This window comes from Castanea sativa, chromosome 10 (genome assembly GCF_040712315.1).
Source record: "Castanea sativa cultivar Marrone di Chiusa Pesio chromosome 10, ASM4071231v1".
Classification (NCBI taxonomy): Eukaryota; Viridiplantae; Streptophyta; class Magnoliopsida; order Fagales; family Fagaceae; genus Castanea; species Castanea sativa.
In genome coordinates, this window is record NC_134022.1 from 28,213,327 (window position 1) to 28,285,415 (window position 72,089).

Consider the following 72,089-nt stretch of genomic DNA (forward strand, 5'->3'; position numbering starts at 1 on the left):
GGTTTTGAGAGGAATTACAGCCTCGGCCCCATAGGTCATTGAAAATGGTGTCTCCCCTGTGGATCTACGAGGGGTAGTCTAATATATCCAAAGAATGTGTGGCAGTTCTTCCACACATTTTCCCTTCGCATCATTTAACCTCTTCTTGAGTCTATTCGCTCTTACTTTATTGATAGCCTCGACCTGTCCATTTCCCTATGGATAAGCCGGGGTGAAATATCTGTTCGTAATGCCCAAATCGCAGCAATATCTTCTGAAGGCCTTACTATCAAACTAAAGGCCATTGTCTGAGATGAGGGTATGAGGAATTCCAAACTTGGTGACAATGTTTTTCCAAACGAATCTTTTTGCATCCAAGTCCCTGATATTTGACAGTGGCTCAGCTTCAACCCACTTGCTGAAATAATCTGTGTTGACCGACAGTCATCTCCTATTCCCTACTGTCTTAGGGAAGGGCCCTACAATATCCAAGCCCCATTGAGCAAAAGGCTAAGGGCTGGATAGAGGATTGAGAACGTCCTCTGGTTGATAAATGTTTGGAGTAAACCTTTGACATTGGTCGCATTTCTTCACATACTCTTGTGCTTCCCTCTGCATATTTGGCCACCAGTACCCTTGGGTGAGTGTCCTGTGAGATAAGGATCTACCTCCCATGTGGCTTCCACAAATCCCTTCATGTAATTCTTCTAGAAGTAGCTCTGTTACTTCAGGGTGTATACATAGCAGGTATAGTCTAGAAAAAGAGTGTTTGTACAGCTTTTAGTCTTCGGATAGCCAGAACTGAGGAGCCTTTCTACGTACCTTGTTTGCTTCGGACTTCTCCTCAGGCAAGATATCTTCCTTAAGAAATAGCACTATAGAGTCCATTCAACTAGATCCCGCCTTAATCTGATGAACTCGGACCATGTCACCTTTGATCTCAGTAGGCTTGCACAAGTCTTCAACAACGATAAACCGAGGTAAGCTCTGCGCAAGGATGTTGCAAGGGTGGCCAGGGAATCAGAATGGGTATTCCTGCTTCTGGGGACTTTCACTAAGGTGAAAGACTTAAACTTTTACTGTAAATGTTTCACCTGATTCAAGTATTCTTACATTCTCGGATCTTTGGCCTCTAATTCTCCTTCCACTTGTCCAACAATCAATCTTGAGTTTGAGAATATCTCCACTGTTTTTCCTCCCACCTTCTGGACCATAGCCATCCCAGCCAATAGGGCCTCATACTCAGTTTCATTATTTGTGGCCGAGAAACTTAACCTTAAGGATTTTTTAAGAACGATCATCTCGGGAGAAACTATAACTAGCCCCACTTTTGATCCTCTTTGATTTGTTGCACCATCAACATATACCTTTTAGGATGAGGCTCTTGCAGGGAGACCATGTCAACTGATTTTCCATCCATGTTTTGCTTGTCTTCTTGTTCTTGTTCTTCTTCTTCTTCTACAGAAGGTTCAGTAAACTCGGTTACCAGGTCCGCAAGAACTTGACCCTTAACAGAGGTACGAGGCATGTACTTAATATCAAAGGCCCCTAAGATTGTACCCCATTTGGCAATCATTCTAGCATAATTAGCACTCTGAAGTAATGATTTGAGCGGAAGTTGGGTTAAGACAACAACTGTATGAGATTCGAAGTAGTGGGGGAGTTTACGTGTAGCATGCACCACTGCTAAAATGGTATTTTCCAATGGTATTTTCCAATGGTAGGTAACGGATCTCTGCCTCATGCAACGACTTGCTCACGTAATAAACTGGCCTTTGCACACCATTGTCAACCCGTACCAGCACCAAACTAATGGCATGGGAAGCCAAAGCAATATAAGCAAACAAAACCTCATCCTCCTCGGATTTGGACATAACAGGTGGCCGAGAAAGATATTCCTTAAGTTCCTGAAAGGCCAAAGCACATTTCTCAGTCCATTCAAATCCCTTCCACTTATTCAACAACTAGAAGAAAGGCTTGCATCTATCCTTGGATCGAGAGATGAATCGGTTCAAGGCAGCAGTCATTCCCGTTAATTTCTGTACTTCTTTACGATTTCGAGGTGGTTGTAAACTGTTAATTGCCTTAACCTAATCAAGATTGACCTCAATTCCATGATGAGTGACCATATAACCTAGAAATTTACCTGATCCCACGCCAAAGGAACATTTGGAAGCATTGAGGTGAAATTTGTGTTTTCTTAGTATCTCAAACCCTAGGTCTCCCACATGCTCAGACACCATCTTACTCTTCACTACCATGTCATTTTGACCTAGTTGTGGCTCGAACATCCTGGTCATTATCCTTTGATAGGTAGCCCCTGCATTCTTTAAATCAAAAGGCATCACTTTGTAGTGATAATTTCCTGTAGGAGTGACAAAGGCTGTCTTCTCCTGATCGTCCAAGGCTAGTGGTATTTGATAATATCCTTGGAAGGCATCTAGAAAACTCATCTAAGGATGCCCAACAGTGGCATCCACCAATTGGTCTATACGAGGCATTGGAAAGGGGTATTTGGGACAAGCTTTGTTCAAATCTGTAAAGTCTACACATACTCGCCATTTCCTATTCTTCTTTTTCACTACCATTGTATTAGCCAACCATTCAGGATAAAATAGCTCCTTGATGGCCCCTGCTTGCTTGAGCTTGATCACCTCCTCCTTGACATCCTCGGAATGCTCTTTAGAGGATCGTCGAGGTGGTTGCTTCCTTGGTATAACAGTTGGGCTGACATTCAAATAATGTCAAATGAAGCTCGGATTCACCCCTGGGGCCTCGTAAGTATTCCAAGCAAACACATCGATGTTCTCCCTAAGAAATATCATCAACTCGTCTTTCTCCTGAGGAGGCAATTGAACTCCGACCTGAAAGTATTTCTCCTTATCATTACTTATAATAGCCTTTACTAACCCTTCACACTCTACCTCATCCATTGAATCCTCAGATAACATCGGCTCCTTTGATTGCTACAAACTTTGCTCGTTTGATGTCGAGGACTCTCCCTCAGCTTGATGTCTAATTGCGGCCACTAAGCACTGCCTAGTCATAGGCTGGCTCCCTATCATCTCTTCAACCTGGTCACCAGATGGATATTTCATCTTCAAATGTAAGGTGGAGGAAACAGCCCCCATGGCATGAAGCCAAAGTCTTGCCACTATGGCTGTATAGGGAGAATACGCATCCACCACTATGAAATTGACCTCCACCACCTCTAACCTAGTTTGCACTAGTAGTTAGATATGCCTCATTGGTATAACTACCTTTCCATCAAAACCTACCAAAGGTGAATCATAACTAGTCAAATTCCCAAGTTTTAGCCCCAACCCCCTATACAAGTCAGGGTACATAATCTCTACCCCACTACCTTGATCAACCAATACTTGCCTCACATCATATCCCCTTATCTTGAGGGTAACCACTAATGCATCATCATGTGGCTGTAAGGTACCAATTTTATCCTCATTAGAGAAACTCAGCGCTGGTCGGACCTTCATCCTACTCTTTTTGGGCTCAGGGTAGGATGCCCCCACAGGTGGCTGGGCTACGGATAGTACTCTGGAGTGGTGAAAACCAACTCTTCCTGAGGCAACAAGAATAACATTGATTGTGCCTAGAGGTGATTTTAAAGAGGCATCCCTCTGAGATTCTGATCCTGCCTGGCCTCCCTACCCATTGGGATGATAAAGGAATTGCTTTAACTTGCCACTTTGGACTAGCTGCTCCAGGTGGCTCCATAGCGTTTGACAATCCTCAGTAGTATGTCCTCGCTCTTGGTGGTACTGACAGTGAAGGCTTTGGTTGCGCCTTGTGGGGTCTCCTCCCATTTTATTTGACCATTGAAAAAATGGTTCATTCTTGATTTTTTCTAAGATTTGATGCACTAGTTCTTGGAACAACACATTAACTGTTTGTGGTACAGCAGTAGCGCCAGACTGCCCAGAAAAATCCCATTGAGGACATTTATTGTTGTACTTATCCGACCTGAAGCCCTTTTATCTTGAGAGACCACCTTCACCTAACTGTTGGTCCTCCTCGACCCGCTTATACTTATCAATGTGGTCCATGAGCTAGTGTACATTACTAACAGGTTTCCCTGTTAACGATTTCCTCAGACCATGCTCGACAGGTAGGCCGACCTTGAAAGTCCTTATGGCCACATCGTCAAAGTCCCCATCAATCTCATTAAACATCTTCCAATACCTATCCGAATATGTTTTTAAGGTCTCCCCTTCTCGCATAGTCATAGACAACAAAGAATCCAAGGGCCCAGGAACCCTATTGCACGTAATAAAGCGAGATCCAAATGCCCGGGTGAGTTCCTTAAAGGAATCAAAAGAACCTGCCCCTAGACCGTCAAATCACCTCATTGCCACAGGTCCCAAACTGGATGGGAAAACTTTGTACATCAAAGCCTCATTCTTAGAGTGCACAACCATCATTTGGTTGAAATGGCTCACATGCTCCACAGGGTCTGTTCGACCATTGTACATGGTAAATGTTGGCTAAGTGAATCGCTAAGGAAGTCTTCCTCCTTCAATTCTACGCGTGAAGGGTGATTTATAAATCTGGTTCAACGCTCTACTTATAGCGTCATTCCCCATGCCTCTGCAAGATGAATTCCTATTCTTGCGGCCATGAGGGTTGTCCTCTTCATACGAGAATAATTCACTAGGGAGAGTCCTTGACCTGGGCCTATAACTTCTATCCCCACCATCATCAGAAGAAGGGTAAAAAATGGAAGGAGTTCGCTTCAGTCATTCGTGACATAACTTCCTCTTCAAACGATCAATCTCCAACTGAATGGCCCTAGCACTATTCTTATAAGAGACGTGGCTTCCCCCCCGAGACTGGCTCGTACCAGTATGGGTGGTGTGCACACTCCCCTCCCGGTCCCTTCCTCGTTCAAGACTAAGGGAATGATCTTGATGTTGGGACCCCATAGACTCTGCCTGGTGTGGACTTGAACCTACCATAACTGGACGTTAAACTCACTAAAACACAAGGACTTTCCCACAGACGGTGCCAATTGTAGGGATACAATTTATACCTAAGCCCAAAAGTGGAAGGTAATAGGCCCAAAGAGCCCAATAAAATGAATTTATAGAGAGTGGGTTTGAAATCTAAGTTCTAATGAGTTTGTATATCAATTGTAAGGGCTAAGATAACAATAGAATAAAGATGAAGCAATTTTATATAAGGTAAATCGTCCTTGGACCCAATCTGAGGAGGCTAGTTCTTCTCTATATATCTCACTTAATGATAGATTACAAACATTGTTCCTTAACCTACAATGTTTTTCTCTCATTCTTCTTCGATCCCCTTATCCTGAGGGTCTCCTTTCCCTTTTATACTATCATTCCTCCCCTCTCTACTCTCCACGTATAGATCAGATTGTTAGTTTGAATACTTGTCCCATTAGCACCTCTCTAAAGCCCTTGGAAGTAGTTGTAAGGCTGCATACTGCTGCTTAAGTATCACTTCCTCATTAATGCAACGAAAGAGTTAGCTGCAGAGCATTCAATACGGTGGTAGCAGCTTTCTATTAGATATTTTACGACTTCCCTCTCTCTTGTGTTTCTATAATGCTTATCTGTATCAATAGAATCTCTTGGGACATTGCCCTAGATGGCAGACCACCCCTTCGGACCTCGGCTTTGCTCAGTTGAGGAGACAGTCATCCTCGGACCACTCGCAGGGATCCTTATGATCAAAACTAGCCTCTTCTCTTACTAACGTGGACTTCCGTGATAATGTGCACCTCTCCTCGGACTACTTCATGTCCTCAAATTAGGCCCCTGGCCCATTATACACATGGATATATATATATATATATATATATATATATATATATATATATATATATATATATATATATATATATTGCTGGGCTTAACACCTCTACAATATAGATGACTTATAAATTTGAATTTTTATATTATATGATTATGTTTTTTTATGGTTTATTATATTGGACTTTTCATTTTCTACACTAAATTAATTAATTTGGCATAGAAATTTAAAAATTTAGATTAGATGAGACACGTGACGCAAAATTAAATTATAATTGATCATGAAATTCAATTTTTACACTAAATTAACTCACTTGGCACAAAATTCTAAATTTAGATTATATGAGACACATAGCACAAAATTATACTCTAATTGAATTTTAATTTGAAAATTAATTGGATTTTCTCTCTGCTTTATCTACTATTATATATATAGATATATAAATTACTGCTTTCATATTTTTTGATTCAATGGTTCTTTTTTGTTCTGGGACCTTTCTCAATTTCTGTTTGGCTTCGACAAATACTATGTTTAACAAACTTTTTCTTATTATATGCAGCACATAATTTTTTGATCTTACAATCCAATAGACAAAAAAAAAAAAAAAAAAAAAAAAAAAAAAAAAATCTACCTCAAAAATTTGGTCACGAGGAAATAGAAAATCTCAAAATATGATTGGGGTTTAATTTTTAACTGATTTTGATTATGCTAAATGTGGAGTTTGGTTTTTGCAGGGTTTAGGATTATTTACTTAGATACATGAGAGTTTGACAATGAAGGTTTCTTAGGTGGTCAGAGACATTTCTAAGGAACTTTAAGAGAAGGAAAAAAAGTTTTTTTTTTTTTTCAAAACTTCTATTATTATATATAGTATAGATATGTCTAGACATTGTTTTTGGTTTTTGAATCTTCATTGATTTCAAGATTTAGATATTAAAAAAAACTCAAAATAATAGAATGGAAATGGATGATACTTTCAAAATAGTTCAATTTTTAAGGGAAACAAATTATTTTCAATAATTTTTAGAGAATAAATTATACACTATACTGTATTACAAAAATAATTATATATTTCACGCATTACATGGGTATGCGACTAGTAACTTATATATTACAAATCACCAAGAGCTCAACCTACTATCAATTTTTAATGTTTTCAAGAAATCCAAGATTCAAATCCTTCATTTTTTTAATATTTTCAAGACATCTAAGATTCAAATCCTTTAGTTACAATATTTTTATTGTAACTATCAAAATTTTCAAATTTACCTTACAAACCAGGTATGTATATTTTTTGGGCATGTGCAAATTGAAGACGAAAAACATATTACCAGTCAAACAACATAACAACACCTTTTTCTTTTTAAGAAAAGAAAACCATGTTATGTGGCATAGTTTCCTTGCAAGAAACTTTGAACAAGCTCTTCACATTTCTAGCTCCTAAGTTTTTGGTTTCGGAGAAAATTCCACTCTTGACCAGCAAATTTAGCCGCATTATTGTGAAAAGAGTTGCACCGGCAAAAGCTTTGCCATCAAAAACAGGAAACGACTAGCAAAAAAGAAAAAGAAGCCGCATTGTGGCTATTTTTGCTGTATAAATCTTGATCCCTTAATCTTTCTCAGACCCAGCAAGAGCTCTAAAATCTAAACCAAACAAACAGAGAGAACTCCATCCCATATATGTTCACTGGAGTGTGATGAAGGAAAAGATTCACATTCTTCTATCCTTCACTTTTCTCACACTCTTTTGCGTCAGCACTAGCACTACTCAACAATTCCATATTCCCAACAATGCAGTCCTCACACAAGCTTCACACATCAAGCAAAGACAGCTCTTGTATTACAGAGACAAGTTTGGCTCAAGAAATGAGCTTGCCTCAGTCCCACACTCCATTGTTTTTGACAGCCCAAGACTCAAGAATGCCTACATTGCCCTCCATGCATGGAAACTAGCCATCATTTCAGATCCTCTGAATTTCACATCCAACTGGGTGGGATCCAACGTTTGCAACTACACCGGCGTGTTCTGCTCCAATGCTCTTGATGACCCTTCGATCCAAACTGTTGCTGGCATTGACCTAAATCATGCTGACATTGCTGGGTACCTCCCTGAAGAGCTTGGCCTCCATTCAGATATTGCATTTTTCATATCAACTCCAATAGGTTTTGTGGTAGTCCCAAAGAGTTTCAAAAAGCTAAAGCTTCTGTTCGAGCTTGATCTAAGTAACAACCGCTTCGCAGGTAAATTCCCTTATGTTGTTCTTGGTTTGCCAAGCCTTAAATATCTCGACCTCCGATTCAATGAGTTCGAAGATAAAATCTCTAAGCTCTCTTTGAAAAAGCCCTTGATGCCATATTCATGAACCATAACAGGTTTGCCTTTGAACTCCCTGATACTTTTGGGAACTCACCGGTCTCCGTTGTGGTTCTTGCGCACAATAGTTTCCAGGGGTGTGTACCTGCGAGTCTAGGTAACATGTCAAAGACTTTGAACGAAGTGATTCTTATAAATAGTGGTTTAAGGTCATGTTTGCCTAAGGAAATTGGGTTGCTCAAGAATGTGACAGTGTTTGATGTTAGCTACAATAGTCTAGTGGGTGAATTGCCTGAGACAATTGGAGAAATGGTGAGCTTGGAAGAGCTGAATGTGGCTCGTAATATGCTCTCAGGGACTTTACCTGACAGTGTGTGTTCGCTTCCGAGTTTGCGTAATTTTAGTTATGAGTGTAATTATTTCACTGGTAAACCGCTTTTGTGCTTGGATTTGGAGGGTTTAGATGATACAAGGAATTGTTTGCGGTGTAGGCCAAAGCAAAGATCAACATTAGAGTGCAAAATATTTTTGTCTGGGCATGTCTTCAATTGTAGTGCTTTAAAAGTCATCCATTTTTTCCTTCTTTGCCTCCAACATCACTATCACTGCCACCAATTTACTCACCTCCACCTCCTCCTTCAATGCCACCACTGTCACCACTGCTGCCTTCACCACCACCTCCTCCTATATACTGTGTTTGCTCTCCACCACCACCACCACCACCACCACCTTCACCTCCCATGTATTCTTCACCACCCCCTCCATCAAAATCACCGCCACCTCCGCCACCAATTTAGTGATTTACTCACCTCCACTGCCACTGCCATCACCACCTCTGCTTTCACCACCACCACCACCTTCACCACCTCCTCCAATATACTGTGTTCGCTCTCCTCCACCACCACCACCACCACCACCTCCCTTGTATTCTTCCCCACCCCCTCCACCAAGTCCTTATAAGTCACCACCATCACCACATTCACCTACTCCGCCTCCACCTCCACCTCCACCCACTTATTCTAACGCTTCTCCACCACCCCACCAAATTCTCCGCCTTCATCTTCATGCATAGAAACTCCACCACCTCTGTCTCCCCCACCATGTGTAGAATATTGACGACCCCCACAACCTTCGGTACCACCACCTAGTCCAACATATAATGGTCCACTGTCACCAATTATATGGGTACCCTAAGTGTCTCCACCACCACCACCACCACCACCATTCAAATTTTGATTTTTTTAAACGGATCTTTCTCCTTTCACCATCCCTTTTGAGTGAGAAATTTTTGATACATTTCAAATAGTTTCCATGGATTCTTCATCTAAACTCTCTTTGCATTTTCTCCTTTTAAACATGCTAAAGGAGATACAACAAGGTGTAAGAATGCGATTGCTAGTGCTAGAATTGTCAAAGAAGTGGTTATGTGGTGAAGTTCATGAGTAAGGAAAAGTATAGTGCTGATACAGAGGGTGTTAAGGGAGAGTTCTTCCATATTATTTGAATTGTTGTGGATGTTTTTGAGTAGATAATAAGATGAAAGATGTAGTTAGGAGGATTACTCGCAGGGAATGTAATTACAGAGATGAGATTCATGTTGGCCATGACGGTTGTTGAATTGGAATTTTAGCAGGACTGCAGGTCTATTTTCCATTCAAATGCTGTTTCTTTTGTACCACAGTTTTGTTTCTTTGCTTTTACATCTAGAATAACAGTCAGATTCAGATTCATCCTTTTCTTGATGTGTGAGGGGGTAAAAATCCTGTTTGTTTTGTTTTAGTTTTTGTTTTTTGAAATAGATATAGTGGGGGAGGGGAGGTTGATAAATAAAGTTTCCCGATCAAAGTCAAAGCCAATTGCAATCGGCAACAATCAGCATAATTTGTTGTCCCCTCCGTCTCTGAGGCAACTTAAAGGTTCATATCAATGAACTTTTGATGCTGATCGAATCATTGCAGTTGTTGTAAGGGTCCATATGGGCAAGTTGGCTGCGGGGAACACATACATAATTGCAACCCAGTTAGTGTTGGTAACAGAAGTGCAAGCAGTTTGAGAGGACATTTGCTTGCTAACTAGCATCATGTTTGAGATGCATGGGGCTTTCACACAATAAAGTAATGATATATATGATGGTGCCACATTGTTCTAGAATAAAACGCAATGTAGTAAATTGTAGCCTATAGTTCAGAAGAAAGGAATATACCAAGAAAAAGAAATAGTATGAAATTTATTAGAAATGAAATTGTGTGATACATATGTGGTATCATTCCAATGTTAAAAATGTTTCCCCAAAGAAAACTACAATAAATTAATACTTACAACGTGAAAATGATATAATCAAGGGCCATCTAAATACATTCTTCTAGGAAAAAAATTGCTTGCTTCTGCAGGGTAGTTAGACCTCCAAATCACACCTTTGTGGCTCAACAGCCTGCAACCTGCACAGAATTTTATGTACTTATATTCAAAATCCAAATTCAAGGTCAAACCATCCACATATGAATGGAAAAATGTGTTGAGAAATAATTTCTGCAAGAAAAAAGACTTCCAATGGCCATGAGCCAGGGGTTTTAAGTATCCTGGCAAAGTTTGTTTAATTACTGAGCAGGTTGAAGTGTGTTGTCACGTCTAACTTCCACAAGGTCCTTCCTTTAAAATGCTTCTAAAATGTCATGTAAATAAGTCTTGCTCAGTACTATCTAATAGTAGAACGAGGTACAAACTAGAACTAGCTTGGGATTCTAGAGTTGGATTCACATTTTCCTTTTTCAGTAATTCGAAGATGATCCTTTTGAGTTGTGCCTTCTCCAAGTTCTTACCTGACGCTATGTTTCCAGATCCTTTTTTTCGGTGCTTTGACCCAAAGCAATAGCTTCTACCTAGTATAGTGATAAGATGTCTGCGCTCCAGCTGTTCCTTTTTGCTATTTTTGGGGCTTCTCATTCTTCTTTGGCGCCTGCAGTAGAGTTTTTAACTTTTTCTCTCTTGGGTGGATGTCGACTCCAAGAGTAGATCCTTGTTGCCACAAGTTTCATGATCCAGTCCTCTAGGGCGACCCTTGACCCTAACCTGCAAGCATAGATGGATAGGAAACAAGCACCTGGAGAAAGGAAGGGCCACAGTCAACGAGGATGAATAAATACAAGCCTGCCACTACTCTTACCGTTTCACCTAGAAATGCATACAGTGAAAGCTGCAACAAGGAATAGTAGCCTTTCCGAGTAGAGAGTAGAGAGTGGGTCTTTCCTTGCCTCTGAAATGACAGGTATGCAGTCTGATGTCTCTATTAATTTGTCCCCTTCCTTGATAGGTTCTCCAAAAGTATGAATAGCTGGAGGAGTTTGTACCATCCATTTAATTGTAATTGGATTTTGTTCATTCCTCACAATTTCTCCATGTGATGCAGCAGATCCACCAGTGCACAAAGCTCCCAATTTTGCAGGGTGTAGGAGAGGTGATTGGTAGCCGACCTTAGCCCAAATTTTTTTCAGGAGATGCTGATTCCCTGACTTGGTCAGTTACCAAAATTAAAGATGACCAACCATGGAATCTGCCTTGATGTTTACTGCAGTCAGAAAGTCAAGAAGCTACAGTTCACCAAGAAAATTGAGCAAAAGAGAAAAAGATAGGAGAATGCATAAGCTGAGAAGATATGAAACGCATTTAGGTATATGGAAGAGAATTTCATTTTTTAAGTGATAAGTAAAACACACCCTGTGGGTTTTGAACTCAAGATCACACCCTCCACGCTGTACTTACCTGGGGAGGAGGTTCAATTTGAGCTTTCGTTAAGGCAGCAAGAGGTACCTTCACAAGCAGAGAGTCAGACCTTCATGAAGCCAAATTCTCATATAATCAAACCGTGCTGATTTTATCTGACTTGTTTCGAAGTGAATTGTGGGCTGATCAAAGAACGGAAATGTCACAGCCCTATCTAAAACGTTTGGCATATAAGCAGAAAAGCTTCAGCCCAAACATGGATGCTCAATCACCTGTTCAATGGTCTGCTCAATGAAGTCGCGGAAAAAGCAGAACATTATCTGCCAGTTGAGAATTAATTTCAGGAGGTAATGGCTGGAGTAACCCATTATTAGACAAGTCTTCCAAACCTTTGATGTCCTGTTGCAAGCGGGTTGCATGTAAAATGGCATGCTCTAGAACTAGAGGATCATCTGGGGGGTTCTGCAGAAGGGAAACCAAGGTCTGCCGATAAACTTGAGCAGCCAATAATGGTCTTGCAACCTGCCGATTTTTACATAAAACTGCCACCTTGATAACATGCTTACAGAGATTTCCCACTCTTGACCAGTGGCAATCACAGAGGGAGAATTCTGAACCAGGATTCCAAACTGTATATGCCAGGCTTCTATCTGTTTGAGAGATGACTTTTGCAAGCTCAAGATTTTGCTCGTCCAGTATCACATCAACATCAGCGATGTGTACAGCGTGAAACCAAGCATTGGTTATGAAAGATTTGTCCCTCAAATTTTCAAAATACCCAGTCTCCACACTGTATTGGTCTAACCAAAATGAGGAGTGAAATTCAGTTGTCAAAAAGTGGATCAACCAGTCAACTCTTGCCCAGGAATTGGCATGTTGCTCATTATAAAGCTTAGATTTTAACCTAAGGTGATACGACTCAATTGCAGCATGGGGCTCTGGACTGGCCACAGGAAGAGACCTTACACCATTAACCCACAGCTCTACAAAACAAGAAAGCACATCAAGATCAGATTTTGTGTGTGTCAGCTCAGTAGCTCACAATTTTTGGGGGTCCATGATCCTGCTTTATTATTATAGAAGTAACATCAAACATTATAACATTAACCTCATTGATTGAATTTTGTATATTTGATGTTTGAATACTAATAGTAGTTAAATTGGGCATCCATGTTAGTAAGGGGAATCTTAAAAAGGATTATGAATGCCATTTACCATGACACTGTCTGAGTTGGAAAGACAAAAATTTAATCAGTAATGTGATGATTCTCTACACCTAGGTCTTCCCATTCTTCATCTGACTTTTTTTCTTAGCTTTTAAACCAAATGACTCTATGAAAATACGTCAATAGTTCCACATGTTACAGGTAAAAGTACAGAGAAGAACAAGAAGAAGAAGATTCTAGCCCTATGACAGTGAAGAAGTCCTTCCAAATAATAAAAATTCAAGCTTATATGGGAAAATACCTATGGTTGGCAACCACCGGATCTTGAAATAATTCATAAAGGCACATTGATCAACAAATACTTGCATAAACTCTTCAATCGCATCCATAGCATTTGGCCCATTTCTTGTGCAATATAAAATCCAGCCTAAATGCTTAAACATTTCTCGCTGTACATCAAAGTTACAGCATTTTTTTAAAATACTTCTCATCCAAGCACGGCGAATATGCCAGACACATAATAGGACTCGGCATTGGAAAACCTCTCTGCAAATAAGCATAATCACAGCACTCACATTACTTTTTTTATAATCAAAACTATTAATAAAGCTGGAAGGGCACACTTATAATATACCTTATCATGGAAACCTCAAAAGAAGGATCATCCACTAAGAAGGCATTGAGTCTCCATCTGGGGTCCTTGGTATGGACTCTTTCAGCAAGTAACCCAATCCATTTATGGACATCTTGACCAACAAAAGAAGAGGTAATGACCCAAGCAACTGGAATTGCATTGTGGGTTGAGTCAAAAACAAGTAAAGTACAGAGGGGATACTGTTAAGAGAGACAAAAAGAAAAAGAAAATTTAAGTATATTGTAATACACAATCAAACTCAATAACCTTAGGCATGAAGAAGTTAATAGCTGTTTATACATCGAAACATGGTAAACTCCTTCCTTCCTAAACTGCTTCTTGAGAAAACTCCCTGTGCAAGATGTTAGGTGCAAGCACATAACTATCCAGTGGCATTAATTTTCTAATTACTGGTTACATCACCATAACCAGGTTTAGCATAATAGTTCAAATAGATACCAAATCCTTGACATGTATTCATTTCTCTCAGATTCCTTAATATATCATTAATATTATTCAAAAATGGTGTTACCTTTTCTTGGGGCCCTAAGGCCAGCCTAACAACCACTGTATTTAAGTTCCCCGATATCTTAAGTAATAATGTAGCCGAAAATTATCTCAATGTCCTACCCTGAAGATCGTGCTCTTTTTTTTTACAGGACAACAAACAGAAAAACTTATTATCCCATGCCCAAAGATTAAAAGAGAGTACACTACCTTAAGCTTCTTCAAGCCAAACGTTGAATGAGAAGCTATCGAACCATTATGTCCATAAAGGAGCATCTGTTGCAGCTGCCATTCTGTCTGGATCCCCAAGATAAATGGTTCTGAACCAGAATTTTCCTGAAAGTAGAAAACATGCTTTTGATGGCGTTGGACCCACACCCTTACACTGCATTCATCACTTGCATGTAACTCATGTGAAGAATTACGAATAAGCCTTTCCATGTTACGAACATCATTTCAAGTGAGAAAATCATCACGATTGTGGGGTCCACCGTGCCCCTGCACCACCTCCATATGATGCTGAATTACAGTGTCCAAAGATATTCCGACATAAAGCATAGACATCACTTTCTGCCGTAACTCTTCTGAGATTCGTGGAGCATACATAGCTCGTGTCCCTACAGCATCCTGATCAAGTATCCCGTGACATGGGGCCCCTGTTTTATCTACATGCTTTCTTTGATTATAGATGATGAGGGCTAGGAGGGGGCGGGTATATAATCGTTTTACAGTAAAATGGCAAAGGCAGCCTCTCATCATGTGACGCCTCCCTGGCCTGCTCCCTTTCCCTGATGCAGGCTTGATGTTTGAGCCATCTCCCATCCCGGACTCGCTGTCTCGGTAGTCTTCGGGACCATAAGAACACCAGTATCTGAAGAATCACCATAACAGATAATGTTAGTTCAATGTAACTTAGAAGAGATTGTTGAAATGCATTCCCTTTTTAATATTTAAAAAATAATAATAATAATTATGTTATGTGAAAACTGTTATCTACTGGAATACGGTTTTGTTGAAGACAATAAAGTTAACAGCTGAGGTTTACTGGAAAATAAATACCTATAATAAAACATTTAAGGGGAAAAAAAAACTGCATTTTAAGAAAATTTTTGCTGAAAAATGTTACACAAAACATAACAATAATGAGCATAGTCTTAAAGCTTTTTTTTGGGGGGGGGGGTTGTTGAAGGAAGAAGAAAAGTTAGAAAAACCATCCAATCAGCACCTAGAGGATTGAAATTTACATGGACAACATACAATGTGTATTCGAGATAGCCATCGACTCTTGGTTTGCTGATGCTCCCCTCAGGTCTCTTCCTTCTTGACTCAATGCGGAAACTAGCGGGACATTCGGCATTAGAAGATTCTCCTTTTACAAAATCGTCCACTCTAGCAAAAGGAATGAGAGCAATATCATCACCACCTTGGCGACCACCTTCTACTTTTACCCACTTCATCTGAGCAGCAGAAAACTCAGCACAAGGAGGATCCTGCACTGGAAGGCTTAGAATATCCTCCATTCTTGGCATCTACAAAAAAAAATGAAAATATGAGTGACAATCCGAAATATGACAGGTCATGGAAAGACACTCAGAGCATCAAAGAGTATCAAGCACACGAGTGGACATAATCAGAGATTTAAAATAGGAAAATGCATCAAATAAATAAAGAGAAGGGAGGAGTAGATGTTTCAATAACTACATAATATACTTCTCAATGCCATTCTTAAACATTTTACTTTTTGGGTCAACCAAAAAATGAAAACCATGAAGAAAGAAATCAATGAGGTTCTCAGTGCATAAAGACAAATATCAGACTACTAACGCCAAAAGTTGCTTCCAACTATTTACTCAAACACAATGCAAAAGCAAATTGTATCTAAAATTTTCACCTTGAAGGCTTGAACAGTTTGAACCTATCATTTAGTCTCGAATTATGTTGAACCAAAGAGCGTAAATGCGTAATGCAAACAAACAAAAAGTCAAACCGTGAAATAAGATACTTGTCATTAAACAACATAATGCTCTCTATGGCAAATTGACATGGTTAGGAGCCAATAGAAACAATGACAGTATTATGAAGGTTGTCATCTTAACTTCAAGAATGAAACTAAGGAAATTCTACTGTTCAATAAAACTCTTGGAAAATCTCAGTCTAAACGGTATAATTATCAAATTCAATCAAAATCTAATTTACAAATGCTTTGGCTTGGCTATTTATAAGTGCCAAGTTGAGAAGCCTTATGCTAAAATTACTTTGCAACAGACTCTAAATGCGCCAAGAGCCTTGTAGCTCAACTGACACCTCCTAGTGTTTCCAATGGAGACGTCCAAGATTCAAATCCACCCTCTCCCAAGTATTGAATTGTCAAAAAACAAACTCTGATTGATCCCCATTACAATACGTTACAAAAGACAAATTTGATGAATTGTTAAATGGTACAAGTTAACGAATGTCCGAAGGACATTGGTTTAGGAACCATTTTTAGAAATTGTTTATGGAAAAAGAAAAAAAAAGTAACTTTTTTCTGCTACTTTTTATATTTTCCATAAAAGTGGTATTAAAACTTTCCTAAAAAGTCTTAAAATGGTCCATTAAAAATGCCATAAAACTTTGTGATGCAATGTTACATCTTGTATTTCCTTTTTTTAACAAATTCCCTAGATAACAAAAATTTTCATTTATTTTGTTTGCTATCAGTAACCTCTCAAAATTGGGACTGAAGAATTGAAGGAGCTAGTAACAAGACCACTACTTCCTAAGCTGTCACATATATAATCAGATAATAAGACCCCCCCACCCCCAGAAAAAAATTAAAAGACTAAACAAGAAGATAGAATTTACCTTTGCTTCATGGCCCTTCATGTTCCTTCAACTGCTATAAATTTTAAACCTTGGAATCCTGCACACAATCAAGAAAATGAAATCCCACCTTTTTTCCAATTACCACAGAAGGACCAGAAAATCAGAAAGTGAGAGAAATTGAAACGGGAATTACCTTTTCTTTTTTGGAATTTATGATTTCAACGAGAGTGGCATGAACGAGTGTGTAATTTCTAATTCAGAAAGGAAGAGGGTTTCGAGTTTCGATAATTTTGTGGAGTTCAGCTCTCTCTGTGATCAGGACACAACTAGTGATAATGAAACCACCTCGAATTGACCAAAGTCCGCACCAGGTTGTCGCCTGGTCGGTACTGTCAATGGGCTTGAAATTTCGGCTAGTTTAAGCTGGGAGATTGGACGTTCAAAGCTACTTGCACTAGACTCGGGCTTATAGTTAGCCCAGCCCATTTAGGCCGGTGAGATTAGTTTTTTTTTTTTTGAGAAATGGGTAAGTCAATATTATTAAGCACAATCATTCTGAAATACATCATCCAAATCAGGTGGTAGTTCTTCTAACCACACGTCAAGGTCAGCAGCTAGAACTGCTCTTTTTGCCAGGGAATGGGCAAGACAGTTGCCCCCCCCCTCCTAACATGATTAAAGAAACAAACTTGCATACTTTGACTATAACATTTAATATCTTGAATAATATGGCCTATGTGGGACCTGTTACTGTGAGGATTGTTCAAAGCCGAAATAACCTTCAGAGAGTCTCCTTCCACCTCAGCTTGGAAAATACTTATTTCTTGTGCAAAAGTAATAGCTCTTCTCGCGGCCAAGGCTTCCACCATGTCAACTGATCTTGGAAGAGGAATTTTCTGGCTAAGTGCAGCGATGATCCTCCCCTCTGCATCTCGTATAGCTACACCCAAACCTGCCCATCCCAGATTCTCAAAAACGGAGCCGTCGAAGTTTATTTTGAATAAGCCAGGAGGCGGGGGTTTCCACTTCGCCTCTGCTCTTGGGATAACAGACTTTGAACGTGTAATATTTGCATCCCGGAACTCCAGCAGTAGGTCCCGAGCCCTCTTGACCGTCTCGCCTACGTCCCAAACTACTTGTCTCTCCCTTAACTTATTTCTTCTAACCCAAATACACCATGCGACCATAAAAAACAGAGCAGCGGTACTTGGAGTAGATTCTAAAAGAACAAAGGAGGCCAAATCGCTGAACTTGGTGAAATTCCTTGTTCTTGGGTAGTGGAAGCTCGGGTCCGAAAACCAAATGCTTTTGGCATGATCGCACATCTACAGGCAATGAATAACATCCTCGGGGAGCTCTTCACATAAGCTGCAAACATCCTCTGAGATCACGTGCCGGAGTCGAAGATTGCACCGAGTTGGTAGAGACTCGATTGAGGCCCGCCAGATGAAGTGTCTGACTCTATTTGGAACCTGCAATTTCCAAATACCATTCCATAGCTGCTTCGAACCATCAGAGTTTGAGGTACCAGGCTGTGAATTAAGGGACTCCGAAGCTAGTAACCTGTATGCACTCCGAACAGTGTAATTACCATCTGGGGTTAGAGGCCACACAAGCAGATCCTCTGAGGTGTGAACGCTGACAGGTATGCTCTTTATACACTCCGCCTCTGATCGAAAGAAGTTCCTGTCTATGAGCTCTTCATTCCAACACTTTGTCTCCGGCAAAAAAAGGTCCTTCACTACAGTTAGGGATGGATCTTGATGAGGCGATAAGATTTTACCACCCCCTGCATCATCAAGCCACCTGTGCTCCCAAATATTAATTGACGAACCATCTCCTATTCTCCACCTAGCACCCATACGTATCACATTCCGAGCCTGCAAAATACTCTTCCAAGCGAAAGAACTACGAGGGGTGATCTCAACATCAAGAATACTACCACTCGGAAAGAATTTTGATTTAAAGACTTTGTAGAGTAGGGTGTCTTTCTCATGGTACAATCTCCATACCTGTTTCCCTAGAAGCGCATCATTAAATTGTCGGAGATCGCGAAAACCCATACCCCCAAGAGATTTGGGTGAGCATAAGGTGGACCATTTTACCCAATGCATCTTCCTTGTATTATCCTGGTTTCCCCACCAAAATTTACGTATCATTACCTCGATATATTTGATTAACCCGATTGGTAGACGGAACACACTCATCGAATAGGTAGGAATTGATTGTATCACGGCCTTAATCATAATTTCCTTTCCCGCTTGAGAGAGTAATCTTTCCTTCCACCCTTGCATTTTAGACCAAATTCTCTCCTTGATCTGATTGAAACATGCTTTTTTCCGTCTCCCGACAAAAGATGGCAAACCCAAGTACTTCTCATAGTGTTTGATAGCCGGAACACCCAACAGATCCTTAATCTCCTCTTGGATGACCTCAGGTGTATTTTTACTAAAAAAGAGGGTGGTTTTATTTTTGTTTACTTGCTGACCTGAAGCCACCTCGTACAAAGTGAGGATTTGTTGGATTTTGGTACACTCCGCTACCCTTGACCTGCAAAAAAGGAGGCAATCATCTGCAAAAAATAGGTGAGTAATCTTTGGGCCTCCACGACACAGAGCTAGCCCCCTAATCTCCCCCTCCTCTGCCGCCTTGTTTAGGAGTGCATTTAGCCCTTCCGCACAGAAAAGGAAAAGAAAAGGAGATAGGGAGTCACCTTGCCTTAAACCTCTTGTTGGTCTAATGAAGCCTTGCGGTTCACCGTTGATCAAGATCGAGTAGGTCACTGTGGTCACACATTGCATGATCATTTCCACCCAAGATTCCTGAAAGCCCATGCGTAAAAGAATTTTTTCCAAGAAAAGCCACTCCACCCTGTCATAGGCTTTGCTCATATCCAATTTCAAGGCCATAAAACCTTCCTTTCCTGAGCTTTGGGTTTTCATATAATGCAAGGACTCATAGGCAATCAATATGTTATCTGTTATAAGTCTGTTTGAAGTAAAGGCACTCTGAGCTTCTGATACTATAGAATTTAGAATGGGCTTCAGTCTATTAGCAATAACCTTACTAAGAATTTTATAAAGTACGTTACATAAACTTATTGGCCTAAACTCAGAAACATTCTCAGGATTGCATACTTTAGGGATCAAGGTAATGAAAGTATGGTTTATAGATTTGAGGAGTGTACCAGAGTTTAAACAAGAGAGAACAGCTTCCGAAACTTCTGTCCCAATGTCCTGCCAAAAGGTTTGGTAAAAGAGCGGGGGCATCCCATCCGGACCCGGAGCCTTAGATGGTGCCATTTGTCTAATAGCAGTTTCAACCTCGTCCCTACTGTAAGGTTTTTGTAATTCAGCATTCATATCGTTTGTCACCACCCTTTTAACTCCAGCCAAGACTTGGTCCAGGTCCATAACATCTGATGAAGTGAATAATTTGGTATAAAAGTCCACAAAGATATCCGATATCATCCCCTCAGCTGTCTGCCATCTGCCTTCCGAGTCACGGACCCCCTTAATGAAGTTCTTCCTCTTTCTTTGTGTAGCCACCCCATGAAAATATTTTGTATTCTTGTCTCCCTTTGCCACCCATTGAATTCTGGATCGTTGCCTCCACATTTGACTTTCCTTTTCCAGCAAAATATTTAACTCACGACGACGCTGAACTACCACATCATAGCTTCCCCCCTTAGCAGCTGATTCCTCCGCCTTCCACAGAGATTCTTTCTTTTTTGCAATCTGTTTTTTAACGTTACCAAAGTGATCTTTACTCCAAGCCTTCAACATCTTCTTACATTTCTTCAGTTTTTTTACTACTCTGAACATTGGTGTGCCTTCTTGTTCAATCTGCCATGCTCTCAAAATTGTGTCGCTACACCCTCTATCGGACAACCACATTTCTTCGAATCGGAATGGCCTTCTAAACCACCTTTGGGACTCATTATTCGGGTTTAAAACCATACTTATAGGTCTGTGATCCGATGAATGACAATGAAGGTGACGGATGATGGCTGCGGGAAATTTCGCTACCCATTCGTAATTGGCCACTCCTCTGTCTAGACGTTCCCAGATAACATACCCATGCCTCCGCCCTTGCCAAGTGAACTCTGGGCCCGAGTAACCAAGGTCCATGAAACCACAAAAATCCAATACATCCCTAAAAGCTTGCATTTGGCTATCCGGTCTAATCCGACCTCCACTCTTTTCTTCGGTTTTGAGGATTTCGTTGAAATCACCCATGCAACACCATGGCAAGTGTGGTTTGGCACATAACAGACGAAGCATCCCCCAAGCTTCATCCCTGAAGTTTGTGTTCGGCTCTCCGTAAAAACCGGTGAAACGCCATGCGTCAGGAGAGCCACCATTAATTACTGCATCAATGTGGTTCTTGGAGAAGCTGTCTACCCAGACAGTATTATCTTGTTTCCACAAAAGCGCTAATCCACCACTCCTACCCTGACTAGGGACGATAAAAGGCCAGCATATATGATCTTACACCGTAACCTTTCTAATATGTCCTTCTTTTCAGTCCAGGTCTCTGATAGAAAGACAATTAGGGGATCTTGTGCTCGAATAATCGCTTCAAGCTCCTCCACTGTCCGTAGGTTCCCAAGCCCACAGCAGTTCCAGGCAATGCAACTCATTGTTCCCGGCGAGGCTGCGCTGCAGCCTCCGCCGATGGCATTAGGGTCTTGGAAAATACACAGTGTTTCTTCCCTGGGGACATAATATCATTCACTTCCTCGACGTCTCTGTGTGTTCTTTTTTTCTGCATATGCACTGACTGGGCTTCACTTAAGTGTCTCTCCTGTACTAATCTCTTCCAGCCACGGCCTCTTAACTCTACTTCCTGTGACATGCAAATTTGGCCCACGTCCTCGTCTATTTCTAGGCTTAGCCCATCCTTACTAACATCGCTGGGACAAATGAGATACTTGGGCTGTTCCACTTCCAATATGGGCCCAATCTTGCTTGGGCCAATAGCTGGAATATCAAACTTTGAAATATTGGAATCTGACTCATTTAAGGCCTCCTGAAACTCCGCCTCTTTACCCGAGATACTAGCATTAACTTTTGTAACTCCTGGAATTTCGGTAACGTGATCATCCTTTGAGTGAAATTTCGAAAATACCCCTCCTTCAACTTCCGGATCCTTCCTGGACTCGCTGTCATGACTCGTCTCCTTCTTTTTCTCCTCCGCCTGACACGCAGAACCCCTCACCGCCACTTCGTCAACCACCTCCTCTCTTCGTCTGTCCTCTTCCATACCTTCTACCCGAACTACTGAACATCTTCTAGTATTCGTCACTGGAGCACGAAGCCAAGCACCAAATTGTCTATCGTCCTCAGTCAGGGAACCATTGCTTCTAATCCAGAGGTCGCAATCCTTATCGCTGTGAGACAACCTTCCACACCAGTAGCAAATATTCGGGAGGCGTTCGTATTTGAATCTAATCCATCCCACCTCCCCATCTAGACTCCGAAACTTTCTCCCCCGACAGAGTGGTTTTGTTGTATCCACCTTAACTCGTAACCTCATGAAGCTGCTCCCATCATGGTTGCCCCACTCACGAGCACCCTTCTGTACCTCTCCCATCACCTTCCCGATCTCAGCCGCGGCTTCCTGGTTCATCTCTCCCACAGGCAAGTCGTGTAGTTGTACCCAAAAGGATGTTTCATTAAAAACTAGATCCCTCACTGCGACATTCTTCTCTAATTTACATAGAGACACTAGGAATTTATCATAACTCCATGGTTCACCCATTAAAACCCTATCCGCATCAGCTTCATCTGAAAAAACAAATAATACCACATGATTCCCCAAATCCCTGACTTCAAAACCCTTTTTTGTTTGCCACAGTGGTTTGAATGTCCGAGCAATGGCTTCCATATTCAGAGCTCGCCGAGTGAGGAATTTTGCTGCAATGGTCCTACCCCCTGAAGAATCTATCGCTCCACCACTATATTCTCTCTCCTCCTCTTCTGAAAGCGAGAGTTTTTTCCACTTTACAGACAGCTCCTCCATATTGATGCTGACTGATTATACAGCAGGAGTGGACTTACGCTCTTAGTTCGAGATGCACGTGAAGAAACTAGAAAAGCCTAATCCCTAGGATAGGCACGACCTTCCACTGAACGGCTAGGGTTTGGAGTGGCCTCCCCCTATGTCAGAGAAACTCTTGACAGGCTCTCCTGATACTTGAGTTTGGTAAGAGAGATCTCAGATTAGTTATTTTAGAATTTTTTTTCCCGAAATTTGAATGCCGAATAATAATATGATGATGAATGTCTGTTAATCTATACTTATTAGCTATATCAGGATTTCCGTATGTTTCTCAAAAAAAAAAAAAAAAAAAAAAAAAAAAAAAAAATATTTATATTGGACTTTTATGTGGTTCAGAAGTACCTTTAAACTTTAAGGAAAAAAAACTTGAGGACAACTTGGTAATATATATCTTAAACTCCACCTAAAATGTCTACAAAATAGAACACTCTTTTACTAATCTAAATCTTTAAAACAAACTTATTCAATTTTTTTTTTAAAAAAGAAAATAATGTCACAACACCAAAAAAAAAGAAAAAGTCTCATCGCATGCGCAAAACGCGTGTAATGAGGCTAGTATTATAATAATTTGTTGAAGTTAAGAGTCTTTTAACCCAATTAGAACCTTTTGTTGTTGTCAAAGCAATATATATATATATATATATATATATATATATATATATATATATATATATATATATTTTTATATATATATTTTTTTTTTTTTTTTTTTTCATTTTGTTGAATTTTTATTTTTATTTTTATTTTTATTTTTTTATAAATGTTGGTCGATGCTATGGACTAGTCAATGAATTAGCATGGCATTTAGGGCTCCTTTTTTTTGTGTACAAAGATTGTGTGTGTGTGTGTTCTGTTCACTACAATGTGTAGTATTATCAAATTTTTACTTATTTGTATAGTGCTTATTAAACTTGGCACTAAAAGTTAGTTTATTTTTAAAAAGTTAACAGTTAAAGATGTTGACATAAATTTTATTTAAACTACCTATAAATTGAGACTAGCACACCATGCATGCATTTTGAAAATATAAACATGAACTGCAGGTTTAGATGACTTCATTACATTAGATGACTTCAACTATCTTCAAAGAGTTTAGATGACTGCAGAGGCGGCAATTAACTATCTTCAAGAGTACTTACAAGCTTCAACAATTCCAACAGTAGTAATGATAAAAGCATAATATATAATATATAAGCACTGATGGGACACTATTTCAAAGCATAAATCTTCTAAGAGAGAATTTGCAGGCTAGCGCAGTAGGGACAAAATATATAATAAGTTAACGCAGAAGGATTATGGAAACTAGCATCTCGAGTTTCAGAAACTCGAGATGTGGGTAAAAAGCGAGTCTCAAAGACTCGCTTTAAGCCCGTTTTGTAAATGATGAGGTGGATAGAAAACGCCACATAGATCTTGAGTTTTAAAGCCTCGAGTTCTTTGAAACAAAAAGTCGAGTCTTAGACACTCGATTTTCTTGGAGGAAACCATTTTTGACACATAGATCTCGAGTCTATAAGACTCAAAATTTAATTAAAAATTACTAAGATCTCGAGTCTTAGAGACTCGAGTTTTGCTGGGCATATTATAAATACGCACTCACACACACCCACTCAGCCTAGCTCTCTCTTCCTCACCCACTCAGCCTCACTTAGAACTCTCTCACCCACACTTATATCAGTCCACACTCACTTTGCTCTCATTGCCTCACCCACACTCAGCCTCACTACCTTACTCACCACATTGCCTCTCTCACTGCTCCTCCCTCTCAACAAATTCATATATCAGGTATGGGTTTCATTGTAGTTGGGTATTATTTATTTGTTTGTTGGGTATTATTTGTTGTTGGGTGTGTATTAAATTATCACAATCTTCATAGAGGTACCTTGCTTTGTTTGACCCATTTTTTGATTGTTAAATTTCATTTTTTTTTTCCATTATTGTTTGTTTGACCCATTTTTTGATTGTTCTCTCTCTTTTCATGAATTACTCTAACTCTGAACAATATACATGAAATGGGTTAAGTTTTTGTTTCATGAAATTGAGTGATAATTTAACCTATTTTTGTTTCAACAAAGCATTTCCAAAATCACCTGGTTCAGCCATACAAACCCTATATCTGTTTTTTTCTTCATTTTATTCTCCTGTACGTGATGAAGGTCATGTCTAGTGTAATGTGATAGATCATGGTGTGTCTTTCCCCAAGCTTTGCTTGTGAGCCACATTATATGCCTTCCTAGTAATTGGTCTCTAAATCGAACGTATATACATTGATGGAGGACAACTTTGGATTGACTGGAATTTGCATGGCAAAGTCAATTTCCAACCAAAGGAAAGGAATCTTAGTTTATTATTCTCAGTGACTATTCATCTTAAAGAAAAAGAAAGAGAAATACTATCCCATTAATTTTACAGGTGGGTTGTCTAGCCCATTGCCACAATGACCATTCAATCTAATGCAGGATAGGCTCTTTTTTTTTTCCTTTTTTTTTTTTTTTTTTTTGGTTGCGTTTGTCATTTACATTTGGTTTATGAGCTCTACAATAAACGTCCATTTCTCACTGGATTTCCGGGATTTGCCTGTTTTTGGTATATATTAAGTTAAAGAAAATAGAAGTTTTGCTGTTTGTTTTAAGCCTTGAATCTATTTGCTGGTGTTGCAAATAATGCTGGCTAATACTGTTCAAGGCTGTTATGCCTCAAATGATACATATAATACATGTATAGCAAGCCCGCTTCACAACTATTGACATGATTTGTTGTAAATTGGAATAACATCACGTTCACTTAAACCGACTATTGCTACATTGTATTATCGTACATTATCACAATAGGTCTCTTGTCAACATTAGTTGCAAAAAAATTTGTGTCCTTCCTACTGTGTGCCACTCCAATTGGTTTCTGGGTTAAGTTTTCCAAGTTGGGAGGAGACAGAATATGGTCTAGTCTTTGAAATTGAATGATAAATTTGTGAACTTTTGATTAATCATTTGACACCCATTCAAATTTTTTCTATTTCTTGTTCTTTCACTGTTGTTTTTTCTGCCCATTTGATTGTTCTACTATTTGTTTTCTTTAATTATTCTTAACTTTGAACAATATATTCTGTAGTACTCTAATCAGTTTCTTGGTTAAGTTTTTCAAGTTGAGAGGGGAAGAAAGTATCACCTAGTCTTTGAACTTGGGTGTTAGCTATAATTTATAAACTTTTTTATTAATCATATGTACAATTTTGAAATGTGAGGTTGATGACTTGCTTTGTTTTTTAACTAACATAGTAACTTGACTCAAACAGGTTCACAATGAGTGGAATTGATATAGTCCTATACTACGGTCGTCTGCTTAAGAACGCCGATGCGGACCAGGGATTGCCATTTGTAAGGCCGGGTATAAATATGGAGTTCACCCAAATTGATCGTAGGTTGAAGACCCTTGATGAATTGAAGAAGATAGTTATGGAAGAATTGTGTGTGAATCCTACTATGCACAACGTAGAAATTACTTATCGTATGCCAATTGAAATCTTGAAGGATAAGATTAATTACAAGTATATGGCGATAAAAGCAGACAAACAAGTAAAGATGATGTTTGACAAGTTGGAGAGAATAGCCGAAGTGACTATGATTGAGTTGTACATACAGTTGGAGCCGCGTGCAAAAGTTGGTATCAAGATATTCCAACAAACAACCACAAGTTTATAAGTTATAGTTTCGGATGCTCAATATGAGTATTCTACACATGTAGAGGATAATGTTCATGATGATGATGATGAAGATGATGATGACGACGATGATGATGAAGACTATGTTGATGAGACTACTGCCATTAACAGTGAAGATTTTGTTAATAGAGATGAGTTTGAAGAGATGATTGAACAAAGGGACTTTGGGGACCTTGAGAGGGACATTGATGACGATAAGACATTGGATGGAAGTGAACCTGATGCAGACAATGCTAATAGTGTCCAAAACATTACGAACACAATCCCTGCCTACGCACCTCCTACCTTGTCATTTTCGGCAAATATTTGGAAAAATATGGTTGATCCTTCATATATTGAGATACCATTTGTGTCTACTTGGAGACAAGGGATGAATTTGTGCAAAGGATTGACTTTTGCCAATAAAATGGAGATGCAGTGCGCATTAAGAACTTGTGCCCTTAAGGAAAACAAAAATTTTATAATCACTAGGTTGACGAAGACAAAACTTACTGTGAAATGCGTGGATGAGTCATGCAAGTGGTATGTCTGCGCAGTCATGAAGCCCAATCTCCACAGACTATGGATGGTCACCGTGTATACAGGTCCTCACACGTGTATACCGATTGGGGTACGAAATGATGGTAGAATGATGACTTGTAATTTTATTGCATCAGACATCCTTAAGAAGATAAGTAAGGATCATACTACCCCAATTAAGTATCTCATAGATATGATAGAGACGAAATATGAGGGTCATAAGCCTTCTTACTACAAGGTATGGGATGCAAAACAAAAAGCGATTGCTACAATATTTGGGAATTGGGGAGAGTCTTACCAAAAGTTGCAAAAGTTGTTAATGACATATATTGATCAGGATCCGACTACTCAGGTGTTCTTTCATACCACATACACCGATGAAGATGACATCGTAATGTTGCATTATGTGTTTTGGTCTTTCGGTCAGTGCATTGATGGATTCAAATATTGCAAGCCGGTGATCAGTATTGATGGGACCCATCTGTATGGTAAATACCAGGGAAAGTTGTTGGTCGCAATGGCAACCGACGCTAACAACAAGGTATTCCCTCTCGCCTTTGCTGTTGTGGATTGTGAGTCAGGGTCCAGTTGGGGGTGGTTTTTATAATGCCTCAGAGATACGATTAGCCACGTGATACCTAACGAAGGCATTTGCATAATTTCTGACCGACATCTCGGTATAAAAAACGCCATTGCAAAGTGGCCTAGAGGGGATGATGGAAGACCATAGGTATTTCATAGATATTGCCTTCGACATGTTGCTAGCAACTTCAACACACAATTTCAGAACTCGACTCTAAAGTCAGCGGCGTTGAAAGCGGGATATGCTACTCAAGTAGTTAAATTTGATACCATAATGGAGTCCATTAAGCAAGTGGAAATTGAGGCCATTAGGAATAAGAAGAAGGTGGTGGGGAAGGATGGCAAGGAAAAGAATCAAGATTATCTTCCATACACATACCTAATGAGAGAGTCTGTGGATATGTGGACCCAGTCACATGATGGTGGGAGACGTTTTGGGGCAATGACAACCAATATATCAAAGTGCTTCAATGGTGTACTGAAAGGTGCACGGGGCCTTCCTATTGCCGCAATGGTTGAGTTCACTTGGTCTAAACTTGTTCAATATTTTCAAGACCGGCACAAGGTTTATACTCATGAAATAGTGGAGGGTAAGAAATAGAGTACATATGCCTTCTCCACGTGGTCGAAAAATAGGCGTAAATCTGAGAAGCACTATCTCAAGGAATTTAGCAATGAACATATGGTATATCAGATAGTTACTTCATTCAACATGTGTACTACAGGAGGGGGAAACCACAGTTATGAAGTTCGGTTACTGGAAAGAACATACAGTTGTGGGAAATGACAAAACATAGGGATCCCATGTTCACATGCAATTAGAGTATTTGACTATCTAAATATTGATTCGACCACATATATTCACCCATGTTATAGTTTGGCCTATGCCCTTAAAACTTACTCACATGCATTTGTGGTTCCTAAGTCACCATCATTGTGGAGGGATCCTATGGGGCCAAAGTGGTTGCCTAATCCAGAATTGTTGCGGGCCAAAGGTCGGCCAGTGAAGTCAAGAATAAGGAATAAGATGGATGGAATAAGGAATAAGGATCGAGAACCGGGATGGCAGAGGGAGGACACAGATTTGATAGAGAGTCAACCGAAGCAGACATGTGGACTGTGTCATGCTTCCAGGCATAACCGCAGAAAATGTCCGCAGTCCCGTGGCGCTTCCACAAGCGGTCATATTCCAAACTAGGTAGGTGAGAGATGACAAAAAGTTCTGGATCGGGTTCATTCTATGTTTACCTAATGTTTACTATCTTGTCTTTTAACGTGAATAGTTTACGTTTTTCAGACATGCTTCCATGGACGACGTTTTTGTAGTGCGGACCGCCAATCGTAGGAAAAGTGACTATGTTGTATCGGCACAATTAATGTTTTGGTTTTTGTTGAATGTACTTGTAATTCTCTATCCAATGTACCTTTATGAAGATTGTGATTTGAGTAGTATGGTTAGAACTGCAAATTAAGCGTGGTTGGACATGTTTAGAATGTTGATATATTGAGAATGACTTTTGTTGTGATTTGAGTGCATTTACATTGTAAAACTATGGTTATGCAAAAAGCGTAACAATTTCTATAGTTTGGTGCCTATTGAGAACGCCTTTTGATGTAATTTAAGTGCATTTACATTCCCAACTTCTCTACCTCTCAATGAGTATTTGTGGATAACATTCTCAGCTTCTCTATCTCTGTTTCTCAGCAGGTGTGTGCACACATTTCAGTTTTTGGTTTGTTGTATGTTTGGGAGGAAAAAAAACAGAAGCTGTTCTGTGAATCCTGCTGTGCAATTTGAAGTTCTATGGAGCCAATAAAACGAAAATAGAAGCTACACAGTAAACAATCGATTTGCAATGTGAAAAGGAAAATAGGAGATGTGTTAACTTTCAGGGGGAAAAAAGTTAAACAAAAATTAGTAAATCAGAATAATATATAAAAAACCTTGTTTGACCAATGTTGTATTACCACGGCATGTGCAAGCTTATCTATTATTTGCACCAAGTAGCACATTAGAGATACCATGCCAATCACCTGCAAACAGAACGCAGGTCTTCAACAATAATGAAATATGAATAGAATGAACTTATTGCTAAAAAAATGTGTATAATCCCCTTGCTCACAACATACATTGTTATCACCTATTTGGTATAAAATGATAATAAATGGTAGACTAACCAATTTTGCGTTTTATAACCCACGTGTAATGTTTGGGCGGGGGCAGAAGCTGCGGGGCATCATCCTTAGGCTCATCATCGTGCTGCAAAGACATTAGATGCATACAATCAATATTCGGTGTAATGATAAGAATAAAGTGAACTACAAAATATATCATTACATTGTAATTAATGTTATCATACCATAGAGCTGCCTTGTGTCCTATTTTGTGTCCACCTGTCTCACAAGTGGGTGCTCTTCTAGTGCATTGCGGTCTACCTTGTGGGGGTAAGGGTTGATGAGGGGGATGCTCGTCTGCTACATCAGTAGCTGGCTGTAGAGTGTCAATCCCAACCGGAGGTCCTAGAGGGTCAAATAAGGATGAGGTAGGTGGGTCTATGGGCATAGTGGGTGCACTGGAGTTGGTGGGTGGGTATGAGGGTGTCTCGGGGTGTATAGGAGGGGTCAAATAAAAATCAATGCCGAGATCAAAATTGGGTTGCGAAGGTGGGGTGGGTGAAGGGACCTCGGGCTGAGGAGATGCATCTACCATGGGTGGAGGGACCTCGGACTGAGGAGATGCATCTGGGATGGGTGGATGGACCTCGGGCTGAGGAGATGCGTGTGGGATGGGTGTAGGTATTCCAGGACTAGTTACAATCGGAAGGGTTGTTGCACGCCGACCACGGTCCCTAGCTGCACTTATGCTTGGGCTTGCTGTAGCAGGCCGACCACGGCCCCTAGCTGCACTTGTGCTTGGGCTTGCAGTAGCACGTCGATCACGGGTCGATGCACTTCGGGGTGCTGCGCTTGTGCTTGGGGTTGCAATAGTTGTTGATTCAGTCTCATGCCCATTGTTTGCCTGCCCATTTGCTGCAAGACCACCACCAAGCCTAGCCACATTATTTAGGACACGTTAGACATGGTTGTGTGCTCGGTTGCCTACAGGAAGCATCTCCAACAGCGCTAAATGGCTTTCAATCTGAAACAGAGAAAGAACCAGTACAATCAGATTTGAGACATTTATGTATCAATTATAGAATGGATAATATAGTACTTATTAATCTACTCAAATACTCAACTAAGAACTAAAAGTTTTATTAGAATACTATATGTAACAGAAAGTCTTTTTAATTGGAGGTCAGTCAGATCAAACCAGATTTGCTGAAAAAAGAAATCAATTGATTCTATGTTCCTACATGTACTAAAGAAAAAACAAAGCAGACAATAAAATCTAATTAGAACACATTACCATTATATCTAATTTAGCGCTGTTGCGGTCGACATACTTTCGAGTGACCGGACGGTACCAGTGGTAATAGGCATGATCGCAAGGCATCTCACCAATCTGAGGAGGTGCATGGCAAAGTCGTTGTTGTCTCATGTCCTATGTAAGGATATACGGTCCATGCTCCTCCCTCCAATTCTTTTCCACCTTCCTACACAAGTCTATTCTATGCAGTCTAGCATCGTACACAACATGGTCGGGCTGCTCTTGCGCCAACCCAAACTGTCGAAGGACACGGTCTGGGTGGTGTGTCTCTACTATGCAAAAACACACAAGTGGCACCCTTGCCATCCACGTATCCCTCCCTACAACGCAGAAGTTAGGAAGGTGGCCGAAGTCTGCCTCATATGGCTGCTACATAATCTACAATAGAAACAAAAAACAATTATCATAACATCTTAAAATGTGAAACAAAGGAGAATACATAGATAAAGGGAAAAACAAAAATTAAAACAGAAGATATGTTAAAGCAATGATTTTAACATTCTTAAGGAAAATTAACATAACTTCCACAGAATATTATTACCTAGTCCGGTTGCATTCTAACTAATTGCTCGCGATAATGGATCAACGCCGTGCTAGATGGCCTACTCTTCAGGCTTGGCACCCGCACCCACCTACAGTTACGAGCGAATAACATAAGATAAGATATTACCACTTAGTTACTAAGAAGAGTACATTGCATAACACACTAAATATCAGGAAAATACTTACTTAAATGCAAGTGGAGCTTTTGGCCATATGCCATAATTGCATCCAGGTGGGGGCTTTATCCTCGGGCACAAGAATGGCAACCTCGTCCATGCCCAATACTGGACCAATTGCAACGCCCCACCAATCTGCGATGCCTCTTTCTCGCTTGCCCGACACAACTCTCTATACAACCATGCCAGGCAACCACTACCCCAACTATACTTTGGCGGATCATGAAGGTTTTGTAGGAACTCCAAGAACATCAGATGCACCCTATCTCCTGACTTGTCTATAAAAATCTTATCCCCTAGTAGCACTAAAATATAGCATCGGGCATACTGATGTACTTGCTCCTCCGTTGCATAATGAGGCAATGGCTCTGCAATGTGCTCAACATGGCGGCTGATGAGAATTCTTTGCCCCACAGAAGTTTTGTTGTCATTCTTTGGAACTCCAAAACCAAGCAACTCCACGCACAGTTGCTTCCAATCCCCATCCACCACAGCAGTCGGCCCAACCAAGACCTCACCGTCTATAGGAAGCCCAAAAATGACCTCCACATCTTCTAAGGTGATTGACATCTCACCATGTGGAAGATGGAACGTATGAGTCTCTGGCCGCCATCGCTCAACTAGGGCCGATATTAGGCAATGATCTATCTCTCTGGAAAGGGCCATAAACAATCCTTCTAGCCCCACCAACTTGATAATGTCAATTACCCGATTATCTTGCATCGTTATGTTTGCCATCTCCTTAGCGCGACCACGGCACGTAAGTGGGCCCAAATCTTGCAAAATGGATAAAAATTATTGCGATCGTTAGAACTAGACATACAACTTTGAAAGAACTTACTAAAAGTCAAAGACAACATATAAATTAAAAGCAGTTGTTAGAACTAGATATTTCACCTCGCCATTCCAAATGTCCTCTGATCGATGATTAGGTTGTCGCGTCAACAATGAAGGATCTTCTGGACCAGGGCACACAATCTCTGGCTCCTCATTGATCCCAGGCTCCATACTGCAAAGAGTGCTACTGTGCTACTGTTCTATCATACAAAGTGGCAGACATACATTTTTTGGTGTGAGAGTCATCACAAATCAGGCATTACCACAACACACAATGATTTCGCATGAAGATATAAATTATCATTATCATCAAAATCAGTGATTGAGGCCCATATGGAATTATCAAATATCATTATAGGGCGTGTTTGGATTTTGGAAAAAGCCTATAACAAGTTTTGGTTGTCTTTTTTCCCATTTTTGTGTGTTTTACACAAGTCAAGAATCTTGAACCTATTAATCTTCACCCTTCACCTAATACTTGGGAAAACTCTTGGTCCGCTTTGGTTTAATTCGGTCCATTTACTTAAGAAAAAAAAAAGTTTGAGTTAAGAGTACCTATTATAAGTTCTGATTTGTTAAAAAAAAAATATAGATCTCAATTTTGTGTTACAAATTTTACTACAAAATCCTTGCATGATATGTCAACTTATAAATACAAAACAAAAATATTAATTACAAATTTTTTTTTGAGAAACAATTACAAATTTTATTTATTATGATGTTGATGCAATATCAAACACATTCATTACCATATGTAATTTAAATCCATCTCTTTCACTTCTAAGAACAATACAATACATAATATAATGCCTAAATTTTTATTGTAATCAAAATTAAAATGTTGATATTGGTATTAATAACATGTGAACTTTAGTTTTTGTTATTATAATTGTAAGAACACAAAATACAATGCTTCTTTAGTCCTTTTATTTTTCTTATTGGAAAAAAAATCCTTTTATATATGATTTGCTTCTTTTTTAGCAAATTATAAAATAAAAAATAAAAAAATAAAATAAAATAAAAAACTTCTTTCCTTTTTGTCTTTTGGAGTGGAATGAATCTTACTATCTATAACATATTATTATTAGTCTTAAACATAAATGGGCCTTGATTAAAATCAAAACAATCCGTCACCTAGAATACTCAATTTATAATTTTTTTTTTTTTTTTCATGAGGAAGTTTTAAACTTGGGCTGGCTGGTCCTATCTTAATTTGACCACAAAAAAAAAAAAAAAAAAAAAAAAGCCCAGATCTATTACCCAACAAAAAAAGAAACCCATACATATCAGTAGCCCCAAAAAAAAAATTTCAAATTTGAATAGTAGAAGACAAAACGACACTGTTCACTTACTAATAACCTCAACAATTCCTGACATTTTTAGAGTGATTTTCATTTTTCAAGGTTTGTTTGTTTGTTTGTTTGTGTGATTATTTTGGAATGCTTAAAACAAGATGCCTCCCAGAAAGAATGGATGTATTAACCTACATCACCAAATCACAAATGCTAAAAGACAAATGAGGCACACCTATGGATAAAATAGGTACTAAAACTTCACATGAAAAAAATAGGGAAAAAATAAAACCATAGCTCATTTTCAATAAATAATATTACCATGCAGATTACAGACCACTACTACTCAACCAGGTTAACAATAAAACATATAAACAAGGAATTACAAACCAAGAAATTAATCCAAATGCTGATTGATACCATGATTTTCAAAAACAAAATGTTGTACGACATAACCAAATTAATTGTTATAGCATGTCATTCTACTGTTCAAGCAGCCATAAAAGGTCAGATTTTGGAATTTAAGTCAGACTAATCCAATCCACAAAAAATAGGTAAATTTATCATGCACCGTAGATAACCAATTAAAAAAAAAAGTAATTTAACAAAATCAACAGACATAATCAACTAACATTCTTCTCCACTGATATTTACTTGGACCAAGACCTTCAAAGGCTTTCTTCCAATGCTTGCAACCACTCAATCAAGTTGATTTGCAATCTGCAAGACACATAAAGCGTAGAAAATCAGAAAGAAACCAACCAACTTTTTCCTATACAACACCATCAACAACAAAGCCTTAATCCCAATATGTTGGGCTCAATTATAGATCCTCAACAGACAAATCAGAGTCAGCCTCAGGTATTCTATTTTGCCATTCTATCCTATCCAAACCAACTTTGAAGTATGTGTGTGTGTGTGTGTGTGTGTTTTCTTAAAATTTTTCATTCTTGGTTCACTTTATACCTTTTCATTCTACATAAAAATGGTGTCATCTATGTGTATGTGTGTGTATGCTTCATGGGCAGTAGCAAATAAACAATAAAAACTCAATAAAAACTCCTTTACTAGATTGACCTAATTTCAGGAATACTTAATTAAAACTGATGCAGTAGCAAAGAAACAATAAAAACTCAATTCAATTTAGACTAACTAAGCAAGGTCTCACAAGAGCTCTCTATCATCCTAAACCTCAATTTTTTTTCTCGGAAACCAAACATGAATCACCAAAACCCAAAATCATGAAATTCCAAAATTGGAGAGAGAGAGAGAGAGAGAGAGAGAGAGAGAGAGAGAGAGTATTGAGTAGAGAGAGAGAGTACCTTCGGCACAGTGGGTCAATGGAAGCACTGGGGAAAGACTCGAGATGCTGTAATGGGAGCAATGGGTTTGGGGCGCTTGAGTGCGCTCTTGAGGACTAGAATTGGAGGCGAAACTAGCGAAGAAGAAGAAGAAGAAGAATGAGTGTGAGAGTGAGAATGTCTGAGAGTGGACTGTCCGAGAGTGAGTGTATGAAAGCGAGAGTGACGAGTGAGGCCAGATTTTAGGTTTTAAGTGGTCAAAAACGTGTTTCTGAAACTCGGTTTTAGTAAAAACGTGGATTAGAAATCGAGTTTTCGAAACTCGAGTTTGTAAATCGAGTTTTATAAACTCGATATCTACTTGGAAAAACTTAGTCCACATCAAGTTATGAAAAACCTCCAAAATCGAGTATTAAAAACTCGAGTTTTATAAGAATCTCGAGTTTTAAAAACTCGAGATGCTAGTCTCCCACATTCATCTTATTCTGCGCAACTAACGAAATTGTTAGCATAGTACAGTTATTTGGAAAAAAAAAAAAAAAATCAATCTTCTAACTTGTGTACGTAGGAGCAGTGACTATCTCATAAGCAGAAGAGACAAAAGAATCCACCAAGTTGAATAATTTGAAGCAATATTTGTAACTTTGAGAACACTTGATTTCTCAAAGGAAGTGGGGTATATATGCAGGATATTATCCTCGAAGGGGTTACCACTAATGCAAGAGATATGGATCGGTCCAGTGTGGGACATAAAATTGAAAGAAACAAAAAAGGTGTTCGAAACTTCCAGATTTTATGTTGTCTCTCATCTCAGACATGAAGATTTAATAACCAAGTGGGTCACAAATGTTATGTGATTCAAGTTTATACTTCTTTTCTTTGATAGAGTTGGTCCACCAATCTTTTATATATAGTATTCACTTATTGAATTATTATAGGAATAACTTAACTGTTGTATCAAAAAAATAAAACTTAATATAACTGTTACAACTTACAAGGGATATTTTATTCATGATAGACTTAGAGACAGTCATGCACTGTGCATGGTTGGAGGAAGAACTAGATTTTGCCACAAGACAACTAAGCATGGATGTACAGAATACCAATGAATAATACTCTATCGTTTTTGTAATTAAATATAATAAAAAAAAACAAGTTGATAAACGAATAGCAATTAAGAAAAAAAAAATGTTCGATTGATCGTTACATCTTGAATATATATAGTACTCTAGCATAACACCCACTACACTAGTTTCTTATAAGGGAAAAAGAGAGTTGTGCATTAAGTTTATATTCAAAAAATTAAGAACAAGACGTGCAAACTATGTTGATAACTTAATTAAGTATAAAATATAGTTGCAAAAAAATCATTTTGTATTGAACCCACTATTAAACCTGTGGGACACAAAAATTTAATAAGGTAATAGTAACACGTGTCACATCCGAGGCTAAGGAAGCCGATGCAGTTCTGAGGGGACCATACCCTTGGACAACAAGGCCGGGGAGGCGAGCCTTGGCCACGTCAATGGCACACTACCATAGGAGGTTACATTGTAGAGGAAGAGCTTCAGAGAGGGGTTAGTCCTGACGTGTCTAACGAGATGATAGCTGCCACCACATTTAACGCACCCCACCAAACCCCCTGGCCGCATTTATGTGGAGAAGACCCTTGAACAGTGCTGTTTTGGTTGCCGTAACTCACAGAAGATTTGGGAAGGTGTCTAATGGGACAAGCATTCAAGTAGTGGCTTGCATGATCAACAAATGGAGGGCTAAGATCAGCTGAAAAAGGCTATATAATGTAAGAGATCATCCTGAAATGGAGGGGGATGGGAGAATTCCAGAGTAGAGGGAGCAACACTGTAGTAAACCGTTTTTAAGATCAGTCTATTATAAGTATTTGTCCTTGGACCTTGGCCATGGACTAGTATTCTTCATTGTTCCTTGTCTTTTTCTTTTTCTTCAATTGTGCTAGGTTATTTGATTCATGTTCTTGCCTCTACAAATTCATTGTATTATGTTAACTCATTCTTGGCACTTACAATTGGCGCCGTATGTGGGAATTTCACTTAATCTACACACCTTCAGGGAGAACGCCAAAGGATGTCCAGCAGTGAAGGATCCGTGAGTTCTCATTCTGGGCGGCAGGACCAGTTTTTAAACCTAGAAATCTGTCGGGACCGTGAGTTAGCTAAGTCTGAGTTTAGGAGTTTGAGACCAGCCCATTCCAGTCAACATAGCCACAGTTATTCGAGATTTCGAAGCCATCTCTCAAATGAGACCGTTGGCCTAAGACGGGAAGTGAACCATCTACGTAGGCGAATGAGGCAGAACTAGAGAAAACGACTGAGTAGGAGTCTTACTGCGAGCTCGGGCTCTAGTTTAGAGCTAGAACAGGGCTGGCGTGTGAGTAGTAGGATGCCTCTTAGCGAAATGGAAACTAATTCTTTTGAAGATTCGCACAGAGAAAGGTGGCACCATAGGCAGCACAAACCTATCCCCTGGGGAGATAGGGGTAGGGACGCCATAAGCAAGGCCCTTTCCCAGATATCCAAGTCACCCTTCACGAGGTGGATCGAGAGGGCCAAGCTACCTAAACGCTTCGTGCAACCCACCTTTACCGTTTACAATAGGAGGACCGACCCTATAGAACACGTTAGCCACTTCAATTAGAAGGTGGCCATATACACCAGAAACGAGGCTTTGATGTGCAAGGTGTTTTCCTCCAGCCTTAGCCCAGTGGCAATGAGATGGTTTGTTGGACTACGTGAAAGGCCTTTTGATTCCTTTAAGAAGCTCACTAGAGCTTTTGGTGGAAGGTTCGTTACATGCAGTAGGGTGCCGAGGATATTGGACTCCTTGCTAGTGTTGTCGATGAGAGAATGAGAAACCTTAAAGACCTACTTAGATAAGTATTGGGAACTGTACAATGAATTGGATGAGGACTTTGAGGACATTGCAGTACGCACCTTCAAGAGTGGGCTACCCACAGAGTCTGACCTATGGGAGTCCTTTACCATAAGACCTGCTCGAACCATGAAACGGTTGATGGACAGGATAGACGAGCATAAGAGGGTAGAATATGACTGAGCACAAATTAAGGGAAAGGCAAAAGGCCTCTACTACCGAAAGGATAACCGCTTTAGTAAAACGGGGAGAAATTGGCCCAAGGTAAACGTCCACAATTAGGGATAGCTGAGTGAGGTCCAGCCGGTCAACTTGGTGTTCAAGGTCCCAATCCAGAAAATACTGTAGAAGATCCAGAATGAGCCTTACTTCACTTGGCCACACAAGATGGGTGGAGACCCGACCAGAAGAAATCAGTCAGTGTATTGCCAGAATCACAGGATAAGGGCCATAGCACTGAGGAGTGCAAAACCCTACGGTCATACTTGAATTGTCTGCTTAGGGAAGGAAAGCTGGGAAAGTTCGCGAACGAAACCTCAGCACAAAAAGGAGCCCCACATTAGGGATACCAGGGAGGGCAAGCACCACGGCCCCCCCTGGGGACTATTCATGTTATCCTCACCGAACCTGAACAGACGCCGACCATGTCAACAGGGGTGATGTTTGTATCTCCCCCCGTTACCAACTTTAGCCGAGAATACCTCTGCAAGAGAGCCAGGACAGGATCCAGTCTAGTCATGGGTTTTTCTGACGAAGATCTGGTTGGCATTGCCCAACCCCATGTTGACGCTCTAATTGTCATAGTGCGTATTGGGGGTTTCAACGTGCACAGGGTGATGTTCCTCAATTTGTTTAGAGGACTGAGGTTAAAAGAGACAGACCTGGAGAGTTACGGAGCCCTATTTATGGGATTCGACGGGAAAATGGTGATCCTAAAGGGAAAAATCAAGCTACCGGTCCAAGTAGAGAAGGAGGAGGTGTTGGTGGACTTCATTGTGGTGGACGCGTATTCACCATACACAGCTATTCTTGCTCGGCCGTGGCTACATGCTTTCAGAGCAGTATCATCCACTCTACACCAAAAGGTGAAATTCTCAATTGAAGGTCTAATCGGAGAGATACGAGGATGCCGAGCCTCGGCGAGACAATGCCTCATTATAGCAATCAACCACCGAACCCCTCCGGAAGGAATGGACGAGGCACCACCAAAGTTAGTGCTTACCGCGGCCGAGGCTGAGAAATATAGGGTTGGAGTGGCAGAGACTTGTGAGAGCCTTACCAAGATGGCTATTGGGAGCAATCCCGACAAATACTTTCAGGTAGGAATGCATCTATCACCGGTAGAAAGGGATGAGTTGGTGGCTTTCCTCAAGCAGCATATTGATGTGTTTGCCTGGGACCCATACAAGGATAAAAGGATTGATCCCGACTTCATATGCCATCAACTGAATGTGAATCCCGAAACTCGGCCAAAGAAATAGCCAACTCGGAGATCCTCCGATAAGCATTCCAATGCAGTAAAAGAAGTAGTCAACAAGTTGAAATGAGCTGAGGCAATAAATGATATTTTTTAATCTGGATTGGCTGCCTAACACAATGGTGGTGAAAAAGAAGAATGAGAAGTGGAGAGTTTGTGTGGACTTCACTGATCTCAATAAGGCTTATCCCAAAGACCCCTTCCCTGTCCCAAGGATAGATCAGTTGGTAGACGCCATCTTTGGACACCCTCGGATGAGCTTTCTTAATGCTTTCCAAGGATACCACCAGATCCCTCTAGCTCTTGCCGACCAGGGAAAAACAACCTTCTGGACTCCCTTTGGCAACTATCACTACCGAGTGATGCCTTTTGGGTTAAAAAATGCAAGATCCACCTACTAGAGGATGGTGACAAGAATATTCGAGGCCCAGCTGGGTAGGAATATGGAAGCTTATATAGATGATATGGAGGTAAAAAGTAAAGTCGCATCCGAACATATACAAGACTTGGAGGAAGCTTATTATATGCTCAGGAAACACCAATTGTGGTTGAACGCTTCAAAGTGTTCATTTGGGGTGAGCTCGGGGAAGTTCCTGGGCTTTATGATAACATACTGTGGCATTGAGGTCAACCTAGATCAGATCAAAGCCATAAGCGACCTACATCCACCTTGGTACCCCAAAGAGGTGCAGCAATTGATAGGCATGATAGCAGCCCTGAATGGGTTCATATCGCGGTCGGTTGATCGATGCAGACCATTCTTCCAACTTTTGCACAAGTGGAAGGATTTCTCCTAGATCGAGGAGTGTGATCGAGCCTTCCGCAAACTGAAGGAGTATTTGTCAAATCCGCTGGTGTTGTCCTATCCGAGGTAGGAGGAGGTCCTCTATGCCTACCTAGCTGTCACAAACCACGCGGTCGGCCTCGTCTTGATTCAAGTCGATTCTGGGGTTCAAAGCCCAGTGTACTACATCAACAAATCTCTACAAGATGGCGAGACAAGGTACTCTCAAGTCGAAAAAGCCATCTTAGGTCTCGTCCACGCTACCGAGAAGTTGCCACACTAAGGCACATATGGTGGTAATCCTGACTCAACTTCCCCTACAAGCGGTATTACGGAAATCAGACTATTCTGGAAGGGTGGTGTAGTGGGAAACTATGTTGGAGGCTTTTGACATCAAGTACCAGTCGAGGACATCGATTAAAGGCCTAGTCTTGGCTGACCTCGTCAACGAGTTCTTGGAAGATCAGACCAAGGAAGGTGTACAAGGCCAGGAAGCTGTTGGAGTTTTTGCCGCAGAAATTTCCCCTCCATGGACTGTATACACTGATGGGGTTGCCAACCAAAGGGGCTCGGGAGTTAGAGTTGTCATTGTCTCCCCGAACGGGATAGTTCTGGAGAAATCCCTAAGGCTGTCCTTCTCAGCCACTAACAACGAGGCCGAGTACGAGGCATTATGGTCGGGATTGGAGGCAGTGAAGGGCTTGGGAGGAAACAGCATAAAGGTCTTCAGTGACTCCCAACTGATAGTGGGGCAAGTACTTGGAGAATATAAGGCCAATGATGTAAGGATGCCAAGCCTATTTGGGCAAGATAAAGTAACTCCAGGAACACTTTCAGGAGTTCACCTTGAAGCAAATACCACGGTGTATAAATTTTCATGCTGATTCACTAGCTACACTGGCAGCGATGTCTGGTGGTGCTCTACCATGGTTAATCATAGTGGAAGAATTAGACAGGCTGAGGTGGAAGGACCAAAGTCCGACTATGGTGCAGGCTATCCAAGTTAGACCCAGCTAGATGGACCCCATAGTAGCATTCCTAAGGAGTGGAGACCTGCCAAAGGATAAGGTAGAGGCCGTGAAGATCTAGAGGCACACCCCGCAATACTGGCTATCTCAAGAGCAAAAATTGTATCGACGGTCTTTTTTCTGGGCCATACCTGTTATGCGTACACCTAAAGGCAGTGGAGCTGCTGTTGGAAGAGCTGCATGAAGGGATTTATGGAAGCCACAATGGGGGAAGATCCTTGGCACATAGAGCCCTTACCCAGGGGTATTGGTAGCCCAATATGCAGAATTCCTCCCGGGATTACGCGAGGAAATGTGATCAATGCTAGAGGTACGCCCCAAACATCGACTAACCCGGAGGGTTTCTGAACCCATTCTCTAGCCCATGGCCATTCACTCAGTGGGGTCTAGACATCGTGGGCCTATTCCTTTGAGCTACTTTAAACCAGAGATGGTTGCTCGTTGGGACAGAATATTTCACGAAATGGGTAGAAGCCGAGTCGTTGACTAATATTCGAGACTAGGATGTGAAAAGATTCGTGTGGAGAAACATTGTCACATGGGTCGGCGTACCTTACGCCCTCATATTTGACAACGAATCACAATTCGATAACAAGGCTTTCAGGAGATATTGTTAGTGAACTTGGAATCAAGAACAACTATTCTACCCCTGCATACCTACAAGGAAACGGGCAGGCCGAGGCCACCAACAAGGTGATCCTTGATGGACTGAAGAAAAGACTGGACGAGGCAAAAGGGAAATGGGTAGACGAGTTGCCCTATGTACTATGGTCATACATAACTACCCCGAGAAGATCAACCAGGGAAACCCCCTTCTCTATGACGTATGGAGTGGAAGTAGTTATACCCGTGGAAACAGAATTCCTTACAATGAGAATAGATCATTTGAAGAACATAACAATGATAGTCAGCTGTGTGCAAGTCTGGACTGGGCCGAGGAGAAAAGAGAGATGGCAACGATAAAACTGGCCCACTACCAACATAAGCTAAGACAAGGCTACGATAAAAAGGTGAAGTCATGGCCACTCATGCCAGGGGACCTTGTCCTCAAGAAATTGGTCGTAAATAACATGAAAATGTATTATTATTAATACAAGTATATCTTGTTTGTTATTCCTGTATCATTGTAGCTAAGGGTTAAACAGAACCTCGGTCATGCTTGGTCCCTCAGACCCATGCTTTGGGTAAATTAATGCCTTACATATCTCTAAGGGTTAAACAGAATCTCAACCACACCTAGTCCCTCGGACCCATGCCTTGGGTAAATTAACGCCCCAACATATCTCTAAGAGTTAAACAGAACCTCGGCCATGCCTGGTCCCTCGGACCCATGCCTTAGGTAAATTAACGCCCCAACATATCTCTAAGGGCTAAACAAAACCTCGGCCATGCCTAGTCCCTCAGACCTATTCCTTGGGTAAATTCCTCAACATATCTCTAAGGGTTAAATAGAAATTCAACCATGCTTGGTCCCTGGGACCCATGCCTTGGGTAAATTAACGCTTCAATATATCTCTAAGTGTTAAACAGGATCTCGGCCATGCCTAGTCCCTTGGACCCATGCCTTGAGTAAATTAACGCCTCACATATCTATAAGGGTTAAACAGAACCTCGGTCATGCCTAGTCCCTTGGACCCATGCCTTGGGTAAATTAATGCCTCACATATCTCTAAGGGTTAAACAGAATCTCGGCTATGCCTAGTCCCTCAGACCCATGCCTTGGGTAAACTAACGCCTCACATATCTTTAAGGGTTAAACAGAATCTCGGCAATGCCTGGTCCCTTAGACCACATGCCTTGGGTAAATTAGCGCCTCACATAACTCTAAGGGTTAAACAGAACCTTGGCCATGAATGGTCACTCAGACCCATGCCTTGGGTAAGTTAATGCCTCGCAATTCTACTAAGGATGGGATCTCGGCATATGCATCATCAAGGGAAAACAAGGACCCATGTGGCAACACCTAAATGGACAAGTCACCCTGGGTTTTGGTTAAAGGTTCTGAAGGTACGTTCATAAGGTACTCTTGAAATAAGAGACCTCAAAAACCCTTTTCTACCAAGTGTTTCGTTTGTCTCTGGGGACTTAAACATTTCTACCATTTATACAATTTCTAGTACTAACACATAGTCATTTTTCTCACTATTTACGTGGGTTTAATTTACTTGAATTAACAACAGTTCATTACCGTTAGCTTTTTGTTAAAGTATGGGTTTTCACCCTTAGAAGCATCATCAGTCTAACTTCTCAGCAAAAGACAGTACAATTTCTATAGCCATCGGAGATAGATATTGCAAGGAAAATGAAAGTTCACTTGTCATAAAACAAAAATTAACGTCTTTTCATTAATAAAAAAATAAAGGTACATCGTAAACCATGGCAAACTGCCACCACAAAAAAAATATACATAAGAAGGAAAAAAGATCCTAACTAGGTCTGGGCTGGAGAAGGATCTTCTTTGCTTTCTGGTTGGGGGACAAGAGGATGAGCAGCCTTGCTCGGGGTGACCTTCTTTTCCTAGGCTACAGCTTGAGGCTTGACTGGCTTGGACTCCTTTGTCTTGGAAACAGTTTCTTTGCCCTGGTCAGCCTCGAGGCCTTTGGTTTCCGGCAGAGGTTTAGCTTGGGAAACCTCTTTACCTTGAGTAGCCACTTTGCCTTTAGCCTCTGACCGAGTTCTACCCTGGGCAACCTCCTTGCCATTGGCCACCTCCACCCCATGGCTTGGGTCACCAGCCTTGCCAAGCCCTTGGAGGTCTCCAAGGGGGGAAGAGAGGCCTGGGTGATTGGAAGCTGTTCCAATATAGTTGTTGCAGGAGCAGCATCTATCTCAGGGCCCGAAAGTGCTTCAGGAGCTTCTCGGAGGTCCTGTGGATAGTAAACATTCTCAGTTCTCCTCCATTCTGAGGTAACAAGAATTCCAATCAGGTTTAATAGCTCGATCCACACCTTGAGGCAATAGTCCCTGCAGACCCCAGCCAACTCATCAGCAAGGTGGACCTCGGTCTCCTTTGCTTCAAGGTCATAAAACTTCTGTTCTTAAGCATCCGCAGCCGCCTGAGCCACCCGAGCAGCCTCTTTAGCTTTCTCCAACTCTGCCTTCAAATCCGTAACTTGCTAGTTGGTCGTGGCCAGCTGTATCTCCGTGTAGTGAAGCTTTTTTACGCTACTCCTCGGCTTGTGTCTGAGCATTCTTGAGGCCAGCCTCAGTACTCTTCCTCTCCCTGTCCACGGTAGCCAGCTTCAAAGCAAGCTTCTTATTCTTATTCTCGGCAATGACCAAGGACTTGTTGGTCTTTACGCGAAGATTGTCCGCGAGTCTAGCCTCGGACTGGACATCTTTCACCCACTCTTCGGCCATAAATACATCCTGGATTGCCTGCAAAACGAAAAAAATAATATCCAATCAGATAAGAAGAAAATAACGTAGCATGAAGTTAGTAAGATGTGTCAAAAGACTTACCAATGTCAAGTCCCTCTTCAGGGGCAGAAAGAGGTCCTACTGCTTCAAGTTTTTTAGAGCAGTCATGTCTTTCAACAACAGGAGGGGCTGGTCCAAGGCATTTGCAATATATTGGGCGTTCCCTCTTCGGAACTCCCTAATGGTAGAGTTCCATGGTATAGCGGTTCTGTCCAGCTCTAGTTGAGGATTCCATGTCGGGTTTATAGGGCGCACCACGGTCACATGCTCAGCCCTCCTTACTATCGACCGAGGAAGCCTTGTGCTTCCCTTTGGCCGTCTTTGGTACCTTCAGGGGAGCCCCCTCATTGGAAGGGACCAACTCCCCCTCCTCGACTACCTCCTTGTCCTTCTTTCTCTTTCTCAGATTGGCAGGCATGAAGGGGGAAGCTGAAGGAGAAGAAGGATGAGGAGGAAGCTGAGAGCCTGAGGAATCCTTAGACGTTGACCCTTTGGACCTGCCCGCGAGGAGTTCGCGGAGGCTTGTCCTCTTTTTCCTCTCTAATGGCATTTCTTCTTCTTCTTCTTCTTCTTCTAAACTACTGGTTAGACGCGTAACGACGAACCCGCTAATTCGAACACCTGAATATCTGTCAAGTTCGTCTTCCGAGTCCGAGACCTCAATCACAGGCTCTCCCTACTCCTCCCTCTCTTCCTCAAGCCAAAATTGGCCTATCTCCTCCTCAAGCAACAGGCGAGAGGAAGTTGTTTCTTCTCTTAGAACCACTTCTTCATGAGGAGAATGATGGGAGGGCAGCTTAATCCTCACAGTTCCTTCTTGGGCTAGGAATCCGGGCATGGAAACGTCAATCTGAGCCAACTAAAAATCACCCACTCGGATCGCGTTGCCCATGTCTTGAAACTTATCGGAGAAGGGCTTAAAATCAAGGATAAGATGGACAGCTCCCAGTTGTTTGTCCTCGCTCACGAACACCTTGGATCTTAGCAACCTATTAAGATCTGGCACGTTGACAAAGTTAAGATTGGGGGCCACGAATCTTTTATCTACGAAAAAGCCGAGAAGCAAAACCACAGTTAGAAAGGCGAGTCATCAGTTAAAAGGAAACAACCCACTAAAAATACGAAGAAAGAAGCAAACTACAAAACTAATTCCCGTGCTAAAGGACCTAAACCTAGGGTACCCCGCCTGGTGCTCTCTCTTGGGTTGGGCAATGAAGACCGTCGAGCCATTCACCTGAGACAATCAGAAAGTCATCTTTCATGCCTTTGTTTGATTTGAGGAGACACGAAATAAGCCTAACTTCAGAAGACCTAGACTTAAGGTAAGAGCCAGAGTCTGGAAGAAGATGGCACTCGTACATCCAGACTACGTCGTGCCAAGTGAGGCCCAACCCCATTTGCTCATTAAGAGCGTCTACACTACCTAAGACTCTAAACAGGTTAGGAGTGCATTGATGAGGGCAAATCCTATGGGTGATAAAGTAGTCCCTGGTCACTCTAATCATGGGAAGCTTCATTCCCCCTTCTACAAAGGTGATCATTGGGATAACGACCTCTCCCTCCCTTCTGAGGGTGTGCCAACCACCCAGAGGGCAATACCGCAAGGAGACACCCCGGGAAATATGATACAGAGCCCTAAACCCCTCCATAACTGCGGGGGTATCTACTAAGTGAGCAAACCTACCCATCTAAGCAAGCTAAGGTTAAGGGAAAGAACTTTTTTGATGAAAGAAATAGAAAACAAAAGGCCGAGAAGACTAGCCGAGGGGAAAAGAACCTAAGAATAAGATTGGAATAGACAGGGAACTTACGAAAATAATGACTGGAGTCACCTCAAGAGCTTCTTGAAAGTTTGAATATTTGAAAAATGGGAGAAATGAGTCCCCCAAGCGCCTTCTATAGGAGGTAGAGTTGGGAGGGAGCTACCTCACCCAAATTTTGAGGAAAAACACCAGCTGTAGGATCTCCATCTCACTATAGGACGTGGGGAACAAAGTGCCGTATGGAGCATTTAATGAGACATTACGGACTTCGAAGCGTTAGGAGCGGTTGCAGTGCATACGAAATGATGTTCTCACGTGGGAAAATCAAAGAAGCGTGTGGGGCCAATCACCTAAGGTCAAAACCCTATTTTTCTCCTCGGACTAGAGGGAAAAACTGGAGTTTTGAGGGGCTATTATAGGACACAGAAATTTAATAAGATAATAGTGACACGTGTCATATCCGAGGCCGTGGAAGCCGATGCAGTTTTGAGGGGACCATACCCTCGGATGGCAAGGCCGGGGAGGCGAGCTTTGGTCACGTCAATGGCACACTACCAGAGGAGATCACACTATAGAGGAAGAACTTCAGAGAGGGGGTTAGTCTTGACGTGTCTGAAGGGATGGTAGCTACCACCATATTTAATGCACTCTACCAAACCCCCTGGCCGCATTTATGTGGAGAAGACCCTTAAACAATGTTGTATTGGTTGCCGCAACTCACAGAAGATTTGGGAAGGCGTTTGATGTGACAAGCACTCGAGTAGTGGCCTGCATGATCAACAATTAGAGGGCTAAGATCAACTGAAAGAGGCTATATAATGTAAGAGATCATCCTGAAATGGAGGGGGATGGGAGAATTCCAGAGTAAAGGGAGAAATACTGTAGTAAATCGTTCTTGAGATCAGTCTATTATAAGTATCTGTCCAAGGACCTTGGCCGTGGACTAGTGTTCTTCATTGTTCCTTGTCTTTTTCTTCTTCAACTGTGCGAGGTTATTTGATTCATGTTCCCGCCTCTACAAATTCATTGTATTACTTCAATTCATTCTTGGCACTTACAAAACCTTTCATTTTTTGTGTCAGTACTATGTATTGTTTGTAAAATAATTTGTTAAAACCCTTATGAATGACTAAATAAATAATTCAGCAAAAAAACAAAGACTAAGGTGCGGTTTGGATAGCTGAACGCGTCCAGCATTCATCGTTTCCAGCTTTCTTTCTTTTTTTTTTTTCCTGCGCATAGATTTCAACCAGGGACAAGAGGCACTGTTCATCACTGTGCGGGTATTGTTCATGAACAATACACGCACTTTTCAGCTTTTTTTAAATTAAAAATGGGACCCACGGTACTATTCACACATTTAAAAATTATTTTGCTACAGTGTTTTCAGTTTTCAGCTGTATCCAAACGGATCCTAAGTATCCTTTTGAATACTAATGATTTGTTCACACATTTGAGTTTTGGCTTTTTTTTTTTTTTTTGAGAAGCGCATTTTAGCTTTCTAGTTGGTCTTGTGCACTATTCACGGGACTTATAAATATTTTTTTTTCAAGCAAAACTTTCATTAAAAATGGGTCCTACGGCACTATTCACACATTTAAAAATTATTTTGCTACAATATTTTCAGTTTTCAGTAAAATAAGCGGTATTCAAACACACTCTAATAAATAAAATGGTTGCTCGATAGATGTCGTTGGGGTGTTATCGATAGATGTCGTTGTTGTAGATAGAACAAGATCTCGCCTGCCCGATGAGTATTTTTCCTGTATGAAATGAATCTAATGAGGTGACACCAAAAAAGAGAATAAATTTCATGGCTTATTCATTGACCTTTTGCATTTAGAAGGGGATAATATATTTTGGATATATCAAAGATGCGATGAAATTAGAAACAATATAAAAAAAAATAAAAAATAAAAAATAAAAAAACCAAAAGACTACAAAAATCAGATGGACTGTTAAGTATGTGTATATATATAATGTTTTTGGTATATTTTTTTTTTCTAATTATTCTATAGAATACAATGGGGAGTGGAGACTTAAACATTTAATTCAACTACAAAATTTTTTATAACATTTTTTTGTATTTAATTAGTAGGAAGGTATGCCCTGAATGATCCTATTTTTATTGGTATATTTTAGAAAGTATAAATAAAATGGTTGCTCACTATTGTAAGCAATTCACATACAAAATGTCAAGTTGGGGTGTTATCGATAGATGTCGTTGTAGATACAACAAGATCTCACCTGCCCAATGAGTATTTTTCCTATATGAAATGAATCTAATGAGGTGACACCAAAAAAGAGAATAAATTTCATGGCTTATTCATTGACCTTTTGCATTTAGAAGGGGATAATATATTTTGGATATATTTTTAATATATATGAGAATAAATTTGGCTTATTCATTGACCTTTTGCATTTAGAAGGGGATAATATATTTTGGATATATCAGAGATGCGATGAAATTAGAAACAATATAAGAAAAAAACCCAAAAGAATACAAAAATCAGATGGACTGTTAAGTATGTGTATATATATAATGTTTTTGGTATTTTTTTTTCTTCTAATTATTCTATAGAATACAATGGGGAGTGGAGACTTAAACATTTATTTCAACTACAAAATTTTTTATAACATTTTTTTTGTATTTAATTAGTAGGAAGGTATGCCCTGAATGATCCTATTTTTATTGGTATATTTTATTTTAAGAATAAATAATATAAAAGTATAAATATTTATGTAAAAAAATTTAGAAAGTTATATTTTTTTTTAAAAAAAATTTATGCTCTACACCTAATTAAATCAATAAAATAAACCATGAGCTTATTTTCAAAAATTTTAAATTTATTTATAATATAAAAATTAAAGCAAGAAGAAACAACAAAAATGAGAAAAATAAAAATAAAAATGCAAAACAAAAACAAAAATCCTCAATTTTAACTATAGAGTATAAAAAATGCAAAATATATTTTTCAAAAAATGCATTTCACCGATTTTAAAAATACTGTCACAAACAGTCAAAAGTAGAAAAAAAAAAAAAAAAATCTGTATAATGCACTCCTATTAGTTACAAAATGGGCCTTAAAGTTAAACCCTTCCTTTTTGTTTTTGTAATGTCTGCAAATAAATTTGCCAAAATCCACATAATATATGATCTGGGTTTAGATTAAAAATTTATTGTCTTATTTATTAAATTGATAAAAGTTTCTCATCACTTGTATTTTGCTAATGAAGTTGTATCACTGCTGGTTTATGCAATGAAATGAAATGCCATATTGAAATAAATTAAAAATTAAAAAAAATTATTTAAAAAATATATACATGAATAAAGAAACGAAAAAACTAATCCAAGCCTAAATAAATGGAACTACTGTCTCTTCGCTAGCATTCATATAAAAAAATGTTAAAGGGGAATGTCGTCGCAAATACGATAGAAGATCGTGGCTGGATGAGTCGAATAAAGAATAATTAGCACATTTGACGGGTCATTTTTCTTGTGTGAAATAATCTAATGAGGTGACACCAAGAAAAGATTATAAACTTTCAGAAAAATTCTCTTGATCCGTGGACCATGCCTTGACTTTTTGCATTTAGAACGGGAAAAAATGTGTTTTATATATTAAAGAAATCATAGACGATAAAAAATGATAAACCAAAAATACACTTAGCAGAAAAAAAAAAAAAAAAGAATAAACCAAAAATAGCACATCAGAAGACTTTTTTTTTTATTTTTCTTTCTTTCCTTTTGTCCTGTTAATATATAACTTCTTTTAATGTATTTAATTAGTGCTAAGAGTGAGTACCCAATGTGAATTCAAGTAATGCAAAGACAAATTTTCTTCTTAATTTTTGAATAAAAATGGAGAAAAGTGTATTGTATTCTATGAAAGGACACCACCGGCCTCTCTACTTCCAAAAATGATGACTTTTTGCTACAAGCAGGATACTTAAATTTATTTACAGGATACTATTTTCTTATGTTGAGGATCATAGTTGGCCAATGTAATCATGCCTCTCATATGTTAATTTTCCTAACATCTCAAGCTCAACATCCACATTCCATTTTAAGATAATGTTTCCTAATATGTTTAATGTTCTTGGTTTTCTTATAGGTGGGAAAACAATGTATACTACTTTTATGTCTTGCTTTTCCCAAACATATTCCTAATTTCTTTAGGTACACTAGCCTTTCTTGATTTTGGAGTTTAAGTTCTATGATGTTAGAGTGGCAGCCACAATCATTGATTAGCTAGAAGCGAGCTTGTTACCAAATTTCATGCTTGATTCATTTATTTTGTGTGTATATATATATATATATATATATATATATGTTTCAGTTATTGTAAATAAAGCTTCTTTATTTATGAACTACTTGTTCTTTTTGTGGGGTTAGCAAGGTTTGATCCCTCCTATTTACCAATAGGAAAAAAATCCCCTTATTTTCTTCTTATACAAAGTAACTATCATGATTAATATTTCACAGTACTCTTATGAAAATCCATAAATTATGTATTTACCATCTTTGATTTTAGGATTGTTTATCGACCAAAATTCAAAAGTTATAAGTTGAGCTTGACTTGATTGTCAAATACTGAATGAATGTATACAAGTTTCTGTTTTTAGCCATTTTTGATTTGTTTGTAACCCTAATGCCCTACTAAAAGCTAAACTTTTATTCCATATTTGTCATGTTTGATAGCGTCACCTTGTATTTTCCCAATTTGTCATGTTTGATATTGCGACCGAAAGAAGTTGGCGAGTGGTGCTTTAGGAAATTGTAATTAGTCAATCAGTGTGATGATACATAATTATTCATGACGATGTCAATCTTCGGTGGACTTAAAACGTGGTTTTACTGTTTACCAAGTGTGGTTATAGTGGCCATGAAATGGTGGGTGGCAATGGAGGATTAATTGGAAAGACATATATGGTCGTCGTTTTCTGCCATTGGTGGGACATTTGCTGCAGGTCAAGTCAGGTGTAGTGATTTGAGGAATGATATTTGTTAGGGTAATATTTTTTGTAATTGGCTAATTGTTTGATAAAATGCATTTTACTTGTAATTTGGTAGATCTAAGATGAGTTTAGTACTTTAAGAAATATGTTATTCAAGTATTAAAGACATGAAAATTGACAGTGGCGACTCCAGGAATTTTGTCCAAGATGTTCCTATTCCACTTTGAAAAATTTTTGGGTCATTTCGGTCTATTTCAGGTGTTTCGGGACATTTCGGTAAATACCGGCCGAAATTCAAAATTTGGCAAGTATGAAGTTTGTACTTAAAAAAAAAAAATTCATAAAACCAAAACAAATTTGCATTCTATACACCGAAAAACCTATAAAGGAAAAAAAATTAAAAAAAATAAAAAGAAAAGAAATTAATGAACAAAGGTACCAGTACAATAAACTATAAGTTTATTTGAAATATTAATAAAATTATTAATTATTGTTGTTTAGTTGTTTCATAAATTTGTTTGTCTTTTATAAACTATAATTTGTTGTATTGTTGTTTCATTAATTATTAAATTATTAATTGTTGTTTAGCCTAACATAATTTAATTTGTTTGTCTTTTTTAATGTATTAGTTAATTAAATTATTAATTATTGGTGTTTAGTTGCTTCATTCATTTTTTTTACTAACTATTAGAAGTCTAACACACACCCCATTGTGCGTTAGCACACACCTCATGTGTGCACACACCCTACCTCTGCATGCCTTTTAGTTCAAAATTTGTTTGGCATAAAATTTTTGAGGGTGTTCCTGATATTGCTTGAAAGTGTTCCTATTTTTTTTTTAAGGGTAAACAAATAAAAAAAATTAAATTATTATTATATATATATATATATATATATATATATATATATAAAATTCAAGCCAGGGTGTTCCTAGGAACACCCTGGCTACTGAGTGGCGTCGCCACTGAAAATTGATTTAAGAAACAAGTAAAGAAAAGCTGCTCATTAATTCTCGACAAATAGCTGCTATATATCGAGACTTAATTTGAAGCTCGATAGATTACTTGACACTAGCTCAATCTATTGAGAATTATGATTTCAGAATTTCCAGATCTGAAATTCGGCCCAAACTTATGTGTATGTGTAGGGTTTCTTTTCTCATAACCCTACACATATATAAGGCTTACTTTAAAAGCCGTCATATGGGGATACAGTGACCAAGTGCGTAATTTCTTTGTAAGAAGCTACTGCGTTTATACACTGTTGGGTTTTGTAATCAAGTGCTTCTTGATCTTTATTGTTAATGAAGTGAAGAACTTTGCAACTAACAACCATTTAAGTTGCTGGAGTTAGTCATGTACTAGGATCCGTGCAAATGATTTAGTCACAAATTGGAGATTTGTGCATCTAGGGAAAGAAGACTACTAGAAGATCAAGTCCAATTAGGTATTGGAGTAAAAGTTCAACTGTAGGTTGATATTTTGGGATAGAACAAGGTAGTTGGTAAGATTCTTTATACTTGTAATCGCTTGATTGTTGATTAGTGAATTCTTGGTAGTGGTGACCTTAAAATCATCCGGTGGAGTTTTTGCCTTGCAAGATTTTCCCCATTTGTCAACAAATCACGTGTCAAATTTATTTTCTGCTACATTTAGTATTTTTGGTGATTTGTTAGTGCACCCACGATTTGCATGCAATTGAACCTAATTAATTAACTTGGATAATTGATTTAATTAACCAAGGTCAAGCTATCTTAACCCAACAATATTAGAGGCATTGGTTGGAGAAGATGATGGTGATAGTAGAAAATGGCGAGTGGTTGGGAACGAGGATGATGATATTGAGGCTAGAGGAGATGAAGCAGAAATATATGTTTTGCCATATCATGATCATCTTTCTACATCTCTTATATACATTTGCAGAAACACCGTCTTAGAGCATCCGTAGCAGATGTTGCAAAAAAATGCCATTTTGCAACACCAAATCCCTACTTTATTATTTTACTACATCATTTTACAACATTCCATTTATCAGATGTTTTATACTTTAGTTCTATATATTAAAATAATATTTACAATACATTAAAATAATATATTGAATTCCTCCCCATCATCATCATCATCGTCAACAACACCAACAACAGCAACTACAACCAGAAAAATGGTTGCGGCCACAATCACCAGAAAAAAAAAAAAAAACACACACACACACACACACAACCACCAAAATCAACCCACAATCGCCGTCGAATCCACCATCAAATCACAACCACAAAAACAGAAAAACAAAAACAAATCAGAACAGATATCCGAATATCAAAAGCCCTAAATCAATTAAGATTTTGGGCTTGCAATTGAATCCAAACTCTACCCAATTCGAAGCCCTACCAAAAAAAAAAAAACGACGTCGTATGACTTTTAACGACATTGTTTGCTCTTTGATTAAAACGAATGAACCAGACTCACAACTGAGATCAGTCAAAGGTCAACAACCACCATGGCGCTCTGATCAGCACCACCTCGTGCTGCTAAACCCAAATAAATCAAAATAGAGATCCTGAGATCGGCGCCATCACCGATTTGCCATCACTGATTCGCCCATCACCAGCCGACCCACCCACCACCACCGATCCGCCCATCACCATCTTAACCCACCCACTGCCATAACCCACAACCCGAACCCACAACCAAACCCATGCCGATAGGCGACTCTGAGATAGAACAGAGAGGAGAGAGCGAACAAAAGGGGGAAAAAAAAACCGGTGAAGGAGATTTTATAGATCAGTGATGGTAGAGAGGAAATCGGTAGTGGCTCATATTCATGAATGGGAAGAGAATAAAGCAAAAGGGAAGAGGGTAGAAGAAAGAGTATGGGAGATTGGAGATGGAGGCAGTGAATACTGAATAGCTGAAGGAGAAGATGAAAGAGATATGAGAGAGAAAGAGGAATAAAAAATTAATAAATCTATATGCCACAGCTTACCGTACCGTGGCAAATTTGTGACTCTACTATAGCATGTTGGAAAAAATATGACATTTAGAACATTTGATAAATGGGGTCAAATGGTGTTTGGTGTGGGATATGTGCCAAATATTTAGCATTTGGTACATATCCCACGTCTGCTGTGGGTGCTCTAAGACTAGCCCTCTTACAAACATCTGACATCGTTATATGTGGTTTACAAGTTCTTGTGGAAGGAACATGTATGCTTCTAAGCATATTTTATTCAGAAGTTTTATAGCAAATGTTAAAAGATAATATTATATTGGTTGTTGTGTAATGGTAGAGCCCATCTAAGACTAGCCCTAGACTCTATATAATCTATATATATCCTACTAAGAGCATCTTCAGCAGATTCTCCAAATTTTTGTACTGTTTGAAGAATGAACAGTGACTTTTACTTTTTAGCTACCGACTTTTTCAAATACATTTTCCAACAGATTCTCTATCCCATTCTTTATCTCATTTAAATATTATTTCTTCATTCATTCATTATTATTATTTTATCATCATTTATTCTTCCTATATTCATTCCCAACAATTATATTTTTCAATGAAAAGTGTTATATTCACAAGATTTTTTTCAATACTTTCACAAGAATCACATCAAAATCTTATGTGGAAAGTTGTTACTGGTTCTAATTTGAACCCACCGCTAATATTATTTTTTTACTCACCAATATTAACTAATAACAATCTATTACTTAAAATTTATTGTGAAAATATTGTGGTAGCATTTCTCAATTAATTTTTTTTTTTATATATTATTTTCCTTTCTTTCAATTCATTCTCAACCATATGTTTTCATGTCTTTTTTTCTTTTTCTTTTTTCTTGTTTTTCTCCTCCACACACGTGTCCAGCCTATCTCTATCCCCCCGCCCCTTCTTTTATTTTCTTTTTCTCCCTCACATTCAAGAACATTCCAGACTCTCTCTTTCATTCTATAGCTCTCTCTTTTTTTACCTTTTCTATTTCTACTTGATTCTAGAACACTCTCTAGCATGATCTTTTGATTTCTATTTCTACTTCTATTTTCTTTCCTCTTCAGCTCACTTCACACACGCACAGCCGACATGGCCTTCGTCTATCTTTTTTTTTTCTTCATTCTTTTCTTGTTCTGATTCACTTTGTTGTTATCTAAGCTTTCATGCTCTTGATTTGTTGATTTTGTTTTGATTTTAGATTTGTTGTTCTAATTAAATTTGATTTTTTCCCTGTTCTTGATCTGTTGTTTCTATTCTGATTTTAGATTGTGTTTGTGTTTTGATTGTGATACCGTTTGAGAGAGAGACAGATGAACAAAGAAAAGAGGAGAAAAGAAGAAGAATATTTTTTTTATTTAGCCGGGTATTTTTTTTAAAGATAAAATAGTGGTTTGGAGTTGCTATAGTGTTCTCTAGATTAAGAGAATTACTGTAGCAACTTCAAAAAAAAAATTGGAAAAGTTTTGGGTTTAGACATGCTGTTGGAGTGTGAATAGTGAGCTTTTTTCTCCAAAAAGTAGAGATAAAGCATCTATTGGAGATGCTCTAAGGTTTTATGTATTTCAAGCACTTCATTATATATCAAAGATATAGCTAGAACTAGGATTTTATATTGTGGACATAGACACGTGATGTTATTCTCTCTTTCTTTCTCTCATTGCTTCCGCTCACTCCAATTAATTATCTTTATACAAAATTTTCTATAATTTCAACAAGGTATTCTAACATTCTCCACAGAACGATCTTATTTATAGGTTTTATAAGAGCATTCTTATCAAGAATTCTAAAAAATTTAACATTTACCATCTCAAAACTCAATTTTATAACATATAACATTCCACTTTACAACCTTCCTTACATCAAAACTTCTAATTTTTTTAACACTTCGTTTAAATATTCTTTCTTTATCATTTTTTATTCTTTTTTATTCATCCTCTCTCTTTCTCTGTCTCTCTCTCCTCTGTGTCTCTCTTTCACAACCCAGCGCCGCCGACCACCGTATCCACCCACCATCGCCGCAACCACAAACAACATCAGGAAAAAAAAAAAAAAACTCCACATCCAAAGCCACAAAATCAATCAAAGAATCATCCAAATCAAAGAATCACAACATCACAACAAAGACCCAAAACCACCACGATCAACTCACACCCAGCACCCAAAACCACCTCGATCAACCCACAAACCCAGCTGCCACAATCAAGAACCCACCAAAATCAATCAAAACCACTGAAATTAAAACTCACCGATATTAAATTACAAAACCCACTCACCGAATTACCGCAGAGACTCACCATGAACCATCGTAGAGACCTACGATCCACGAAAAACCACTGTAGCCCAACCACACCCAGCAACGCATCCTGGCCACACCCAAGACCCATGAACTCGAGATGCAGAAATAAAGGGAAACAGAGAGGCGGAGAGAAAATGAAAGAAAGAGTAAGGAGGGGATGGAGAGCACGAGAGAGAGTGAAAAGGAAAGGAGTAGACGGAGAGCACAAGATTGGTGGCGTGAAAAGGAAAAGAAGAAACCTCCATCCTCGCTGGGCTGGGCTGGGCTCTGCTCGTCGGCGCCGGCAGGGTTGTGTGTGTGTGAATATGAGAGGCCATGTGAGAGATAGAGAGAAAATGAGTGAGTTTCGTGAGTAAAAACTTTGTGTGGGAAATGAAAATGTAAGTGGGAAAAGAAAATTAGTAGCCTGGGTTTCGTCGGAGAGGGAGGCAGAGACATCAAGCAGAGGGAGAGAGAGAGAGAGAGAGAGAGAGAGAGAGAGAGATGAGAAATGGGGAAACAGGAAGAAGCGAAAATGAGAAGACAAAGAATAAAAGAAAGTGGCCCCACGGATTAAAAAAATAATATCAGTTTTACAATTTAAGAAGTTTAATGGAGTGAGCTTTTGGGTTAAAAATGCTAAAAAAATAAGATTTTTAGCATTTGAAAGCCTTGGTAAGAATGCTCTAATATACGTACAGGAAAAGTGAGGTCTTAAAAAAATTATTTATAAACAAATAACAGCTAATAAACTAATTTAAAAATAAAACAATGGCCAAACGCGACAACACATATTTATGGGCGATGGAGCGCCCAGATTGGCGGCGGGCAAACATTATTCTCATTTATATATCAAACTAATATTATCAAAATTAGATTGTTGTCACTAATCAGTATTGTAATGTAATTTTCAAAATTTAGGTATGGCGAAGTTAAGAACGATCAATATATTTGATAAAGGCAAAGATATTGATATTTGAAAGATGCGAGTTCAAATTACTTCTAGTATAATTTTCAATATTTTCTCAAAAAAAAGTATAACTTTCAATAATGGTACACTACTCAATTTTTTTAATTTTATAAAAGGCCTATTTTGAAAATCATTGAATTACATTTTTCTCTTACACACCCTTCATGCTTCTAAAAATTCAAGATATTATATATAAATTAATAGCTATCTATCTATAAATTATTTATAATCCAAGCATGAAAATTTTGATGAATTAATGCAAGAAAAAACTATAGAGTGATATAACAATAACAATTAACAAAGATTGTCACCAAGTGTATAACATGATCAAATACATCTTTAGATTCTATATATTACTGAAACTTAAAATCACAAAGAATGTCCTTTTAAATCTCCAAAAATGAGTTCTTGCAAATAATTTGACTGACTATATTGAAAGGAAAATTGCTGAAAATTGTAATTCACATATGATACTTGATGATTTTAATTCTTTAAAAGAGTGAAAACTATTATAATTTTCAATTAAAAGAAATTTTTTCTGTTGTACCGATTGAATACCTCAATGACTGTTGAACATATAGAAGTGAAAATGCCTAATATTTGTGTTAACATTAGCACATATTTATTAATTTGATAAAAAAAATTGTTATACATTTATTGATTCGTAAAATATTCATTTGCATCTTGAACAATGTTTGTAATATTTGTTTTATACAGCTATACTACACAAAATATATATACTATGTTTAAAAAAAAAATCATTTTTTTAGAATTAGGAAAAAAATTTTAAAAAATTCTTCTTCTTTTTTGAGAATCAGGAAGAAAAAAAATGTCATGGTTTAAGATGAGCCCTCAAAAATATTGGTGCAAATTTTTTCTTTCATTTTTTTTCTAAGGTTTTTTTTTTCTAGGTTAGAGATGAATAAAAAAATTGAGAAATTAAGGATATTGATTAGTCCACCTATCTCCATCAATCTTAAAAGGAGCATGCACTCTCTTTTGCCAAATAAAAGGACTGAAAACTAGGATTTTTATTTGGCAAAAGAGGGGGGATACTATGGGCACTGAATCAAGTCAATCAACAGCTCTGTTATTAAATTATTAATTTGGCATTTATAGGCAACGACACGATATCAGATCCTGATTTTTAAAAAAGTATACTTATATCAGTTATATGTACTTCTTCTTGGTATAGCCCTTTCGTACTTCACGTACCTTGCACGATGATTCAAGTTGAAAACCAACACAAGGATATTTGTTAATCCACCTATCTCCATCAATTTCATTATAATCATGCAACCTACCATTTCTTTCTATCCATTACTTTAACGCATAAGGACATGCCTTTTGAAACTAATCAACCATATTAATTAAGTAATGGCCCTATAGAATATCCACTTATTCAGTTAGAAAGTCCATGGTTGCCTAATTATGAGCTCCTAATTAACGTAGGTCGTGGTTGTCTTGAATTTGCCTTTCTCACTAACTCCTTTTCTCAAGAATCAAATGTGTAATCAAATTTGGGATATCTAATATTCTAATCAACCTGCCTTTATCTACCCTATTTCCTTTTCTTGACTGGAATAAAAACATTTTTTTTTTTTTAATTTGATAGTTGGAAAAAGGGGATTTGAAATTTGAACCCTAAACTTCTCTGCTAAAAATATTAGCAGGTGTCAACCAATTAAATTACGAGGATAAAAACTGAAGCTTAAAAAATTTGTACTTTGAAAAAGTATGATTTGATAAAGCACTCAAAACAGACACAACACAATCAATTATTATATATTAAAGAGTTTGTTTAATTCTCATATATGTCAATCATTGACACTACTTTATTATTTATCACTAATAAAATTTATACATGATCTGTTGCGGCTCTAGGATTATTGGTTAGGTTGGTCAATAATAAACATAAATTATACAAAATCTAAAATAAAAGAGAACTTAAATATATCAATATCACAACAAAAAAACAAATACATAAATTGAAATACATAAATTTTTACAATTGCTTTCTATGATGTTTCATATTTTGCATTATCAATCCTACAAGCTCTATCTTTCAATGTACATGGCCAAACAATTATTCATCCATTGATCTCCCATTTGATTGATTTATTTTAAATTTGTTAAGATCTACATGAGCCTTTTCTAAAGTTTAAAATTAACAAATTTCTACTTTTGTTATTGGGTATATTAATTTGTTTTTCCAGATTTTAGATTAAATTGGTTTGTTGTTGAGCTTTTTTTTTTTTTTGGTATGATTAAAATGTCTAAGATATTGTTATGATTTTGTTTAAAACTTATTTTAGCCGACCATAAAAAAAATTTAAAATTAAGGTGTTCAAATATTTATTTTAGGGTGTCAAAACAATAAATATATTTAATTTATATGTATATAGTTTTTTCGGGTGGGGTGGGGTGGGGTGGGGGGCAGTTCAGGGGGTTCAACTGAACCCTCTGGGCTCCAAGTGGAGCCGCCCCTGTACATGATACATATTTTTTAAAATATATATTATTACAATAAAATTTGAAATTATCCATAATTAAAGTCATTTTTCATTGGGTTAAGATAACATTTGGTTTCTTTTTATGTATGCAATATTGAATCTTATGTCCCTATGGATACCCCATTTTGCGATCCTTATTTTTTTCACATTATTTTAGCATCAGAGGTGGAGTGGTAATTTTGTATGAGTAAAAATTCCATAAATAACTTGACCCTAAAATCTATATCCCGAAGTGGTCATAGTGCAACTAATTAAGGATAAATTGATTTTTATTTTTTTATAGTAATTAAAGGTCGTAAAAGTTGTAAAATAGATCTTCAAACTGTTTAGCTCATTCCCTTGCTGCTTGGGCTTCTTTTTGCAATTGTCCTAGCGCCGTCGTCATCTCCTCTCTCCCCTCCGTTGTTTTGCAGGTAGAGAAGACATATGGCTGCGGCCCTAGATCTTTTCCTCGGCCAAAAAAAAAAAAAAAAAAAAAGAGGTAAAATAGAGGGGAAGAGGATATTAATTTGGTGGGTGCACCCCCTTACCCATTCTCTTCTGAGGGCAAGAAGTGCCTTTTGAACTCAGCAGCGACACCAGCTCAGCATGATTTTTTTTTCTTTTTTTTGTGTTGTTGTTGCGTATTACAGTATACCAAAAAACTGTTTAATATATGTCATCCATGAGTTTTCATATTCCTTTTCTAAGATGTGCAACACAAGTTAGACGTTAGTTTCACTCAACTTGAGATCGAGATAAGATAATAGCTAGTTGCGCACTTTAATTATTAAGTTGTTGAACATTTCAAACAATCGTGTTTTTGTTCTATGCGTTTACAAAGCTATATTAGATATATCATATATGTCTATTATCCAATTTCATTCTTATCATTCCATCTCTCCTGTTTATTTGAATTGTGAGTACTATTTTAATAATATAATAAATATAAAAATTGAAAAATGAAATAGATAATAATAATATAAAAGAGTACTTTAAGCTAATTAATGATAACACATTGTGGAAGAAATTTTTATCAAAATAAAAGTAATTTATAATAATTTAAAAAAAGTAATAAAACTTTATTTTGATTTTCTTAAAAATTTTGCGTTAGAGTAATTCATTTAAAGAATATTATGTCAACAATATTAATGCACTTATAATGCATCATATAGTAAAAATATGTTGCACAACATGCAATATATTTATATTGAGACATCACATATGATGCAAAGCCCGAGTTTTATTTTTATTTTAAAATGGTACAACTTAGGTGTGGTTTGTGTTATATTTAATAGTTTACAATTAAATTCAACCACACTTTTACGTTGACCATTAATCATGGGATTGAATTAAATTATCATCGGAAAGAGAGAGTATTGTTGATATAATTTATTAATCAATACAACTATAGGTTGAAAAAATTTAAGAGATTAAAATACAACATCTAACTCTAAGCATCATATATGTGGTTGAATTAAATTAAAAAATCAAAGATTCATAATCTTGACAACTTGCTGTGCGTCCACATCCAAGCGGGTTCTCCATAAGTGACACGAACACCCAACCCGGGCCTTGCACATGATCACATCCCAATAAATTCAGTGGACAGAAACATCCAACCCAAACCTTATTCATATATAAATTTTTGCCGTTTTTATTTATGTTGTACCTAAGATAATCCAATTTTTTATTTTCAAAAAAAAGTCCACGAACTTGACAGAAGTTTGGCAGCGTGCAATAGTGTATAATTTTTTTTTTAAAAGAAAATAGTCTACGAAATTGTTCACTTTATGAAAAAGACAATACAGTTCAAAGTTAAAACCTGATCAAGGGCCAGTCTGGAATTCTCTAGAAATGTAACACGAATCCTAATGGCAGATTTTAAATTCTAAGGTCAGATATGATCAGATGTGATTAGATTCCTATACTGATTTTGACAGTCACCAAATGTTGTTGAGATTACCAATTTGCCATATAAATCACCCAATCAGATCACAGGTTAAAGACCCGTTTAGTAAATTAGTTTGGGTAATGTTGTTTGTAGTTTTTAAAAATATTTATAAGTGAAAAAGTGTGTAAAAATGTGTGTAATATTGTTTAAAATGTGAAAATATGTATTAAAACTAAGTTACCAAACAATACCTAACTTATTATGAACATATAAAGAAAAAAAATTTGTGAAATGATTTTTTTTTTTTTTTTTTTTTTTTTTTGTTTCCGATCAACTAACATGTTAGGAGTTTGGTATCACTAAAAACAGAAAAAAAAAAAAAAAAAAAAAAATCAACGTAGAAAAAATGCTACTAAAACTGTAAAACATAGCAAAAGATGTATAAAAACATTACACGAAAATGTTGTAAATGATTAAAACACATACTCTCTCTAGTCTCTATAAATAGTCAAAAGTTAGTGGAGTATCTTTAATTTCAATTAGCATACTCTTATCAAATTAAATTTTGATCATAGATTTGTTTATATTAATTTATAATAGATTGACTTTTACGATGAATTGATTTTTTTTTTTTTTTTTGGCTAAACGCGATGAATTGATTTGAAATAGGGAGATAACGATAAGAACATTATTTTTTTTGGGAATATATATGCAAAAGTATGAAAACACAATAGGTGTGCTACGTCTGTGAACTAATCAGGTCCAATCATTTCCCGCGGTACTTATCAAAAGGTCGAATCATCCCCAGGTAAGGTAACATTTTTTGTGATGATTTTGTTAGTGAAGGCAAGGAAATTGAAACAACCATTTTAGTGACGCAACTGTGGGCTTGATAGGGCATTTTTGCTTAAAGTAAGATGAGTAAAAGTATTTATTGCACACTTTTAATGTGATGACCCCTTGATAAATATAAGTTTTTGTAGGGACGAGGAACAAGGGTAAGGGTTAAAATCTCAATTCTCTAAGTGGGAGCTTCACACACGTGTATATATATATATATTTTGAAAGCCACTTATACTTAAATTCAATTATAATAGGATTTCTATCTTAGAAAATGATTATAGTAGGATTTCTATCTTAGAAAAAAAAGAGTAAAAGTGAATTTAAGTAGGTTTATTTGCTTAAAGCTAGTTTCTTGCTTTAAATAGCTTTTATCTCATATTTACAAATAAAATTAGCCAAACACATAAATTTTCAAATATCTTTTCAAACTTGTTGGTGTAACGTTACTTTGAAATGAATACATTATTTAGTCAAGAGATCTTATATATAATTCAATTGACACCTTCTGATGTTTCTAATGAAAATCATTAGAGTTCAAATTTGACTCTCTTGACTATTGGAAAAATAAATCTGTCACCAACATTTTTTTTATTGTACCTTAATGAACAAAGTCTAGACTTTCTATATCATATATCGTATAATAAAAGTTGGGCTTAGAAGCCGTGATTATACCAAGTGACTTCACCAAATTACAGAATTTTTTTTAGATTTTTTAAAAATAGATATTATTTTTTTTGTTCTTATATTTTTCTCCTATAATTTCTAAATTGATAAAGGTCTCGATTTGATTACAATCAAAATTCTTCATCTAATATTTTTATTATTAAATAAATTATATTACAATCTTAAGAAAAAAAATAAAACAACAACGTTATTGGAAAAACAAAAGAGAGAAGTTTTTGTTCATACTGATTTACCAAAAATGTTTTTGGATAATGTTTTTTTTTTTTTAAATTGTAAATAAGGTAATAAGTATTTGAGTTTCAAGTAAACACCTTCTCTTTCTTCTAAAAAAAAGTATCAATATATAATAAACGTTTGTTCTTCTAAAAAAAAAAAAAATTTCATTTTTGGTTATAAAAAAAAGTTTCCTTTTTTTCCATTAAAAAAAAAGGTTTTCTTTTTTTCTTTCTATTCATATGACATTTTTTTATTCCACTTTTTATGGGATTTATGAGATAGCAACAAACAAATTGATTAGAAATCTTAATTCCAATAGGATTTAAATTCTATATCAAATGAAACTCTACATATCTTAATTGTTTATGCATTCTTTCTTCGTTATTATTTTTTCATTTTGTTTAAGCTATTTTTCTTTAACTTCAAAAAAATTAATAAAAACTTCTCACATACGTTTCAACCCAATTCATAATATTAAACTTTTGTACTCATTTATTCTCTTCTACAATAATTGGTTCAGGTTTCAGTTACATACTCATACTTTCATCTCTCAAAGTGATAGAAAAAACAATCAGGTTTATTTTTTTTATTCTTTTTCTACATTTATATCTTAATTTATGATTTGTGTTAATTTTAAATTATGAATAAGTTTGATTATCTTCTTTATATTGAATTTAAATTGTTGTTAATAGGTTTTTGGTGTGTTATATTCTTCGAAAAAAAGAAATAAATAAAAGAGTTTATATAAATTTGGCAACAAAGCTAAATAGATAAGCCTAAGAAACGTTTACTGTAAGGACCAAAAGCTCATAAAATCAACTTCAAAACGTTACTGTTGCTCTATTCACTTAAGAGTCCTCATACAATACATTTTGTAGAGAGGGTTCAACAACAAAAAGCCCCCTTCTCGTAATCTCTTGATTCCTATTTATACTATTCTCTGTTTTCATCGTAGCCTTACACCTTGCAATCTGCGGTCCTTTTCCCGTGACACTTGTCCGTCGGCAATGGAACAAGATTCCACTTTGCATCCCGCATCGTTCAGGTCATGTCCACATTAATGCGACGGATAGAGGAGATGCTTGCTAATTAATGCGGCCAGAATGGTTGTTGCCAAGCATTTAATGCAACCTTGCAACCTTCCAAATCAGCCTATTACAACCAGATATTTGTAACATGCCTCTTATTTAGTTATCGTCCACGCCACCTCATCTTCGGGCACACCTGGAGAGAGCTCATCTTTCCTTCTAAATGTTGGCCTTCCTTTCTTCGGGTCCTCGGGTTCTTAGGTCCTCGGGTCCTCACAACAGCCCCTTTAATACTTGAGTTATGAATCATGTATTAATAACTAAGTTTTAACTTCTTATACACGCTTCTTACCCATTTTATGCTTTCACACGTACAGACGTCTCTTCACTGCCCCATGATCCGCATCTGGCGCCTCGTATCCCACGTTGAGGCATTTATGGCGCCTGACGCTTCTTTTCCCGCGCACGTTCTACGGTTGGATAAGAAATGTACGGTTCAGATTTTGCTCTTAATTATGAGCGGGAAAGTTACCGCTCTTATTCTTTTACCCCATTACTTCCACTTCCCCCACCCCTATAAAAGCAACTTTTTACGCTGGATAAAGCTCATTTTGCCATTTCGAAGGATTGAAAGAAAAGTGAGCTCCCGAGGACCATCCTTAAGCGATTATCAGAGGTGTGTTCATTTTCCTTTCCTTTTTCCTCTTCTTGCTTACTTTTCTCCTCTTGCAGCGGGGGTTAATGGGTAGATACGCTAAGTTAGTGAATACGAATGAGGCGAAGGCCGCTTTTAAGGACCGATATCGGATCCCCAATGACGTAGATATTACGTATTGTGAGGTAGAAGATATTCCACTGGTGTCTCGGCCACCTGAATCCATTTTGATTCCGATGATTGCATTTATTGAGGGGGGTATGGAAATTCCTATGGGTAGAGTAACTAGGGATTTTCTAATAAATTATAGGCTTACCCCTTCGCAATGCTCCCCAAATGTCCTTAGAATTTTAGGATGCGCGGATGCCCTTAATTGAAAACTGGGAACCAACTTGACCTGGCAGGATGTAAATTGGGTATATAACTGCCAAAAAGGGGACAGGACTAAATACTATATGAAGTGTAGAATCCCTTCTGTTAGGCTGATTTCCTGTTTACCCGATTCAAGCAAAGGGATGGATGAAGATTATCTCGTCATCTCGGGTAATTGGCATGACGGATTGCATTGCCCTACCCGAGAAGGGGTACCAGGTAGGGTTCCCGAGGACTAGCTTAGCACTTAGGACTAACCATATTCTTTTCTGTGCTTTACACCACACCACGTATTTGTTTAAATGCCTTCATTTTTTGTTGCAGACGATTACCATACTGCCCCGAATCTGTCCGTCGTGAACCGTGCTGATTTGAACAGGATTCTTCGATCGGAGATATTCGTACATAGGGACGGACAGCTCCGAGCAGCCCACCTTATCCTCGGATACAGCCCCTCTACTAAACGCTTCCAAAGCCCGAAGAACGTGATAAGAGCAAGAGATTTAAGGCTAGCTCAAATTGACGTTGCCGCCCCAGGATTCTTATTAGCCGTACCTCCCCCTGCAGGAATTCAGGACGCACAACTTCCTGCTTCACTCGCCGCCCAACTGATCTATCCTCCTTTGGAGCAAGCTGCTAATCCTGTTGTTGAGGAAAGAGCTGCCACGCCCGAGCTCCCTTCTCTCGAGGTGACAGAGGAAGACTTTGAGGTGTTCTACCGCCCAGACGCTCCTTCCAATTCCCAACCGTCCACCAGTCAAATGGGTTTCCAAGAAAAAGAGCCCGACCTGTTGGCCCTACTACAGGCACATGCAGGCAGTTCTTCGCCAGCCGTGTCGGTTCCTCCTTGTCCCGTTACTCCAGCTGTTACTCAGGCACCCCCCTCGGAGGCGACAGATAAAAAACGCAAAGGGGTCAGAGTAGCAAACATGTTATAGACATCGAAGAAGGGGAAAACCTTGACCCCTCTGTTAAAGATAACAGGGCTGCAAAGGCCCTTTCCAAGAAAATTGCTCCCACTGGTTCTTCGAAAGACCCCAGTGGTGAATCTACAAGGAAAGCATAAACCTGGCGGCCCAACTTCACTCTCAGCTCGGGCAGCCCTGTTTTGGATGACGCCAATCTGCGGGATCCGAAGAAAGGAAGCTCGAGCTTGGTGGCCGAGTGTCTAGAGAAGGCTCTATGCCTTCCCGAAGACATGGCAGAGTTGCGGTCCTTCCGTAAGAGGGAGGTTTTCTTGTCTTTGAAGCAGGACTTAGCCAAGGTATTTTTCGAAGTTTTTGTGCATTCTAAGTATGAGTTTAATTATGTATCATGACTAACCTTATTAACTCAAATATATCATAGGCGGTCCAGGCTTCATTCATGGCTGAGGAGTGGGTAGATCATTCCCTAGATCTTGCCCGAAAAGCTGATCAAAATGCCGAGGCGGCAACAAAGGCACAAAAAGAAGCTGACCTGAACTTAAAGGAGACCCTCACTCGCCTGTCTGAGGTAGAAAAAGCTCACAAGAATGCTGAGTCGGCCCTGAAAAGCTATGAGTCGCAAGCAAATCTCGCTTTTGAGGCCCAGAAATAGGCTCAAAGCAGGCTCGCCCTCACTGTTGTCGAGCTCAAACAAACGAAAGAACTGCTGGCCAAGAAGGAGCAAGAGCAGGCTGTTGCCGAGCAAGCAGCGTATGATGCTGGGATGAAAAAAGCTTCTGACAGCTTAACTGCCCAACTTAGAGGAGTTGCCAGAGCGTTCTGCTCGGAGGTGTGGGGCCGCGCTTTGGACGCTGCGGGAGTGGATGCTGACGCAGTAATCCGTATTCCCGACAACATTTATTATCCCCCTGCTTTATGCTTAGCCCCTACTCCTCCAGCACCGACAACTGATCCTGTAGTGCCTACCCCTGCTTCTGCTCCTTCTGATACCCCAGTCTCAAAGGACCCTTCTCCCCCAGCCCAGCCCGTGGATGAAGTAACTGAGGGTGAATTGGCTGAAGAGCCAAAAAAGAAGAAAAAAGAAAAAGACCCAAAGAAAAGAAAAGACAAGCAACCTGTTGCGTAGTCCTTTCGTAGTTATTGCCTCTTTTTTGTTTTATATATATTTATTATTATTTTTTTTTTACGGATGTAAGGGGCCATATGATTGCCCCGGTTTTGTAACAGACATTTGCTGAGAAATGAATACTTAGCTCTTTTCTTCTATTTCATATACACGTCTTATTACAATATGATGTCATTTTTATTTGTCGTTTTGTATGTGACCAGATAAAAACTTACTTGAACTAACAATCATAATTCCACTACGAAGTAGTTCATTATACTTGTGATTTTAAGAACCACGAACAGTTTGACCTGAGCACCATAATTTCACCACTTGACCTTCTTTGACGTTTGAAACGGAAAGTTTGAGGTTCAATATGCTATTGAACAACAAGGCTCAATGATTTATTTTATGTTAGTGCTTTACATATTTGAGATTTCTTTAGCCGTGATTTTGTTGGACTTACAATTCCTGTGTGATGGTTTGCAAGTGATTAATTTCTCTTAGACTTGTGGCCCGAGGAGCCGAACAAGCACTAAGGTCAGTTTAACACTTATGCTTTTGCAAGTGATTAATTTCTCTTAGACTTGTGGCTCGTGGAGCCGAACAAGCACTAAGGTCAGTTTAACACTTATGCTTTTGCAAGTGAATAATTTCTCTTAGACTTTTGGCCCGAGGAGCCGAACAAGCACTAAGGTCAATTTAACACTTAGGTTTTTGCAAGTGATTAATTTCTCTTAGACTTGTGGCCCGAGGAGCCGAACAAGCACTAAGGTCAGTTTAACACTTATGCTTTTGCAAGTGATTAATTTCTCTTAGACTTGTGGCCCGAGGAGCCGAACAAGCACTAAGGTCAGTTTAACACTTATGCTTTTGCAAGTGATTAATTTCTCTTAGACTTGTGGCCCGAGGAGCCGAACAAGCACTAAGGTCAGTTTAACACTTATGTTTTTGCAAGTGATTAATTTCTCTTAGACTTGTGGCCCGAGGAGCCGAACAAGCACTAAGGTCAGTTTAACACTTATGCTTTTTGCTGATACAGAATTTGAAACGAACAGAAGCCTCACACAAAAGGAGATTCTTTTCTTAATAATAATATCGTCGTAAGTTATTTACATTCCAAGGGCGAGGAATCACCCTTCCATCCAGATCCTCTAAACGATAAGCCCCTATACCTGCCATTGAGGTAATTCTATATGGGCCTTCCCAGTTTGGACCCAATTTTCCCCAGGCGGGATTCTTTGCTACCCCCACTACCTTTCTTAGTACCAAATCTCCTGGTACCAAGGGCCTGGTCCTAACTCCCTTGTCATATGTCTGCTTGAGCTTCTGCTGATAGTTGCCCATCTTCACATTGGCTATTTCTCTACTTTCCTCAATAGTATTCAAACAATCATTCATCAGATCATGATTGCTCGCTTCGTCATACTGGTCGGACTTCAGGGTGGGAAAACCTGACTCTAATGGTATTATAGCTTCCATCCCATACGTCATTGAAAAGGGAGTCTCGCCTGTTGATCTTCGGGGTGTAGTGCGATAAGCCCATAATACATGAGGTAATTCTTCTACCCAGCCTCCTTTAGCGTCATCCAATCGTTTCTTCAAACCTGCCAAGATGACTTTATTTGTTGCTTCGGCCTGTCCATTTCCTTGGGGATAGTACGGTGTGGAATATCCATTTCTTATTCCCATTTCTGCGCAGTACCGCCGGAAAACTTTGCTATCAAATTGAAGACCATTATCAGATATCAAGGTATGTGGGACCCCGAAGCGAGTTATGATATTTTTCCAGATGAATCTTTTTGCATCCACATCCCTAATGTTGGCTAATGGCTCGGCCTCCACCCATTTCGTGAAGTAATCCGTGCCGACGATGAGCCATCTCCTATTACCTGTTGCCCGAGGAAACGGCCCGACGATATCTAAACCCCACTTAGCAAAGGGCCATGGGCTGGACAACGGATTTAAGTTACCTCCTGGTTGATGTACATTGGGTGCAAACCTTTGACATTGATCACACTTCTTGGCATTCTCTTGAGAGGTTCTCTGCATGCTTGGCCACCAATACCCTTGGGTCATGGCTCTATGTGCTAATGATCTTCCTCCAGTGTAGCTCCCACACACACCCTCATGCAATTCTTCCAGCAAAGGTTCCACGACTTCAGGATGTACGCAAAGGAGGTACGGACCTGCATAGGAACGCCTATAGAGTTTTTTCTCCTCCGATAGCCAGTAACGGGGTGCACTTCTTCGTATCGTCTCGGCCATCTTTCTATCTTCAGGTAGTATTCCGTGCTGTAAGAAAGCTATAATTGGGTCCATCCAGCTTGGGCCTACATGAATGCTGTGAACCCGTACTGCCGGGATGCTGGTTAAGCTAGAGGACAACAAATCCTCCACCATAACCATACGCGGTAACTTCGATCCCAGCGAAGTGGCTAACATTGCTAATGAATCAGCATGAGAGTTATGTCCCCTTGGGATTTGCTGTACCTTGAAACTGTCAAACAAACCCAACACCCCTTGGACTCGTTTCAGATAGCTTTTCATCCGCTCATCTTTTGCCTCAAACTCTCCATTAACTTGTCCGACCACCAATCGGGAATCACAGAACACCCTCACTACTTTTCCTCCCAAATGTTTAACCATCTGGGAGCCCACTAAGAGAGCCTCGTACTCGGCCTCATTATTAGTTGCTGGGAATCCCAACCTCAATGACTTTTCAATGACTAGTTTCTCGGGGGATATTAACACAACTCCAACCCCGGCTCCCTTTCGATTTGATGCCCCATCCGTGTAGACTTCCCATGGAGTGATGTTTTCCGTTCCAATGGACATTATTGACATCACGGCATCTTCGGGATAAGCCTGACCGTCCGTGAACTCGGCCACGAAGTCGGCAAGGATTTGCCCTTTGATAGCCGTCCGGGGCATATACTTGATATCATAAGCTCCCAGCTTGGTTCCCCACTTTGCTACACGACCCGTATAATCCGATTTTCGCGTGATAGCTTGTAGAGGCAACTGAGTGAGTATCACCACGGTGTGAGCTTGGAAGTAATGAGGCAATTTCCTTGTTGCGTGCACCACGGCTAGAAGCGCTTTTTCCAGCGGTAGGTATCGCTGTTCAACTTCTTGCAAGGACTTGCTGACATAGTATATTGGTTTCTGGACCCCGTCATCATTCCGTATTAAGACAAGACTTACGGAGTGATTTGTGACGGCTAGATAAGCATATAGCACTTCTTCCTTCTCGGGCGTTGATAGTATCGGCGGTCTAGATAGGTATTGCTTTAAATCCTCAAAAGCCAAATTGCATTCGTTAGACCACTGGAAATCTTTCCACCTGTGCAAAAGGCGATAAAATGGGCGGCACCTGTCTGCCGACCGCGAAATGAACCTGTTCAAGGCTGCAATCATGCCAGCTAACCTCTGCACCTCTTTCGGGCTCCGAGGGGGATGCAATCCTAAGACAGCCTTAATTTGGTCAGGATTAACTTCAATTCCCCGATGAGTAATCATGTACCCCAAAAATTTTCCCGAGCCCACTCCGAAAGAACACTTTGATGCATTCAAGCGTATCTTATACTTTCTTAACACCGAGAAGGTCTCCTGCAAATCTGTCAGATGGTCTTCTATCTTCTTACTTTTGATTACCATGTCATCGATATAAGCTTCCATGTTACGTCCCAACTGCGCATCGAACATTCTGGTCACCATTCGTTGATAAGTGGACCCTGCATTCTTCAGACCAAAGGGCATTACTCGGTAATGGTAATTACCATTCGGGGCACGAAAAGCCATCTTCTCCTGATCATTCAGTGACAACGGGATTTGGTGATACCCTTGGAACGCATCCAAGAAGCTCATTCGGGGGTGTCCCACAGTTGCATCCACCAATTGGTCAATTCTAGGAATAGGGAAAGGATC

At 38.9% G+C, this 72,089-nt stretch overlaps 4 protein-coding genes and 1 pseudogene across 14 annotated transcripts; 2 read left to right on the forward strand and 3 right to left on the reverse strand.

The window, feature by feature from the left end:
- Positions 1–7,466: 7,466 nt before the first annotated feature.
- LOC142613270 (leucine-rich repeat extensin-like protein 7) lies at positions 7,467–9,202 on the forward strand (annotated as a pseudogene).
- On the reverse strand, positions 7,749–17,304 carry LOC142613271 (uncharacterized). Of its 11 annotated transcripts, none has more exons than XM_075785557.1 (10): positions 17,109–17,304; positions 16,955–17,012; positions 15,368–15,639; positions 14,321–14,981; positions 13,604–13,803; positions 13,271–13,515; positions 12,076–12,786; positions 11,891–11,985; positions 10,903–11,648; positions 10,284–10,521 (listed from the first exon to the last, which is right to left on the reverse strand). In XM_075785557.1, exons 4-7 carry the CDS (start codon positions 14,549–14,551, stop codon positions 12,092–12,094), a joined length of 1,371 nt encoding a protein of 456 aa, XP_075641672.1. In that variant the 5' UTR covers positions 14,552–14,981; positions 15,368–15,639; positions 16,955–17,012; positions 17,109–17,304; the 3' UTR covers positions 10,284–10,521; positions 10,903–11,648; positions 11,891–11,985; positions 12,076–12,091. The 11 variants fall into 11 exon arrangements, with proteins under 11 accessions (XP_075641663.1, XP_075641662.1, XP_075641661.1 ...); XM_075785553.1 differs by having other exon boundaries at positions 10,903–11,152; positions 11,247–11,648; positions 11,843–12,786; positions 17,109–17,303; XM_075785548.1 differs by adding an exon at positions 7,749–8,228 and having other exon boundaries at positions 10,403–10,521; positions 10,903–12,786; positions 17,109–17,303.
- LOC142612343 (uncharacterized) lies at positions 14,567–17,401 on the reverse strand. The gene is made up of 3 exons (XM_075784446.1): positions 17,261–17,401; positions 15,368–15,639; positions 14,567–14,981 (listed from the first exon to the last, which is right to left on the reverse strand). Exons 1-3 carry the CDS (start codon positions 17,399–17,401, stop codon positions 14,567–14,569), a joined length of 828 nt encoding a protein of 275 aa, XP_075640561.1.
- An 8,876-nt stretch (positions 17,402–26,277) lies between these two features.
- On the forward strand, positions 26,278–27,850 carry LOC142612344 (uncharacterized). The gene is made up of 3 exons (XM_075784447.1): positions 26,278–26,638; positions 26,777–27,672; positions 27,797–27,850. Exons 1-3 carry the CDS (start codon positions 26,278–26,280, stop codon positions 27,848–27,850), a joined length of 1,311 nt encoding a protein of 436 aa, XP_075640562.1.
- A 41,330-nt stretch (positions 27,851–69,180) lies between these two features.
- LOC142612345 (uncharacterized) lies at positions 69,181–71,093 on the reverse strand. Its single transcript, XM_075784448.1, has 4 exons — positions 70,162–71,093; positions 69,711–69,879; positions 69,297–69,596; positions 69,181–69,192 (listed from the first exon to the last, which is right to left on the reverse strand). The coding sequence occupies exons 1-4, from the start codon at positions 71,091–71,093 to the stop codon at positions 69,181–69,183; spliced, it is 1,413 nt and encodes a 470-aa protein (XP_075640563.1).
- Between the last annotated feature and the right edge of the window lie 996 nt (positions 71,094–72,089).

Bases quoted from the DNA above. Each gene is read 5' to 3' on its own strand.
- LOC142612344 (XM_075784447.1), top strand. From the start codon at position 26,278: ATGAGTGGAATTGATATAGTCCTATACTACGGTCGTCTGCTTAAGAAC. The intron at 26,639-26,776 runs GTATCAAGATAT...ATGATGATGAAG, and splicing joins GGAGCCGCGTGCAAAAGTTG to ACTATGTTGATGAGACTACT. The intron at 27,673-27,796 runs GTGATCAGTATT...ATTGTGAGTCAG, and splicing joins GATTCAAATATTGCAAGCCG to GGTCCAGTTGGGGGTGGTTT.
- LOC142612345 (XM_075784448.1), bottom strand. From the start codon at position 71,093: ATGCCCCGGACGGCTATCAAAGGGCAAATCCTTGCCGACTTCGTGGCC. The intron at 69,880-70,161 runs GTTTGCACCCAA...TCAATTTGATAG, and splicing joins AAGTGTGATCAATGTCAAAG to CAAAGTTTTCCGGCGGTACT. The intron at 69,597-69,710 runs GTATTATGGGCT...CCCACCCTGAAG, and splicing joins GGGTAGAAGAATTACCTCAT to TCCGACCAGTATGACGAAGC.
- LOC142612343 (XM_075784446.1), bottom strand. From the start codon at position 17,401: ATGGGCTGGGCTAACTATAAGCCCGAGTCTAGTGCAAGTAGCTTTGAA. The intron at 15,640-17,260 runs GTGGTTTCATTA...TTTTTTTTGTAG, and splicing joins CGGACTTTGGTCAATTCGAG to ATGCCAAGAATGGAGGATAT. The intron at 14,982-15,367 runs GTATGTTGTCCA...GTGATTCTTCAG, and splicing joins GGCTATCTCGAATACACATT to ATACTGGTGTTCTTATGGTC.
- LOC142613271 (XM_075785548.1), bottom strand. From the start codon at position 14,551: ATGGAAAGGCTTATTCGTAATTCTTCACATGAGTTACATGCAAGTGAT. The intron at 13,804-14,320 runs GTAGTGTACTCT...CTCTCTTAACAG, and splicing joins TTGGCTTGAAGAAGCTTAAG to TATCCCCTCTGTACTTTACT. The intron at 13,516-13,603 runs GTATATTATAAG...GCTTATTTGCAG, and splicing joins TTTGAGGTTTCCATGATAAG to AGAGGTTTTCCAATGCCGAG.